General features: G+C 37.3%; 1 long non-coding RNA gene across 1 annotated transcript; it reads left to right on the top strand.

Annotated features, from left to right (window-relative positions):
- Positions 1-16,676: 16,676 nt before the first annotated feature.
- Positions 16,677-26,007, top strand: LOC105853239. The gene is made up of 3 exons (XR_001145087.1): positions 16,677-16,898; positions 18,862-18,980; positions 25,780-26,007. It is a non-coding gene; the product is annotated as an uncharacterized LOC105853239 (long non-coding RNA).
- The last annotated feature ends 46,082 nt before the right edge of the window (positions 26,008-72,089 follow it).

Below are 72,089 nucleotides of genomic sequence, written 5' to 3' on the forward strand. Positions count from 1 at the left end.
CTAGAGTTCAACAATCATGAGATGAAACTCACAAAATGAAGAAAAAGTGTGAGAAGTGGGGTATCCTGGGAACTTATCTTCTAAGACATTATGATATTTATAAGATAATTCTGCAGATGAAGAGAAATAGCTAGTTAATTTAGATTACCAAGGATGGGTCAAATAGTAGTAAACACTTAAAAGACATGATCGGAAGAAAATGTCTATGTAATTTAACACACCTGTATTTTTTTTTTTAAAGATTTATTTATTTGTGCATATAGAACTGAGGTACAGGCCAGAGACTCAGGGGCGGCGAGAGACTTCACCAAAGACAGAGTGAGGAGCAGAACAGGCAGATCGCCGAAGTACACTGCTGAGGGGAGCAGTGGGCGGGTTAGGAGAGGTCTGCCGCGCCATGTGGTCACCTCCGGGGCAGGTGGCAATCGAACTCATGCGGAAGTGGCTTCAGCTTCTCAGTGCTGTGCTTTAACCCCCTGCGCCACCAGGGAGGGTGTAACACACCTGTATTTAAAAACATTGTTTTTTGAATACAGCAATCTATCTTCTCCTAGATTTGACCTTAGAAAAATGCATTCTCCTTAATTTAGTTTAGTTCTTTGAATAGTTACTATGACTTTGGGGGGTTGGTAACTGTGGCAGAACTGAGTTCTCCCAAGTTTGTTCTTTCCTTCTGACATGAAAATAGTTGTGGGTATGTCCAAATCTATGAACTAGATGACATTTCCCAGCTGTGTTTGCAGTCAGATTAGTCAACCCCAGTGTTTGTCTTGGTCTGGATATTTAGAGAGACTCCTTCTGACTGTATGTCAGACAATAGAGGAGCAATATGTGGCAGGAGCCTGGGTCTCTAAATGACTGCCTATGTCCACTCTGTCCTATCTACCCGAACCATCCAGGTCAATAATGTACACATGGAAGAAATAAATGCTCATATTCTTTAAGTTATTATATTTTGGACCCTTTTCGTTATAGGAGTATAATTCCATTTATCAGGAGATGATGTGCACTGATTATATTGAAGTTTATGTATGGCTTCAAAATTTAAGAATAAAGGAATTTGAAGATTTTTTTCTTGTTGGAGTTACAAAAACTAATGTCCATTTTTCATAAATTAATTGTTCATACATAAATCATATAAATAAATATTTCTCTTTTATTATCAACTGTTGATGAGAGTGCGAGGGGAATCTTGGACTTTTACATAGGGTGAAATGTAAACTTTTGGTATTTTGGAAGCTTTTTGGTGGTGCTGAAAACAAAAACTCGTAACTCCTTTGGTTCTGCTTCTTAAGATCTACCTTGCAGAAATGTTGGCATGTGTGCATTAAAACCCCAAGAATTTCAAAGATATCTTTGTAAGAGTAAACACTGTAAACAACCTAAGCATCAATCAAATCAGGAATAGTTATCTAAATTCTGGGAAAATCTATGCTATGAGATGTTCTGATGTGGGACGAGTCCTAGGAAGTAGTAAGAAGAAAAATGTTATCCAACGCAGTGTATTTTGTAAAGTAATAATACATGTGAGTGTGCACATTTGTATGTTTCTGAGTGTGTATGTGACCAGACGAAGAAATTGAGGCTGAGAGAAGAGTGCAATTTGCTTTGACTCTTCATTTTCTGCTGTATCCAACATATAATGGAAGCCAGATGTTGACCCAGATATAACGAGTTTCATCCTTCCTATCATCCAAAGTATAAAAAGCTGCATCCACATGAATAAACACATTTGTGAGATCCACAGAAAAAGCATAGCTAGGCAATGCAGCAAGGTACTTCTGGCAAGACAAAGTGGATTTGCAGCATAGATTGGAACCCAAGAGGGGACTATTACTTTTCCATTCTATATGCTTCTCTATTCTTTGGCTTTTGTAATATGTCCCATGGCTCCTTGACTCAAAGATAGCATAACACTAAGAACCACAAGATTTTTAAAGTGTTTGGTAAAAATTTATCCACTATCGGAGCTTTTTAAGAGTGTCAGATGCTAATGCTACAGTGGGATTTAATAACTCAAAACCACAAGCTTCAAAGAAATTAGTTTTGATATAAAAGGAAGGCTCTGGGTCAAAAAGAAATTACAATAAAAATGGAAAATATGACTTGTACTGGATCTCTTCAAGCAACTTTTGGCCTTTTATGGAAGAACACTGTAGCTTCCCGATTAGTAGATTTGGGAATAATAAGAAAATCTTGTGAGCTGTGAGCTTCTAGGCTGACTGTAGATCTGCAGCTGGAAGACTATTGTTCTGAAGGGACTTGATGACAACACCCAGCTTTAAAGTATGTGAGTCCCCTAAATACAGCTTTAGAAGTGAGTCCCTTTAAGAAGTAAGTTAAGGATGACATATACACATCTAACTGTTAGGCTTGCAAAGATTAGGTTAGTGAATATTGGTAGGATTAGTAACAGTGCTGTGAAGATTCTTTCTCTTAAGATACGAAGTTCAAGTTCACAGCACCTCTGACTATTGCTTTAACTGTCTAGGAATTTTTCTTATTGAAATTTGTGGTCATTTTAAACTTATTGTCCAGGGCCAACTATAATGTGAACACAGACAGGTCTCAACTTCTGAGACAGTAGAACTCCAAAGTTTGAAATTCACACTCAGTTGTATCAAGCCAAATATTATTTTAAATGCTCTTAACCACTAAGTAAAAAACAATAACCAAATCTTTTTTCCCCTCAACTAATAATATTAAGGGTAAGTATGCTAAAATAATTTAAATAAACTGAAATAAAGCTTCCATCCAAAGGTTATTCCACAGACTACTCTGGAAAATAGCAACGCTTGGCATGGGTAGTTCTGGACTGCACTGCCAAAGCATTCAGTTAGGTGGTGACAATGAACCTGCAGTTTGAACTGTCTCAGTACTTGAAGTAAAATGTATTCTTAGAAAAGGCAATCATGCTGCAGGCACTCATTCAACACCCATTCCTGGATCACGACATGGACTTAGGGAAACAAAGTTAAATAAACTATAGATTTCTTCCAAAGGGAAAAAGAGTGAGTTAAATACATACAATGTGAAAGTACTATAAATAATACCTTCAAGATGCTTTGGAATCCCAAGTACAGACAGAAAAAATTCCTCTGAGTTGTTAATGGTTTCACAGAGGAGGTGACATTTTAGAATCTTTAAGGATGCCTAGGATTATTTCCAAATATGGAAAGGTGTAGGTGAAGCGAAGGCAACAGCATGGGCATATAACATGTTAAATACACACCAATATGTAGGAACACAAACAAGATAGACTTTTGAAAAAGAAGATCATCAGATTAAAAATAAATATTCAGTTTGGACATTCAAAATAAGGTTTTACCAACAGCCAATAGTTTTGAAAAAATAACTCTAAAAATTATATGAATTCTCATTGAATATCAAAGACAGACCTGCTGGATTTTTTACTTTTTTCTTATTTTATAGAAGAATTAACATTGACCATTATTTAAAAATTAGCTATGAGAATGGCATTTGGAAGATGAAGGATCTGGCTTGGTAGAAGTAAAAAAGGTATCTTAACTATTTTGATACGGAGCGACACCATGAAAATCAATGGATAAAGAATGGAGACAGAAGTTGGATACTAAATGAGGGACATTTCCATATTATAAGTAAAATGATAGGGGAGTATAATTAAACTGCAGGGTGCCATGGTGTTCATCTTCATCAAATATTTTTGAATCCTTTGTGATGCAGATAAAGAAGCTGTTGTAGTGGGACTGAGCAGATGGACAAGGGCTGAGCGGATAATAGACAGACCTCAGTTTATGGTTGGGTCCAGAAGCTAGTCAGAGTTAAGATGAGTCTGAGTCATCCAGCAGAAATCAGGCAGAAAAAGGGCATGCTAAGGGTATCAGATTGATTTAAAGATCCCTTTTCCCAACTCCAAAGAGCCTTGAGAAAGATACTAACATCCCATACCAATTCACTTATCCCTTGCCCTTAGGTTGAAAATGCCAGATGCTCTATTCCTAGATCTTCCCTACAGTCTGGAGTGGATACTTGGCTATTATTGGTCTATAAGATACCAGTGGTATTTATTGGGGGTGCTTTGCTTATAATGATTTCTTATCTTGATAAGATAAGGATGTGACTGCTCACATTTTCCTTCCGTCTTTCCTTGAATGTGAAATCTATCTGAAGTATCCTTTCTTGTCTGTGATACTAGAAATATGAAGATGAGCCATATGTTAAGCATGTAGTGTGAAAACCAGAAAGATATTCTCATTTATTTTATCACTGGCAGATAACTAGTAACATCTGCTAACTTTTGATTTTTTTTGTCATGTAAAACAAGCAAATCCATATTTATTTAGGCTATAATAAATCTTGTTTTCTATAACTTTCAGCCTTTTACTCATCAAATATTTTAACAAGAGTCTCTTTGGTAATCATATATATTTATCGAGAATCTGCCTAAAAAATAGTTGTGTGAGATCCTCCCTTATTTTCATATACTGAGATAGCTGAACGATGAATGTGTCTGCTGGAGTCTTTAAGCCAAGATTCAGTTATCTAAGAATAATTTAACCAAGCTAAAGATTTAAAACTTATTTCCCTCTCTATCCAGTACTAAAAGCCAAAATAAAGAAATTGCATTTTTTATTACTCTCCAGATTGAGATATGGGTAAATTAATGACCTTATTACAAAATGCTTAGGAATTTTGAATTTTAGTGAGCTAAAAAAGATAGTGGTTTTTTTTTTTTTGTTGTTGTTGTTGGAAGAGGTTGGAATAAAGGAAAATAAGACAGGAAGATTAAATAAAGGAGCATATATTCTGTGATTAAAAATGGACTTTGACTTCTAGGCTGTTTGGATTCATGGAACTTTCAAATAGAAAATTAATAGCAAATTACAATTTTAGGATGATAGTTTTGGAAGAAAAATGGAGAGGAAATAAACCAGTGGCAATTAGAATACTAAAAAGCTAATGCAGTTTTATCCTTTGCTTGGAATATAGTGATCAGTATTTATTTAAAATATTTAAACTTTAGATCTAGATTTGCCTAAAATTGTCAACATAGTCATATACAGATGACAAAAACTCTTTAAGTATTTGTTTAAAATTATTTTAAAATAGTACTAATAGTTGCTATTTGTGACTTAGTAACCAAAATCACAACAGTTAGATTTTAAAATTGAAATTTATATAAAATTGCATTTATTGTCCTTGTGCCAGCAGATACAAAATAATAACTACTTAATGACAAATGGACTGAATTGAATTCAACAACTTTTAACTAAATGCCTACTACAGCATTGCATTGGCAAATAATTTTTCTTACTTCACATACAGAAATAGCTACTACATTATCCTGCTTTTTTAGGGAAAATATTAGTTCCAATTTTGTATTCCATGGCCTCATAAACAAATGTTTCCTTGCCATATCACTTGTCTCCATTTTTGTTTAAAAAATGTTAGTCTGCATTTTTATGTTTTAATAAGCCTGTAAGTCGGCTGTAAATTGTGACAACATCACTCAAGTTTTCCTTCCCCTTTTTGCTTAATATAAGATGACTCAAAAATTCTTAATGTTGTTATAGAAATGAAAAGTTTAAAACTATCTTTTGAGTCCTTTTAAGCTGTAACATTTTTGTTTAAGCATTTTTAGTATGAACCAAGCACTTCTTTGCCTGTCGCTTAGATCCCTCTACTTCGCCAAGAATAAACATTTAACTACCTGTCATTCATCAAAAATATGTCAAACCATTGCCTCAAATTGATTTGTGTTTGTTGTGGCTATTTTCTTACCCTACGGGGAAAAACCTATGAGGATTGGCTTACGAAGTCCGTAAGAATAGTGATGAGTGGTTGTTTCCACAGTGCAGTGGGAAGGCGTGAAGGCAGCCGGGGACAGAGGAAGTAAGCACACTGCAAACCCATCGGTAGCCGTCATTATTTTATTTTTTTTTATTATAATCGTTTATTTTTACATCATTTTGTGCCCTTTCCCATCTCAGTTGTAATCCCTGTGGACTTCCCATACCCAAATCACCGGTGTGCCATCACCATAGTCCTGTGCACTCCACCTACCCTCCCCCCCCCCATTTTTGATCCCATTACTCCACCCCCATAAAATGTCTCTGGTAAGGACCATCAAGAGGACCATCAAGAGGGCCCTGTGTACCCCACTGCCCTCAACTATTGAGGGGTGTAGCATGACATAAGTGTAAGATGCATAGGAGCAGAAGAATGAAATTTATTTGGAAAGAGGAATTCAATAGAATTTTGGTGACTGTAGAACTTATTGGCACTAGGAGACACTGGGAATAAACATAACCTTTGCAGTTAGCGGCATAAAAAGTGACTCTGTGAAAGAAAGTAGATATCTACTCATTCTTCCCAAGTCCAATGTAAGATAAATGGCCCCTGTCCATGCAGATTTTAACAATTATATGAGTAGCACAACTGCGTGAGAAATAGACTTCACTGCTCAGCTTTGAGATGTGTGAGCGCATATGCTCATGCGCACAGCTCCATAGACTGTACCTGGTCTTGTCTGATGTGGTGGCATAATTGGGCAGCTCCCACACACCTGAGAAGGTGCCCAGAGTGGTTTGTATAGTTTGCAGTGTGTATTGGCGCGAGGACAACAGGAGAACGCGGTGGCAGGACTCAACTGGGCCCTTGGAACTTGGACCCCAACTCTACCGAGAGTCAGCCTGCTAGATGTCAAGCAGATCCAGCAGCTTCCACCCCAAGAATGAACATGTCCAGAGTGCGAAAGAGCAACAGAGGTGATGAAGCTCGAGAGCTCTGCCGGGGATCAGTGCAGGCGTTCAAGAATAAAGGTCACGTTTTTCTAGCTGTGGTAGACTTTGTTGAAAGTCCTGGGAAGTGTCATTTTCTAGATCTGTTATTTTTATGCCTCAATTTTCTCATCTGCAGACTGGGGGCTATGATTCCGCTCTGTAACAGGCTGTTATGAAGATCAGATGCATGACCTATGTGAAAAATAAAAAAGAGACAACATTTCCTGAACATCTAGTGTGCCCCAGGAATTGGAATAGACATTCTGTGTGTTTTTTTTTTTTAACCTCATTCGACCCTTGGGAGGTCAGATATTTACCCTCTAAAGTAAGTATTATCATCTCCATTTTACATATGGGGAGATAAATTTGACACTATTAAAACTATTTGCTTACTACTTTGTGTTTACCACATTTGTATTAAACACCTAATATGTGCCAAACATGGAAATAAAACCTGGGAAAGGAGTGATGAGCCAGATAATGCACACTTGAGCTTACAGACCACAGGGAAGATGAATAGTAAAAAGTAAATAAAATTTAATATTATTGGTTTACATAGAAAAATAAGATAAGGTTACCTCAAACAGATTCTACCTGTTATTTACTCCTCATATTTTCTACAACCTTAAAGTTAACTCAAAAGGCCTGATTAGATTCAGGTTCATCTTTTTCTGAAAAAAAAAATCTTTCTAGGTATTGCGGGAATTTTGTGCTACCTCACATCAGGGGTGCTCATCAAGTCTGGTTCTTCACTTTCAGGGACAGCCTGATCCCCACTGTGGAAAGTTGTTTTCTACTTCTTAACTATCTACCAATCTATACAGAAATTATTTGGCATTCTATAAACATCCCCAGCTCCTTATCAAACTTTCACCAAATGGTTTTAAAATTTGTTAATAATCATTTCATAAAACCATATGTTATTAGGGGTTGTTATATTGTGATTGTATAATGTTATCACTTCTTTAATGCTTTTATCTGGGATTCTTCTGTGAAGAACACTATTCTTCACAGCATATTTTAGTGAAAACAGTTTGTATTGAAATGTTTTAAGCTTTTGTTTTTTCCCACTAATTTCCCATTGACTCATTAGCCAATTGTGATTAGTGAATATATATTTGACATTCACCCAACTTTTTTTTTAGCGTCATAATGAACTCATGGATTTTAATATAATGTTGTATTTATTTCAAACTTTTATAGTCAGTTGCCTTTTTGAGGGCAAGTTGGTTAAGAGGTTTATGGGTAGGCTGCAAGGAGAAAATTGCCTCTGACAGAAAGAGCTGTAGAGAAAAAACTGTTATGGGAGCATGTTCCATATTGCTAGATGAAGCAGTTCATCTACTTGATAACAGTTCCATAGCTCCCAGAGATTTCTACAGTGAAATGGGAAAGTAAAAGTACTTTAAATATTAAGCATATAACTCTATAGTTATATCCTGCATAAAATGTATCTTATTCATGTTTTGCTGTGGTAACAAATGATACACAATTCTTAGCCGGATTGAAACAACAAACATGTATTCCTTACTCATAATATGGTCTTAGACTATGAGTTGGCTACAGTAGGGGACATCTGCTCAGCTTGGCTCCATGTGTCTTCTCATCTGGAAACTAGGCTGCAGGAGTAGTCATTGTTTGGTCCAGTCTGGTGGTGGAGTCGAAAGAGTGAGAGAGCTGGAAGATAATGAAGCAGGTGTGGTATAACCACATCTGTACATACTCTTTTGGTGAAGACATGTCTTATGACCAAGAACAATTTCAGTAAGGCAGAGATTTCAGTAGGGCAGAGATGTCTATTCCTCCAATAGAAGACAGTGCGTATCTCACAAGATCAGGGAATTAAAGTTTTCTTACAGGGAATCATGGGGGTGGGAGATACACAATCTATCACAGATTGTCACTATCTGGTAATGACATAATAGGAACAGAGACATGAATATGGAATTATGAGAACATCTAAGTAGTTAAAACATGCAGGAGTTATAAGAATCAAAAGTGGGCACAGATATAAAAGTGGTTAATACATCAAAAAAGATAACAAAATATTAGTTTTATTATTATTTCAGATTCTCTCTGTGTACCAAAATAACTTTATTAATCACTGAGGTGTTCTTTAGTTTCTCATTCAAAATCTAATTGCTCTCAATTTGCAAACAAAATTCTCAGAGGAAGATTAGGGATAGACAGCTGTAGATTGTGGTGTTTTATTCTTTTTCATCCTTCCTTCTCCAACATGGATAAATAGGTTGGGTATTTGCTCACCATAGTTAGTCATGGTTTCTGGCTGATAAAGGTCTGGGCATGATGAAAGTGGCAAAGTGGAAGATGATGAATCATGGGCAAGCTCTGGAAGCTTCTACTGTAGACATGCTAAATGACACTTCTCCACATTTCATGGCCAAAGTAAATCAGAAGTCCACTTCAATAGGTGGGGAAAACAGGAAGAAGACATAAGGGCAGGGAAATGTAATTGTGCCTATGTCCAAATGGAAGAATTAGAAATATTTAGTGAAGGATGTTCATGACCAACAAAAATGATCCTGTATGTCTGGGCCCCTTAGAAATACAGAACTTAATTGGACATCCTTCCTGGCTCTGAGAAAAGTGCAAAAGCCCTATGAAATTGTGATACTGGGTTGTGAAGTTTGATGTGACTTGGCAGAAAAAGGTAGTAGTATGAAGTAGTGCAATGTGGGCATTCTCAGGAAAATCACTATTTTTTTTTTAAGATTTATTTATTTGTGCATACAGAACTGGGGTATAGGCCAGAGGCTCAGGGGCCACGAGAGGCTTCACTAGAGACAAAGTGGGGAGCAGAACAGGCAGATTGACAAAGTACACTGCTGAGGGGAGCAGCGGGTGGGTCAGGAGAGGTCTGCCACACCATGTGGTCACCTCCAGGGTAGGCAGGAATTGAACTTATGAGGAAGTAGCTTTAGCTTCTTAGTGCTGTGCTTTAACCCGCTGCACCACCAAGGAGGGCGGAAAAATCACTATTTTAACGAATATGTATATCAAGTTGGACAGACCAAATTATGCAGCAGTAGCAACTCCTCAAGTATTGATGGATGAAGTCAACAAAGATTCATATCTTTATTTTTGCTTCATTCTCCAATGTGGGTAAGTGTGGGTATCCTTGAAGTGAGAGCAAGTCCCCCAAGCTTGATGATTTTAGAATATTAAAATCTTTTCTGAATTTCTTGCAGTTCTTTCTGCTTTATTGGGACACTTAGCTGCTCCATAAGCCCCTCACATTTCCCTTTCCACTCTTTTTTTTCAGTATTGCCTGGATCGACTGACTTGTCACCTTCTGCTCCATGGCCTTGATTTTTCACAAAAATCTGAGGAAGGCTTTGCTTAGCATTTTATATTTGTTTCTGTTGATTTCTGTGAGGATTTGGACTCCTTTTAGAAGAACAAAACTTAAAGTGGCATGAACTCCTACAGGAATCTATTTCATAAATTCTTCCTGACTCATTTCCCTGTAACTTTGAAATCAGAATTGGGTATAGGGCCATTGAGAAACCAACATTGTGGACTGTGGAAGGAACTGTTCTGGAAGCTGGGATGGGAATTCAAGAAGCAGAATCCCTGGATATGAGCCCATGGAAGCATCACACAGTGAGGAGACTGGACACAGTTCAGTCCCTTGAGAACAAAATAGAATTATCTGCTCTGATCCTCCCATAAAGGGTGTTTCTGGACCATTGTTCTTTGCAACTGCAATTAGTCACACTTTTCCCTTGGTGGCCTGACAGAGAGAAGAACGGGCCATATAAATCTGTGGCATGTGAACTTGTAGAGCCAGAAGGCACTGCTGCTCACAAACATAACCTACTCCACTTGTGAAGACATATCCTTTCTGTTCAATGAAGCAATGAGACTGGAGGAGGTCTCTGGCATGTGATACTGTGGGATAGTGGACTAAGTGTTGGTGACTCTCTTAAATAATAGAAATCAGAAGTGTAGACTGCATGGCCTCTGACCTTTCATGGAGCTCTGGATAGACCAAGTGTTGTTTGTGAGGCAGGGGCAAAGTGGAAATTTATTCTTCCATGTGTACGGCTATCAGCTGAGGTTACTATTAATACTAAAACATAAATAAAATTGTCTCACATCCTCTGAGAGGGCCTCCCATAAGATTTCTACAAATTCTGGAAGGTTGATAGTCTCATCCCCATAATTAGTTACCATTTCCTATCTTCTAGTCATTTGAATATCAAATACTTCTCATCTCCCAAAGATTCTATCTTATCTCAAATGTACATGGACCTAGATTTGGCAGTGGTTCCTTTTCTTTGATTTCCCTATGACATCACTCATATAAGGAAGGCATGGTAGTGGCAGACTATATAGTAGTACCTCAACTCCTTTTGACACCAAGCAATAAAAACTGGATTTTTTTTTAAAGATTTATTTATTTGTACAGAACTGGGGTACAGGCCAGAGATGTGGAGGGTGAGAGGATTCACCAGAGACAGAGTGGGGTACAGAACAGGCAGATCTACGAAGTACACTGCTGAAAGGAGCAGCGGGCGGGCCAGGAGAGGTCTGCCACGCCATGTGGTCACCTCCGGGGCAGGCGGGATTCGAACTCATGCGGAAGTGGCTTTAGCTTCTCAGTGCTGTGCTTTAACCTGCTGCGCCACAGGGAGGGCCCAATAAAAACTGGATATTTGATACTGCTTTTCTTCAGTGTCATTTAAACACCCCTTAACACTAGGATTTCTCACTAGCTAACATTTTTCCACTCGGCCTTCTCTGTGCAATAGGATGGGCCCCTATTCCACCCAGGTCCTTTTCTTTGCCACATGTGTTCAACAGCATAGAAGTCCCCACTCTACACTACCCCCTTCCTAGCAAATTAATTTAGCCATCTCTTCTATTGCTAGGACATCCAACCACATGCTAGGATCCTCATCTGTGACACACAAGGCAGTTGTTTGAGGTGGCAAACTAAAGCAAAGACCATAAATGAGAGAGCAGGTATGTGCTGTCTACTCCCTTACGTAGCTCAAAAGCAGCTCAAACTGTTATTTTTAAATAGAAAAATTTGCATTTATATCCAACTTTTAAATTTTAATTATTGGTATTCTTTTGGAGCATCAAGCTTAACGTTTTGCAAAAGTAAATATCTCACACCTCTGTGTTGAAGGCAGGAATGACCAAAACAACAACAAAGCTCAAGGTATTGTCCTGTTCAGGTAAAAGCTGTGGCACTGACAAAATTTGGGGTCTCTCACCTGTTTCATCATCTCCACTTTTTTCTCAGCTTCAGATTGCTGTATGTTGTCTGTTAGTTGGTTATCATGTTGAGCCTTTAATTTAAAACAATAAAAAATTTAATTTGAGATATAAAAGCCTATCTTGAAATAACTTAAGATACGTGCTGCTCCCTTTTACTTCTTCACCCAACAGAAAACAGTAAAGACTTCACTATTCAAAGTTAAGCAGCCAAGTACCTAAGTATGAGGACTGTATTTGGGCAGAAGGTTCTACCAACTTTTGTCTAAATGCAATTCCCTCATCTAGCATACTGTAAGACAACGTTTTTCGTCTGGGTCCTCAGACTTGTTTCATATCTCTTAGGGTACTTGTTAAAAATGCAGAATCATACCCTCCCTGGTGGCGCGATGGGTTAGGATGCAGCACCGCAAGCTGGCCGCAGCCACTTCAGAGCGAGTTCCATCCCCGGCCTGGGAGGTGATCCACATGGTGGAGCAGACCTCTCCTAGCCTGCCTGCTGCTTCCCTCAGGCATGTACTTCATCGATCTGCCTGTTCTGCTCCCCACTCTGTCTCTGGTGAAGCCTCTCACCACACCTGCACCTCTGACTTGTACCCCAGTTCTGCATGCATGCATAAATAAATCTTTTCAAAAAATAAAGAATCATAGTGATGAATTTATGAAGGTTCCTATTACTTAATAAGTTATGTGGTGGGGATGGAGGGAGAGTGCATAAATAGTGACAACTGTGCTGTAAGTGCATTGTGGGCTCTTGTGTGTTCTGGTGAGTATAGAGTTCTTGCCAGGACAAGCAGGTCGCCTATCATGACCCATCTGTCCAGTTATGTTTATTCTGTGTCAAAAGCGATACACTTTTCTATTGTGTTTCCATGTTGGCCACAGTAAATAATTAAAAACAATTTATTTAGACTTATTACTCATAAACAGTTTGTCTTTTCCATGTAAGTGTATTCAACACAACCGTCTTTAAATAAGTAGTTGGAGAGCAAACATGCAGCATATATATGAAACTGGTGGAATTTTAGATCACAGGAGGAAATGAACCAGGAAGAGTAACCCCAGTTGGAACATTGCTTACAGCCAGAAGAATTGACTATGCTCACGTAGTGTGAGCCCACCTCCTGAGGATTGGCCCTGGAGGTCCAACAGCCTCTGGCAGATTTCAGCCCTATTGTTTGAATGCAAGACCCAATACCCTCAGAACACACTAGATCATTGGGAAAAACTCCACCATCTCAGTCACCTATAGCTACTGCCTGACTCTGGAGAACTCCCCTCCTATACAAATCCTGACCCTGCTGAGTGCACACACTCTGGCACCAAGTCACACTCTGGCTAAATTGGCACACAGTCTCCCCTGTCTGTTTGGGTGACTCACTGAGTGTTCAGAGCACATTTTCTCTTTCCTGGCGGCTAGTTGTAGCTATTGGCTCACTCATTTTCTCTGTGGAACAACTCAGCGCTCCTGTGTTAATGTAGTCGCTCAAACTGATGAGCAACTGTGTAGATTCCTGCAGAAAAACATACCATGAGACTGAAGATTGAGATCTGTTACCTCTCTAGGGATATTAGACCTGGATCTTTACTACTTTCTACCTGTCTTTATTTACTAATCCTGCTTGTGACTGTCTTATGGCTTCCCACTGTACAGAAACCTCACAAATGGAAAAGACATGAAAGTGCCATTGGTCAGGGAATCAAAGGCAAATGTATCCTTTTTCATCTCTGTTTTAAGATGAGACACAAAGGACTTGTATATCTGGAAATTTGGGCGATTTTCCTCCCTTCTCTGCTATCTTTGGCAATTATGTGTGGTTTGGAGTGCATTATCAGGAACTTGTGTTCAGACATAGATCTTGTGTAAGTTAACTACGTTCTTAGATAACCTGGGAAAAGGAACCCAGTCACCAACCTCTTTTGTGTCTGCCCAGAGCCAAGTTTAAGGTGGAGTTCAATGCAGCCTTAGAAACTAGATTTGCTGAAAGAATGAATGGAGCAAACTCCCATGGAAAAGCCAAGCATGTTGAAGGAAAGACTGTTTTGCCAATCATATTAATTTTTTCCACAAACTTTCTACACCATCAAAGGAAAACTTCTCTTATTCTTGGATAGGAAAAAATGCATAATAAATCAAAGTGCAGTAACCTAATTTCACCTCATAGGTCAAACAAGTAGCCAACATGATTTTTTTTTTTTGAAGAAAAAGTGTTTGTGAACACACAACAGAGACTGGGTAATTGTTGTGAATTTGTGTATGTGTCTGAGTGTCTAAATTTTCCAGTTATTGTCTAGTGGACAGAAGAGGCAACAGGGACTCTATAAATACAGAGTGTGCAGTGATTAAGATCTTGGGTTTTGGAGTCAGAGACTGAATTCTGGCTAAGCCACACACTAGTGGAATGATTATGTGTGACATCACTTTCTCTGTTTCGGATGCTTCATTTATCAAATGTGGGTAATATAGAAATCCCCTCATAGAGTTGTGGTTAGATTTAAGTGAAATGATTAATACTAAGTACTTAGCCAGGTATCTGAGATCTTTAATAAACACACAGTTAAGTGGTAGCTGTTATTACTAGTGATGTTTGATTAAATGCAGACTTTGAGGAATGGGAAAGTTAAGTCTGATATGCATGTTTTGATTTGCTCCTAATGTTGATCTAAATTCCTGGGTAGTTCAGTATGAGAGAATTGAGGAAAAATATCAAATTCTCAGGAAAAAGAAAACTATGCTAAAGTAAACTAAATAGAAGTGCTTGGTATATACTCATTGGCCTATTGCATATCTTCCACTTCATAGGAAACAGACTACATTAGGATTTTGTGGAAGACGGAATTGTTCCATCACTTTTATTACCAAATATGTAACTAGTGTGCTTACTGGCTCTTTCAAAGGTTGACTTTTCTACTTTATGCAATTGCATGGAATTATTTGGTGATTTGAGTGATTCAAACTCACTGTGACAAGTTGGACCCATAAAACATTTCCCTTGCCATCCCAAATAGATAAAGATCAATTGTCAATAGAACTGGGGCTTAGGTTAAAATATGGTTAGATGAAAATATGGTTTTCATGTGCTCCTATAATTTTTGTAAGCTGATTCATACTTAACTATCAGGGGGTATGGATTTTTCCCCAGTAGCTTCTGTATTACAATAGATGTAAGAAATATAATAACCATGATAATTTTAAGTCTTTGGTATTAACTAGAAGATAGAGAGATAGATATAGCAAGCAGTTTTGAACAGTATGAAAAAAAAATCACATTTCATTTTTCCAAATGAGACATCACAAATAATACTGGGTATATCTTATACAGCTATAAACTAAGGACTACATATTATTGTGAATAGTAAGATAGCTCCCAATATCCTTTAAAAGCAAACTTGGGGAGCAGTTTTCTTCATTAAAAATTTATGACTATTTCTGGAACAAAACAAATGCTAATGCTGAAGCACTTGCTTAATTTATATTTACCAGTGAACTCTATTTGACCTTAAAATCAAGGACACACAGCAAGAAACTGTCTGGAATACCCCACCCTAAACAGAGGATGAATTTATTACATCCCCAAAGCAAAGACTGTGTCAAGTATTGGCTCATCACTTGCTAGAAGAAGAAAAACAAAAATATTCTAAGCTCTTTTTGTTTATGAAAAGTTCAGTTTTTAAGTTTATCCTAAGTACATTGAGGCTGAAGGGACTTGGCACTCTGTGGCTTCGTGGTATATTTCAGCTGTGAATATAAGATGTAAAGCACCGGTTGCTATTGTAAAGAGCTAGAAGACTCTAGTCCAGAGTGAGTCAAAACTCTGCCGAGATACTACTTCGGATCAAGACTCATCCCTTGGCTTGAAATTACACTCAGTCAAGCAGACCCTTTTCAGGCTTTAATTTACTTGATCTTTTGATGACATTTGACATTGTTGACCAGACTTTCTTTAGTGAAATGCTGTCCTCTGACTTCTGTGGATCTCCACCATTGATGATATTCTCCACTTGGTCTGGGGTTGGGCTCTTCTTGCTTGACTGATCCCCTAAGAGTTGATCTTCCTGTGATTTTTATCATGATCTTGTTACTTCCCCTATCACACAGAGAGCTCCTGGTGATTTTACTCATTTATGAGATCAGCCAACACTAGTTGTTTCTGTATTTTGAATATGGGCCATTCTCATAGTTGTGAGGTAGTATCTCATTGTGTTCTTGATTTGTAGTTCCCTGATAATGTGATGAACACTTTTTACACATGCCTGTTTGCCATCTGTATGCTTTATTTAGAGGTGTGTCGGTTTCTTTTCAGGCAGCTTTTTTGTACCCACGACTCATATTCTGTATATGAGGGCAGTAAGGAGGTAATTGACAACTGAACTGAGGCTATAGTATTCCAAACTGAACTCTGAAAGTCTACAACCAAAAGTTTGTCATTCTATGGGAAAAATGAGAAATCATTCATTCTAGATCTTCTTGACGGCATTATGTGCTTCATGGTTTCTGATGCCAGGGAAATATTAAACTCCACATTCATGGCTTTCATGAACTCATGTTGAATTCAGACTTTGGACCTGATGTTCCATGAGTTTGTGTGAATCAAATCGAGTCTGTTGATAGCTGAAGACAGCCAAGAGGCCTTGATATTTCCTTAATGTTTTTCTTCTTTCAAATGAACCTTGGGATTACTTGTCTATAGTTCTGCCAGAGGCCTCTTCAGATTGTGATTGGTTGGGAACAAGTCACCATGGATGTGTTCTCAGGTTTCCATCTTGCTGTCATTGCACGAAAAATGGAACCTATCAAATGTGTAGCAGAGAGGAAGTTTTTGAATTCTATAAAACTCTTCTGAGATTGGAATGACACACACTCACAATTAAAACAAAAAAGGATGAGTAAGTAAGGAATCACATATTTTTCTAAATTAAATTTATCTGTTAAGATATAAATATGTGCAAATATATTTTGAATGATCTGGTATGAATTATGGTTTTGTTATTAAATAGCCATTTTGCTTTTTTCTTATGTGTGAAGTAAAAAGAGACTTGCTTTGCTGAATTTTTCTCTTTGGTAAGTATTGAATGTTGAGAGGACACTAGTCTTTTTGCCAAATTGAAAGACTGCTTAGAATTTAAAGGATACTCCATCTGAATTCAAGCTGTGTTTGGGTTTGGCAGCATATTTTTTTTATTGGCAATGGCAAGGATGTTAGATTCTCATGACTTGGTAGAACTCAAACAGGTTTACACACAAGCTGTGATCCTTATGATGTAAATGTTGAGGAACCTAATAGATTGAGGGCAAAATTTGCCTTCAAGTGAAACAAACAAGCAAAGATTTTAAAAGATAGAGAAGGATCATTTATAATCAAAGCTTAAGTACTTACATTGATGAACTCTAACCTTCAGTACAGTGTTGAAGACTTGTAAAATTTCTGAAATTATTGTGAAATGATTTCTACCTTCACCACCAGAGACAAATTCTAGAAGGGAGTCAAGGGTGTTTGTTATAACACTCAACTGTTTTTATCCTGTCTATATCTTACTAATGAAAGAAGTCTTGAAACCTGTAGGATTAATATATGTAGACTTTTGAAATTTTATGAGAAAAAATATGGCAATTGGAAGTCTGGAAATTTTAGAAATGTGAAAATAATGAGTAAAAGCTGTTTTCCTTAACATCTCTCCATTTCAACTGTCAAAACCTACTTATTAGAGACAGGGTTTGAAATAGTCACCATTCATTCATATTGTTATTGACTTCCCTACAATAGAAAAATTGCCTTTTGTGAAGCAAAAAAGAAAAGTAGACTTTAGAAATGATATTTTGCCAGAATCATCTTTAATGGCCTTTTCATCTCCCGGATAAAAATCTCTGTAGCCATGGAAATTTTAATTCCTTACATGGGTCAGCTTCAGAAATATGTTTAACTTATGTGCTTCAAGTGGACTTATCTACTAATGAACCAAGAAATGATTGCTTTTTTCTTTTTTTTTTTTGCTATGCCTTGCTCAGATTTTAAAAGTCAGGGCACTCTAAGGTCAGGTTTATTCCATAATCTTTTTATGTAACATTCACTTCCCATTAAAATCTAATTTTCTCGATGAAGGTGTTAGACTTTTGATCCCTCATGGAAATTGTACTTTGCATGAACATTACCTCATTTAAATGTATGTTCCCAGTGAACTTGTCATCAAGTAGGCTTGATGTCTTAATTTTTTCCTTTTGTAGCAAGATGCTTAACTGGTTACTTATGAAGACTTTGCTAGAGGAATTAAGGGAGTAAGAGAATAAAAAATATATGATAATTTTAAGTGTTAGAATTGAATGCAACAGCTGTGTCTGAGTCTGAGATATCAGGGTTAGCCAAGTTGTTTCTTTAGAATCAAAATTAAGGTTATTGGATTCAATTCATTTATTCAACATTTGGTCAAGTCCAAGGCCTCTACAGTTGCAAAGATAATTATGCACAAAATTTGTTCTCAAGAATGCTAAGATATCTATGGTTTCTCCATTCATTAAACACTTTCTGAGCATGTTTGTTTACTGAGGTAAGCAAGGTAGATGCAATGTACCTGGTACAGATCCTTGCATGTGCTCAATGTAAAACCTGATGTAAAGTAATAACCTCCGAATAAAACATATAATGCAAAATGGGGATTCACAAATTATAGCACCTATATGCATGCATATGAGAATTAGAAAGGGTTTCATAAAGAAGGCAGCATTTCCTCCTGTCCTTAAGGATGAACAAGATTAGAACTTTAGGGAAGCTAAGAAGATATTCCTCAGAAAAAACATTATAAACTAGAACTTCCTCAGAATCAAAATCTAATCTAAAATCTATTTGATTCCAAGCTCCAGGTATACAAAATAACTTTAGAGCTGTGGCAAAATGAAGTCAGTAGGATCTCCATGGACAATCAAAGGAATCTTAGAGAAGATCAACTACCAGGGGAGTCTTAGGAAACTTTAAGGTGAGTCATGTCAGGCCATGTTTTCACAATAAAAGTTTCACCTATTCATTATCTAAATACTCTTGGATTTATAATGTAGGTCCAGAGAAGAAGTTTGGAAACCTATTTCTGGATAATATAAAAGCTATATTTTACTGCACATGTTGTTTAGGAAATATGTTCATCTCCACTATGAGAAAGTTCTGAGAGAGATTTAGACATGTGATAGTTTGCTTACCACATTTTTTACATTTTCACTTTGCCTTCATTCTTTTCTTGCGTTCTGAAAAAAGTTTTGTGCAAAATTTTCCTGCAAATTGAAAAATAACTTGGGAGATACTAAGTATTAATGAAAATGTCTTCTCTAGTATAACACCTTTCCGGATCTTTATTATGTTGCTTCTCCCATTTGAAAAAAAAATGGGAGAATTTATTTTTGCGTAGAAGAACTGAGGTGTAGACTAGAGAGATAGGGGTTGAGAAGATAGGGGTTGAAAGTGGGGAGCAGAACAGCTGGATCTATTGAAATTTACTGGTGAGGGGAGCCACGGGTGAGACAGGAGAGGTCTGCTCTAACATATGGGTTGGCTACCTGTCTGGAATCTGGGATGGAACTCTAGCCAAAGTGGCTGGCAATGGCTTGATAGTGCTGAGACTAAATCCCTGAGCCACCAGTGAGGTCCCAGAACTTTTCAGTTTCAATCCCAAAGTTTGAATTACACAGAAGATAACTGAGTCAGAAATACTCTGTTTTTTTTTTTTTTTTTTAAAGATGTATTTATTTATGCACACAGAACTGGGGTACAGGCCAGAGGTGCAGGGTTGGTGAGGGGATTCACCAGAGATAGACTGGGGAGCAGAACAGGCAGATGGATGAAGTACACTGCTGAGCGAAGCAGCAGGCAGGTCAGGAGAGGTCTGCTGCATCATGCGGATCACCTCTGGGGCGGGGATCGAGCTCATGCTGAAGTGGCTTTAACTTCATAGTGCTGTGCTTTAACCCACTGGTGCAGGGGGAGGGGCTGAGAGGATTCACCAGAGACAGTGGGGAGCAGAATAGGCAGATGTGCTGAAATAACACTGCTGAGGGAAAGGGTGGGTGGGTCAGGAGAATTCTGCCATGCCATATGGGTGACCTCCTTGGCTAGGGATCAACCTTGTGCTGCAGTGGCTGTGGATAGCTTCATAGTGCTGTGCTTTTAACCTGTTGTACCACCAGGAAGGGCCCATACTCTTCTGTTTTCAAGAATTTTATATTTATTTAAAGAAGATTCTGAACTATAGAGTAGCAATACAAAATTTTCAGTTTAATCTGAAGTTCTATCTCTACTGGGCTTTATGTGTTCTAGAACTGGTTGTAGTTATTCAGTGAGGCTTTGCATGCAAGCCACTTAGATATACTGGGGTTTGCGTGCTCTCAGATATCAAGTGCGTGGTATGTCATGGCGTGCGATGTTATCTTCATTTAGCAGGCATGGAGACCCTTGTAGTACTCTGGGAGAACCTTTAGCAAGGTACTTCAGATTCTACTTCATATGCAAGATGAGAGGATTAGACTAAATGATTTTTAACAGTATTTTTGGTGCTCACATTACATGATTACATGACATTGGCTTTGATTCCATTGGACAATATTTTAAATTGTTAACATAATACCAGTTCAGCAAATTTTCCTTAAATAAAATCTTTGCTATTGCAAGTAATGGTTTTTCTTCTTGTGCTTTACTCACAGGAATTCTTACTGAGAAAACTCATTTACAAGTTTGACTTGGTACTCAGAGAAAAAAAGATGCTGACTGAGATGACCTTAGAATATTTCATCAGAAGCTTATGAGATTTTCTGTCTTATCCCCTATGGCAACTAAACAGCATTATTCCAAACTCAGCATATTTTTGAAAGGTTATAACCCATTCTCTTTGTATGGATTTTGCAACCAAAATACACTCAAAACAAGAAAATTAAGAGTAAAAATGGGAACACTGTAGAATCAGTCTGTTGTATGTATGTTCTCAGCAGATCTATAAGGGGAGTAAACATTAGGAGCGACTCCCCTCAGATAGAAGGGCACCATGAAATGAGAACTGCTTATTATTATAATAATTACTATAACAGTACTGGTGGCAATTGAATAAGTACTTTTCATAGATTATTTAAACCTCAAAGCAAACTTATTAGGGTGGTACCATCATTATAATCTTTTCAATGAGATTTTAAAATGTATGAAATTCTCTGGCTATTACACAGTGAAGAAGTGGTAGATATGGGATTAGAATATATGTATTTGACCTCAGAATTTATAGACATATCTACTACATTATAGTGAGATTGTCGCACAAGGTCCAGCTCTGGTAAACTTAAAAAAAAAAAAAAAAAGCAAAAGCGAAACTGATTTATATAAATTAACACATTGAAGGCAAAATATTTAAAACGAAATTGAGCCAGTGAGGTGGGGGGCTCTTTGCAACTATGCCACTAAACAAAAAGACATTAAAGGACATGTTATAGATGCAGCTGGCAGTGCGTGGAAATTTTATCTGAGAATTTCATGTACTTCTGAGGAGAAAAACTCAATTGAGAGAGAACACAATGAAAGATATTCTTGAGATAATTTTTTTTTTTAAGTATAAAAGAGCCTAGAGGCCCTTCCTGGTGGCTCAGCGGGTTAAAGCACAGCACTAAGAAGCTTAAGCCTATTCTGCATGAGTTCGATCCCCACCTGCCCCGGAGGTGACCACATGGCGTGGCAGACCTCTCCTGACCCGCCCGCTGCTCCCCTTCATTGATCTGCCTGTTCTGCTCCCCACTCAGTCTCTGGTGAATCCTCTCACCCTCCGTATCTCTGGCCTGTACCCCAGTTCTGTATGAATAAATAAATAAATCTTAAAAAAAAAAAAGAAAAAAAAAAGAGCCTAGAGATGCAAATCAAAAGGGCTTGCTTAAGTCCAAAGATAAATATGAAAGAAGACAGACCCTACCGCATCCTTGCAACATTTTGAGTTAACAAACACTTAACTTGTGTGCCAGCAGCTCCAGGCTCTTGTTGAAGAGACAATGACAGTTAGTACAAAAGGCCTTTGCAGTGGACAGGTGGACACTGCGGACGCTACCTGGGGTAGAGTAACCAGCCGTTTGTGGCCTTAGAAACCCTTTTCCTTTTGCCGATCACCTAGCAAAGCTTGTTATCATTGAACGCTGAGCCTGAGTGGTGTCTTGTGGTTTTGATTGCCTAGGTGAGAACCCACAGATTGTGACCTGTACCCCGGTCTAGTGATGCTCTAATAATATGGGTTGCAGGCAAAACTGGAAATGGTCAAAGGCTTTGCTTACTAGATCCTGAGATGACAGTTGACATTCAATCATTAAAATGGTCCACACAAAAAGATTTAAATGAGGTAGCAAAGTCCTTTCGCTTGCTTCATTTTGAGTGATCTCTGTTATGTAAGGAGAAATGCGTTGAGCAATTATTGGAGGCAAATAGTTCATTTTAGTTAGGTCTGTGGAGGTAGGATTATGGATAATGTTTGTCTGCTTCGTCATATTTTTTCTATTTTTTATAAACATTTGAAGTTTCTTCAACCTTGCAATTTCTTCAAGCCATTAGGAGGCTAATGTCTCCAGTTTGAGATCCAACAGTCAACTTCATAGTAACTTTCTTAAAAGTAACTTATCCAAAGTCATCAGAATCACTCCACTTTCAGCCGAAATATTTCCTCTTCAGTGATAATTACGTAACCCAAATTTGTTGTTTTATGCAGAAATGTTTTCAAATGGGCCAACTTTATTCCTTAAATACTTAATATAAAAATTTATCATTTTAACAAAGTATACCAGTGTATCTATTTTTCCCAGAAATGCTAAAAGCGCTTTTTGAAATTGATGCACTTCACGCTAATCTTACTACCTATTCCAGTGATTTGTAAAACATAGTGCCTGGGTGGAGATCAGCAGCAGAGAAAGCCAGACATTGCTTTGTCCTCAATGCAGTTCTACAATGCTTAGAAGCCAGGTAGGATCAAACATGGCAAATTCTGGCTTTAAAAAATGAACGATATTCTGAGTACATTTTTCAATACCTAATTTCTATTCTTTCTTTACATTTTCTCTCTCTTACTATACTTTCCTCAATAGTTCTCCCTGCTTCTTAAGTGCCATTTAGTCGGTATCTGATTTTGTTACTCACTGGTTAATGTTAAGTGTCTTTCTGTAGTATTTTTCTTCTTATATCTTTGTTTTCTGCCTGATCCAGTGATCTGAAGATGAGTCGCTAACAGAAAAAGTAAAATAGCTAATTAATGCTTTTAATAAAGTTTACTTACAAACAATTCCAAGGCAATTAATTTATGGTGCTTTGTAATTTGTTTATGAATTATATTATGGTAATAGATAAACAACAACAACAAAAAACAGAAGCATACATAATGTTTTAGAGAAATGATAGCACTTATTTTTACTTGACATCTTGTCCATGAAAATAATAAACTGCAAGTAAGCACGTTCTTTTTGACTTTATTTTCAGTCTAAAGTCTAAGTACTATTACCAGTTATAACAGTTCTGTATAACTCCTAGACTTAAAATTGATATTTGGTAATTATTCATGAATTTAGAAGTTGAATTGCCTAGATTTGAATCAATTTTCCCACCACTTTCTAGCTGTGTGAACTTGATCGAATTATTATTATCTCAAATTTATTTTGTTAGTTAATGAAGATAATAATAGTACTTGCTTCATGGCTAATTAATGAAAACCACTTAGCAGTGTTCCTAGCATTTGGTAAATTGTTGTATGTTCAATTTGTTAATTAGTGTTTAAAAAAATAAGATTTTCCTAGACTGCTCCTTATCCCACATGAAGATGTATGGAGTTGTTTACCTAGCAGATTACTATTCCTTCTACAATAAAAATTGAGATTAAAAAGTTAAATTATCTTTGAATATGTACCTATTTATAATTATAATTATAACTATATAATTATAATTTCAACAATGTTTTTTTTTTTTCTTTTATAAATCATACTGCTCTCTAGTAAGTGTCTGGAAACATTTAGCAATATGTGTTTTGTAACTAAAATCTTTTTTAAAGTCAAGATGTGAGGATTATTTAATCTGCTAAAGGAAAGAAATTTTTTTTAACTCAGTATCGAAGTTAAAAAAAAATGGAGACAATGTGCAAAATGATGTAAAAATAAACTTTTTAATAAAAAAAAATGGAGACATTGGAAAGGGATGGAGATGGTTTTTAAAGAAAATGTAGCTGAAAATTTCTTCATTAGTGGTTATGTCTTTGTTCATTCAAACAATACTAGTAATAAATAAATCTATATATTAAAATTTGAGATATGGTAAGGCCTCGCTTGAGATCAGAAAATGATTCTTCTTGAAAAGATGGCTGCTACTCACAGCTCCCAAGAGGAGGGAAGCATTATTTCAGGGGGATCAAATGGGAAATACTGGAGTGGGTCACAGGGAAGAAGGAGAGAGGAATGGCAGAAAGAACTTTTGCTGTGTTTTCTGTGGAAAGAATGGGCAAGGTTTAGTAAGTATTTTTACGATTGACTACTTTGAATAACTTCAGCGCTTTGGAATTTAGGAACTGTCCTGGATTATCTAGTACATGATCCTGATGACTAGGACAGATGGATAGTGGCCCAAATGTGAGAACTTAATAAAAGAAATGGTCTAGGTGTGAAATAGGAATTGGTTTGTATTTGAAAGGTTAACTTGTGGGTCAATAGTTTACATTCGCTGGGAATTGGCTAAACCTGGGCGGGACAGTCCCTCTAGAGTGAGCAGCGCTTACATGTTGAAGATTACAGAATATAGAAAATAAAAAGATATTTCTAAAAAATTCCTTGGCTATGCTTCTGAGATACAGATTATAGAAGAACCATTACAACCACATTTCTCATCCACTTGGGTTGCAGCCAGTCTTTTGAAATAAAATAATTTTGTTCAGTGATTTCTCCTTTTGCATTTTATACAATTTGCATTATGTAGAATAAACGGCAAAATGGATGGTATGCTTTCTCTATTATCTTTTTGGAAACTTGCATCAATTTCTTGACTTTCAGTTTCTAGGAGAAGAAATATTCATTAATGGAGTCCTTAATTGCAGTTTTATTTCCTGAGACATTTGGATATGTCTGGAGACATTTCTGGCTTTTGCCTCTGGGGGGTATGTTACTGGCATCTAGCAGGTAGAGATCAGGGGTCCTGCAATGCACAGAATAGCTCCTGCAATAAACAATTATCTCGCCCAAAAGCTCAGTAGTGCTCAGATCGAGAAACCTTGATATACCATATAGTAATTCTGAATTCACCTTCTATTTTCTTAACCTTCTTCTGAACTTGCATGTATAAAGATTTAGAAGCTCTGTGTTACATTAGAGAATAAAGCTTAAACTTGAAAACTGAATCTGGATTCTGATTTTTCCCTTGCTGTTTATATTCTTCCTGGTCCTCTCCAGGTTTTGAAGAGAGAATTCAACTTGATGTAACTTTAATTCCTATATTTAGAATCCAAAAAGTTATATTTCAAGTTCATGTTGTAACTGTTAAATTATATTTGAAAAACCCTCAAAATTTGTTATATGTTTTTTGAGAAAGACTAAGCAAGTGTGGATGGGAAAGGCCACTTTAGGGGTATAGCTACTCAAAATTCAGTAAATAAGTCTTTGCTGAGTGTAAATGTAATCTGATGAATTTATAATGTGGAGGAATTGTGGATGCTATTTATTTTATCTGAAAGCTATATTTTAGTATATTTTAGTCTGAATGAAAAGGTGACATGATTAGTGTGATTCTTTAGTCTCTTTCTATAGGGCATTCCAATAGAAGTTACAAGCTAAAGCAAAGACGTCACTGAGAACAAGAGAAAATTAAATCAATGGAAGGAAGGCGGGGCTGTTGAAAGAGAAAGGAATCTCTGTCCGCCACAAAGAGCTCCATGTCCAAGCTGATATGCTCAAACTCAAGGATTATAGTGCCTGGCAAGCTATGAGACTGGCCACAAGTTTTTTAGCTCAGTATAACGAAGTTTCTGTTTTTTATAGGCCTGCATCTCCAAGGTTACAAAGAAAGTCAGTGAGAAAATTATATGTGTGCATTTGTGTGTGTGTATAATTTTGCAATTTGATTTATTTTAAAAAGTTAAATAAAGTTGGATAAAGCATTTGAATTTATAAAATGACATAGGTTTACATGTTTTAGATGGCACATGGGTGAACTGGTGGTGGAAAGTCCACGGGGATTACATCCAAGATGAAAAATGTACAAAATGAAGAATGACGTTCTATGTGTGTGTGTGTGTGTGTGTGTGTGTATAAAATATCGTTGGCACTGCTGCTGAAGGACCTGCTTTGAGAACTGATCACTGGGCTTCCTGGTGGTGTGCGATCTAAGTCTCTCAGCACTATCATGCTATCACCACTATGGCATGAGTTTGATCCCTGGCCAGGGAGCTAACTCACGTTGCCTAGCAGATCTCGCCTGTCTGATCCACTGCTCCTCTCAGCAGTATAATTCAGAAGATCCACCTGTTCTGCTCCCCACTCTGTCTCTGTTGAATCCTGCACTTGTGGCCTACACCCCAGTTCTTTATGCATAAGCAAATCTTTTTTTTTTCTTTAAAAGATCGTTTCAGTTAAAAGAGAACTACTGATCTATAAACTTAGTGATTGCCCATGAATGGTGCTATTTTATCTTCAATGAAACCCGACTAGTAGGTATTATGATTATTCTGATTTTATATAAGTGGACACTAAGGCTCAAGGCTCAGAGTATTACATAGGTTGGTCAAGCTCATCCAAAAGTATGACAAGAAGGAACAAAAAGGGAACTATTTTCTGGTACTAGTTTTCTGGTATCCCTTCTTTGATGTCTGGTACTGTCCTACCAGATATGTGATCTTGTTTATTTATGAAGGAAGAGTTTGGTCTACTTGTTATGTCCTCCATTTATTACCAGCAAGTATTTGTTTTCATTTTTCTTCATTCATGAATGAGACACAGTCTATGATCCGAATGAAAGTCTTAAGTTTATAGTAATAAACAGAATACAAGTTCCCAAGGGTGTGGATATTATTATTATTTCTTATTTTAGACACAGTAGCCTTTGGTCTCACTGCATTTTCAATTATAACTGCATTCTCTTTATTACTAGCTATGGACTTGAATTTCAGAGGTTGCAAACAAAAGAAATTTCGAGGGCGGAAGTAAATTAACATTTATTTAATGTTAGTTAAATAACCTTAAGCTGGACACTTAGATTAAGTTAAGGCCATTGTTTCACTCACTTTCAATAAAAAGGATAGGAAAATTGGGAGACTATAGTAGGGTATGAAGGTGTAGGCAAAGTTAAAGTATTCCTCATGAAAATGAAGAATTTTGATGAACTAAGGAGACTTTTAGGATTCTTATGATGCTAATATAATTCAAGTTCAACTGAAGTAATAATGGAGCCATACTTTCTGCAGTACACTGCAAAGAAAACTTATGCCTGTTAACACCTGTTTTCAGAATTTGGGAACTCTATTTTTTCAAGTCTATAGTTTTAATTTTTATCATAGTTGTATATGTACATGCTTGTATATACAGTCATATATGTAAGTGCACACATATATAAAAATGTAAATATAAGTAAATATAAATAAATGTATACACACACACACACACACACACATTTATTTCCAGACACTTTGCCTACTTTTGTTCTGGACTTTCCAGTTTTTTTCTTTTTTCTTCTTTCACTGCTTGTGTCCAACACAAATGGTTTCCTGTCAACACAAAGTTCTACTCATTACTTAAGATGGAAATAGGACTAGAAAGGCATTTTTTCATGCTATTTCTAGGACTCTTGAAATTCAGCTTTGCTCTAGGCCAGTTCCTATGGAAAATCCCCAAAATGCCTCTGGAAAACCTAACAAGTGTCTTCAAAAAATAATTTTTAGATTCCATAATCTCTTTATTGTCTTCTCCAATGAATTAAAAATTTGGTTGGACTGCATTGTCATTACCGGACTTTCGTAGCTGTAAATTTATGGAATAAATCAACCATAATTACAAAGAAAAACCAACATAGCAATAAAGCAATTTCAAAGGCTGTTTCTCATTTAGAACAGATTTTCTATTCTTAGAAAACGGTCATCTTAAACCCAAGAAGGGTCAGTATGTAAGAGGCATACAGCAAAATGTTGATGTGCTCTTTAAAGAGCCATTCTTCACATAAGTGGTTGGAGTTTAGACTACAAAAATGCATCCTGAAGTTTTATGGGAACAACAGTCTCTCCAGAGTAGTGAGAGTATACAATGTGCTCTCACAAGAAAGGCCTTATTGGAATATGAATGTAGGCGTGCCCTGTGTAGTCCAGCTTTCTACTCATCTTGCACAGACTTAGAGTTTGAATATAGTCACTGAAAGCAAAAGACTCATCACTAATGATGGAAATTTCAGCCTTCAGATAGCTTAATGTATCCTCCACTTGGCTTGGTGGAGGATTTCTTTCATCATTGGCTTAATCAATGACTTTTAAATGCCTATAATTAGATTTTCTTTATTTTACAAGTAATATTGTAACACCCTCTGTTGTATACATTAATATTGTTAAGAAGCTTAGAGTTGAAATTTCCTGTCCTCATTAATTTTGAACACACTTATATTGTTTTCTTTTCTTCTTCTTCTTCTTTTTTTAAAAGATGCCCTTATTTATGAATACAAGAATGGGATATAGGCCAGAAGGTTGTGGGGGGGGGAGGGGTGAGAAGATTTATCAGAGACAGAGTGGGAAGAGAACAAGTAGATCAACTGAAACACACTTCTGAGGGGAGCGGTGGGTGAGATAGGAGAGATCTGTTGTGCTATGTGGGTCGCCTCCCTGGCTAGAGATAGAACTTGTGCTGCAGTGACTGGTTCATAGTGCTGCAAGTTTTCTAGGATACAGCAGTGTTGTTGGTGGTTAAGGGCATGTGTTATCATGTGAAACCTAACAGAGCCAAACAGATTCATGTTCTTTTATCCTTAGTTATGTGATTCTTGGGTTCTTATTTACCTTTACTCTCTTTATCTTTTTAAAAACATTATCATTTATTTTCATACTTAAAGTATTCTTCAGTAGTAATGACTAACAGAGCAACCACTCAAAGGATAACTCTTGGTTACATATACATTCCTTGGTTTGGAGGCAATACTGTTTTAATTTATATTAGCAACAACAGAGTCATTCTACTACTACATTATTCCTTTTCTTTTATTTACCTTTTCAGATTTTGACTATATTTCTTTCATGACGTGATATAATAAGTAGGCAATTTGATAGTGGCTAGGGAGGATGACAATTCCTATGTCCTGCCAGGTTCCTTTCTTACACTAACACTCTTCCCATTACATTTTCTGGAATGATCTCATCTTCACTTAGTATATATTACCATTTATATATTTTTAGTTCAAATTCCAGTTGGATATCTTCTAGGATTGATGGGTTACTCAATCTCAACCCACACCAAAGTAAAAACTTTATAGCACCAACTGAAACAGCTCCTTTCCCTGCATTTAGACTCTGTTCTCACTACTTACCTACTACCCAACTTAGAATCTGGGAGTCATCCGCTGTCCTTCCTTTCCTTCAGCACCCATATCTACTAGGATAAGCCTCTTTCTAATTGTTTTTGAATCTATTTCTTACCATTTGAATTCTACTTTAGGTGTTATTATTTTATAAATTTTGAAGTAGACTTCTAACTAGACCTATTCTCTATATAGTCACCAGAGTGGTGAGTCTGAAATATTAATCTGATATTTTCCCTCCATTACAAAAAAATCCAAACTCTTAAGGCAACATAAAAAGTCTTTTGTTACTGGCACTGGCTGGACATTCACTGTCCCTATTTCATGCTCCAACAACAGAAGAAACTAAAGAATATCTTCTTTCAGTCAGCAACAGAAGAAACTAAAGGATATCTTCTTTCAGTCAAATTGCTTTTTTTAATAATTATTTTTTGAGTTTCTCTTGACCTTTCACACCATTCCTTACCTTACAAGTGCCTAATTCTCATACACACTCTAAGTCTTGGGTAATATATAGGTCAGAGAGGCATTTATCATAATTTGGGTTCTTCAGAAGCAGACTCTGAGAGGAAGATTCATGTAAGGGAATTAAAAGGGCTTTCTAAGAATCGCCAACATGGAGTGGAACTGTTATGGAAAAGTAAACAGACAGGTAAAGTTGTACTATCTAGTGAAGTACAACTGAAGATAATTTCAGGTCATTTTTCACAAAAGATTTGTGAAAAGTGCAGCTCATACCTCAAGAGTTGTCATGAATGGTTTGAGGGAGAGGTAGTTATAGTTATTTCAATCATTGTATGATATGATTCTCATAGGGAAAATATAAATTCTCAGTCATTTTAACCATGTGGTAGATATACTGAAGTGTGGACTGACTGTTGTATGAGTGAAACCACACTCCAACTGGCTATCCACAAAAACAGTAAAGGGATCAGGGAGTAAGAATGGAAATTCAGGCCCTCCTAGTGGTGCAGCCGCTTCAGTGTGCATTCGGTCCCCAGGCTGGAGGTGACTCACATGGCGTGGCAGAAATCTCCTGTCTTGCTCACTGCTCCCCTCAGCAGTGTACTTCATCAATCTGCCTGTTCTGCTCCCCACTCTGTCTCTGCACCTCTGGCCTGCACCCCAGTCCTATATGCATAAAAAAATAAATTAATTAAAAAAGTGGATAAGAAATGTATAAAAGAATATGGGAGATAAAAAATTTAAAACAGAATTGACCAAAAAAAAAAAAAAGTGTGGAAATTCAACTCCTGGATTTCATTCTGGGTCACTCCATGGTACCATCACAGTGAAAAAGTGAGGTTTATTTTGCTTGTTTCTCCAAGGGTAACACACAGCAGAGGTCTGCAGGGCATCTCAGTAAGAGGATGAGGATAGTCATAAGTTTCAAGCTTGTGCTGAAATTTCGAGTCTTAGAAGGGGTCAAGGAAGTGGCCATCAGTTTTGTATTGATGCTTTCAAGGTGCTGAGTAGTTCAGCAATGGAGCATCTCAGTGATCTTTGTGCTGGAGACAAGGGGAAGTAATTGGGGTTGCTGCTGTCAGGGATGGCAGAGCAGATGTTGGCTCAGGTGTTAACCATTTTGCAGCTATAAAATGACCTTAGAATGTCATTTTAGATGTATTGTTTTTCCTGACCTTGGCTACATAGAAACAGAGTTGATATTCTGTTAGAAATATCACAGGGCTGATTTTCACTTTCTCCATAATTATCACTGCCATGAGGTAGTTAGTCCCTGTAAACCCTTCTGCATTGGAAAGACTGAACAACTAACATGTTACTTAATTTCAGGGGTTTATGGTTTAAAGCAACTACTCCTAAAACAGAGGTACAGACAAATCTGTGGTGTCACCTTGTAGGGTGCAGATAAAACACTGCAGTTAATATTAGATAGTTAATATCAAGTGATTTGGGGCAGATGATTGATACTGACAAATTGTTTGATCCAACAACCTGGTGTTCACTTAATAGCCCATTACTCTACTTGTTTAGTGTGAGGAGGAGGCAGAGGGAGGATTTCTGAAGTGATTCTTACTCATGCAGCTGAACTAAACTGTCAGTTAAGGGTGCCTGCATAAAACAGATGATGCAGGCAAATGAATAGTTTCAAAGAGAGTGTAATAAAAATGTCATTTAAAGATGTGGGTAGGGTACAGGGGGAAACAAGGGTAATCTGGGACCTTGGTTGGTGGAGACTACCCCTGGGACTGTTGAAGCAGGGGAGGACATTTTGATGGCATCTAGAAACACAGAAGACTGTAGAGAGGGAAACTTACAGGAAACGACCTTCACTCAAGTGACTCGGCAATCTGGGTTATATTCCTCTGAAGAAGTCACAGAAAAGTGCTCAGACTTCATTCTCTGGTATTTAACTGGTTTCCCGTTCACTGACACAATAAGGGAGCTGAGCATGAGGAGACGCTTTGAAAAGCTTCATTTGAATTAGCCTCTTGGGATACAGACAGGGAGGATCAGGGTGGCAAGTAAATGTGACGGGGCAGAGCAAGGGAATCTAGCTGCCCATTGAGAGGTCTCTGAATTTGCTTTCATTTGAATCGCCATTCTTTTGTCAACACAGGAACATGAAACAAATTAGTTCAGCGTAAGATTTGGAGTGGGCAGTAGTGTTCTGCTACTTGCTGCTTTTGACTATCAACTATTTTTCTGAAGATTACTGAAATGGCTTTTGAGCAGATTAGGATACCTCCAATTACAGGTAAAAGAATAGACTTTATAAGGAACAGAAATTGGATGGTAGTTACCTGTGGCTATGACAAATGTATCCCGCACTTCTCTGGAGTTATTTCAGGAAAATTGTACTTGGGTGGTTTATGACGATGCAAAAAGATTGTTATACAACTAAGAAAACTTCGCTTATACCAAAAGCTACTTGGATAACTTTTTGACAGATGGGATTATTCAATTCACTGATTGTCCAATTCACAATCAAATTCCAGGATCCAGTTCAAGTCCATTGTCCCTGTGAAGCCTGTTCATAACTATGTCAGTTCACATTACTTACTGCCATGCTTTCTGACCGCTGTATAATTCTTAGTCTGTAGCACTAACGTGGGTATTAATCACTCAGTGCTTTATATTACTTCATTGTGCCACATATTTGTAATGTCTTCTTTCTAAAAAGTTGCATGTGCCAATGAAAAGACAATTTCATCTGTTAGTTTTAAAAATTCCAGAATAATGTAAATACCATTGAATAAAAATGGTTGACAGTGTACATGTGTGTGTTGTTTTCTCTGTTATATAGTAACTGTATAAGAATGTAGTCTGAACTTGGACTGAGGTAATTTAAATGGTAATTTAAAACAGTGGGCTTATGGGAAATTAACTAAATCTTTTAAACCTAGATTTTACCATCTCTAAAATGGAATTCATGGCAGAGTTTCTACTTGAATATAAAGCACAGGATATTTTCATGCTGACTAGTACTTTCAGTCCTTCCCTACTTGACTGCAAAATCATCCTTTATGTATGTCCTTACTGCATCTCCTCACATTCTTACGGGTCAGGATTGAGTGAGAGATTGGGTTTAAATGATGTCTCTCAAAAAATTATTTCAGAATGACATATTTTAGATGACCATTTCTAGAAATAACTTCATTTCGTACTTAAGCCCTTGTCTGTTTGTTTTCATCCCTGCTAAGAGCAGGGATGGCCATTATGTCCTGAAGTAGCATTTCTTATTTTCCTACCAGGTGCTGACTATGATAAGTGTGTGTGCTGGATTAGACTTTGGGAGATGAACTAAGTACTGGATCATAAATTAATGGGAATGATGAAATCTCACCATCTAGAGTAGTTTTTCCTAATTTTTTTTTCAGTAAATTATTTGAAACAATAAAATTAGCAGGCAAATATTAGGAAAAAATGTCAAACTATGTCTTTCCCCAGAGACTATTAGCCACTTTTTAAAATCAAGGAAATGAGAGATTTATTTGTATCCAAAATGTTAGTAATAAGTATGTAATTTGACTGATTTTTTTCTGGAGGGAAATTAGGCCAACATATGTTAAAACTTACATAAATCAATTCTTTGAGGACTATGATTGAAATGAATGAAACTCTTGATTATCTACATTCTAAAATTATTGACCATTTAAAATTAAGTCTTGGAACACAGGAGTTGGGAGAAAGAAGGAGCACATTACCATACATTCACATGGTCAAAATATGGGGTACAAACCGGTGCCACGGACCTTTTTTTGAATCAGTTTTATGGTCCAGTCTGTGCATCATTAAACACATACCCATACACAAACAAATGAAAAAATAAACATAAATCTTTTCAAGGTCTCCCAGATGAATGTGGCTTTCTTACTGTATTAGAACTAATTGAATTCTGACATAATGCTTATCCCTCTCCCTGTTCCAGTTCTTGGGTATTTTTATAGCAATTTTGGTCATATTTTTGTAATGATGTAGATTTATGAAGGGTTATAACAGATGATTCATACAAAATCTGTATTTTTTTTTCATTTCTGGAATCCTCCTGGCATAACTTTCAAAACTTAGCCACTAATAGAACATAAATACAGAGTGGCTATGTTTCTATTTCTAGAAGAAAGTGTAGTAACTATAGTATGGAAGACATGGGGGTGGTTGGATTTTGGTACTTCCAAATCGGCAAAATAAACTCATTTGACTCTTTGGAGTCATGTTTATGCTGTACTAGCTTTGGTACTTTGTAATAACATGAGTAGCCTTTGGCAAATGTGTTTGCATATACATTCCGTAATTTTTTCTTTTATATTTTTACTGACTTGTTTCGGAAAGATCCATTTGGATTATAAGGACATTTTGGAAAATTTGGGAATGAATAGTTATAGAGAAAATGTGTAAAACTAATGGATATTGTTTTTGCTATTATTGCTCACAAAATTTAATACTTCTTTGTTAAAACAGCAAACATTTGCTGTCCAGTATATTCTGTAGGCAATATGGCATTAAAATTGGAATTGAATTTCATCTTGAAATTCTTATAATGAAAAGAAATATTTTATATTTACGGGAACAGAGAATCTGTTCTATTCTGTGAAATAAAATGTGAAGAAACTTTAATTTACCATTTAAAAATGTATACTTTGGGGGCCTCTCTGGTGGTGCAGACGTTAAACTATCAGTGCTATCAAACTATCGCCACCCACTGTGGCATGAGTTCCACTCCTGACCAGGGAGCTGACCTACAGCAGACCTCTCCCATCTCCCCTGCCGCTCCCCTGAGAAGTATATTTCAGTAGATCTGTCTGTTCTGCTCCCCACTCTGTCTCTGGTGAATACTTCCAGCTCCTGGGCCCCCACACCTCTGGCCTACACCCAGCTTTTATGTGATAAGTAAATAAATCTTTAAAAAAGTATATTTTTAATGTTTTATATAAAGTTGAAATCAACTAGTAAACCACATGCTTACAAAGTGAAACTAATCTACCTTTTTTGCTTTAAACTGAGATTTACAATCCTTTCGCATTCACCAAGTCTGTCCTGAGGGCCTGCTATGTGTCAAATCTTTGTTAAGACTCAGAAGTTCCAGTGGTGAACAGAAAATTGCAAACCCTGCCCTGTCTGCCTGGAGCTTACTAAAGGAGCAATATTTTCTTCATGTTGTTTTTATTTTTGTTAATCTTGCAGTACAATTATTTATGTATTAATGACATATAATGGACTGTTCAATATAATATGTATATACAAACAATCTTAGTTATAGTACTCAGATAATGACTAACACAAATATACAGTGATTTAACACATGATGCTCAACTCTTATGCATTGCTTCTTCACAGAAAAAAAAAGTTGTTAATTTCCAGGGCTTTTTTTTTTTTTACATTTCACTATCATCAAATGCAAATAGTTCTTGAACAACAATGTCTGTAAGTATTCATAAATGAGGGAATATTTGTGTATCCAAATTTCATTTTTACTGCACACACTTTAATGAAGGCAGACTTTAACATGATAATTGATGTAGCTAGCATTTGTGTTAACACAAGATATTTATAGAAAGTACATTTATTAAATTAAGCACACTGTAGTATATGCAAATACTGGATAATTAAAATAACCTCTGCATGGATGTATACTTTAGAAACCTGCACAGGGAATTATTTTAATTTCTGTGTGCATTCACATACATATCCCTTACTTTTCTAAAGTCTGTGTTAAACCACTTTGTTCTTAGGAAAAATGTACATTCGTACCTATCTTTATTTATTTTTTTTTAAAGATTTATTTATGCATACAAAACTGGGGTGAGGAACAGAAGTACGGTGGGTGAGAGGATTCACCAGAGACAGAGTGGGGAGCAGAACAGGAAGATCCATGAGATACAATGCTGAGGGGAGCAGTGTGTGGGACAGAAAAGGTCTGTTGCACTTTGTGGGTCACCTCCCTAGCTGGGGATTGAACTTGTGCTGCTGTGGCTGTGATGGCCTCATAGTGCTGTGCTTTAATCTGCTGTGTACCAGGGAGGGTCCAGTACCTACCTTTATTCATTGGAAGAAATCTGAAGAGAATTTTCACTTTTTTAATGAAAGTTAAAAAGCAAAAATAGCATTCAGTTTATTTTGCTGCAGATATTAGAAATAACTTACATATTGAGAGCAGCAACACCAAGTTTCTTCTCCAATAATACTTTATATAGTCTGGGTATTTCCCTTAGCATTCCTACTTTTACTGTATGTTCATGTTATTTTAGGTTGCATGATATGCCTAGATTAAATGGTAATTGCTTCATCACTGTGTGCCATGGAAATCTTCATAGGAACCCTCTATTTCTGGATAATGGGGCAAACCTAAAATTGTATATTAGTTTCTTTTTCTTTTCAGAAGTATCTACTTCATTTATTTTTTATGAGTATTCGATAAATCTAAATCTGTTATTTTCTAGATATATTGAGGAATTAACTCTGTGTTCATACTTTAATCCCCATCCAAAAACATTTAATCGGCGAACTGGGTTTAGTTTGGGTGTTATATTCTTTAATGTCTATGTTTCTTACCAAAAAAATAACAAGTGTTACATTTTATGTATGTACATATGGCAGGCCGTGTAGGGCACCATCCAGACCCATCTTCTGGCTTACAGAAATTATTTCTTATCTGCTGAGAGAACAGATGGTACATGTCTGTGAGCTATCAGCCCTCTTCCGGAATGTGTCACATTCACTTCCAGGAGCATCTTGCATCCAATGGGGAATCATTGCGGGAGTATGAGGGCGCAGTCAGCCTCTGAAGAACTTCCTAGTTCTTCTGTTGTTTGTGGTATCAGGTGAGGTTATGGTGGCATTGGGATTGAAGTACAGCTCAAAATCTGTTACTTACTCCTCTCTTCCACAGGGGTTGGTTTCAAGAGCGTTTCCAAGTAAACACTATCTCAGAGAGTACAGCCTGGGGAATCCAAGCTATAAAATATACCCATTGACTAAGCAGGGAAATGTCTTGATGGTGTTGAACATTGACAGTAAATTCAAGATTACTACATTGAAATTGACTCTGAGCAATAAATTGATGTAAATATTAGTGAAGAAACAGCATCTTGATTTTACCAGTATTTTCTGGTTCTCCAAAGCAAGCCTGGTTAGCTAGTAATTAATCATCAGCAAGTAAACAATATGACAACTAAACTCATCAGAAAAATAAAAGATACATAGTAACCACGTTTTTTTCTTGTGAAAGTCTTTGTACTATTTTGACCTACAGATGCAGCAGGCTGTGGTTTGATTTTAAATAAAGCAAAAGATGAAACAGAGCTTGTTAATCATGCTGCAACTGCTAAAACAGCTATTGCTATGGGAGATACTGTCTCAGCATCTCTTTTGAATTTTACATGAGGACATTCACTTCTTGCACTGAAAATTACAGGAGTGATTTAGGTACTTCTAAAACACATATAACTTCCTTTCCTATTTGAATGCACAATGTTACTATTTGGCATCCGTATGCAGGTAATGCCTTTTACAGCAAAGCAAGGAAAAGCCTGTGAACTATAATTGCTCACCGAAAATGTGTTTTATTATTAGCACTATTTCTCAAGAAAGCTGTAAAGAATAGAAGTACACTGAGGGAATTAATAAAATGGTGAGGCTGTTTCTCTAGCCAGTTTTTCCAGGTGCAGCGGCTGCCCCTCAAACAAAAATCGATAGATTAGGAATAGAATGACCTTGCATGTATCCGTAGTTAAAAACAGAGAAGTGGGGGCTCATCCAAAAGGAACAAGATAAAACATCCAGCCAGAGACAGGAGTCTGGATGTACACCAAGCAACATTTCATCAGCACGTCTGTTCGGGAGGGAGGGAACATTTTCCAATGGCCTCCTTCCTTTTTTCTTTAGAAATGAGATCAACTGCAGTGTTCCCAGGACTGTAACAAATGAACTGCTTTAGGCACGGAGAAGCATTAATAAATGATGATGTTTGTTAAAGGTAGCTTGTAGATGCCCCACCCCTCCAGTCAATGTCGAATCCCACTGCAAACCATTCCTAGCAAATTTCTCTACTATTCACACTTGGGCGTGTGATTTTCCTAAAGGCGCAGGAACTGGGTCAGGTGACAACACAGGTGTGGTGGGGAGAAACGAGGGCTATAATTTCCGGAACTCATTAATTAACGTAGCTCCTTCTTTTGGTTTCCAATTATGTTCCTTCCATCTCCAGGTGGAGATGCAGAAGCTAGGAGAGCATGTGGAGTAGGTCTGCCACCAGCAGAGGGCGCCACCCAAAGCTCCAAGTCTGGTAACCTTCCACCTGTTGAGAGGAAAAGTACAACTTCACTTCCTATATGGTAAGGCTTACTTTCAACTTGATGAGACATAGCTTTAGCCGATAAACCACTCCTATCAGGCAAGAACATTTGGAGGTTAGTGACACTGAAAACACACGAGGTCCAACTGTTCAGCACCAAGCATGTTTACAGGAAAAGGAAAGCCTGGTGAGTCATCCTTCTATTTTCACATGGTAACTATCAAGAATTTATGTGTGCTCTTTTCAACTCTATGCGTTTAAGTTGACCAAGAACTAAATAGTAATGTTTAGAAGATAACATGGGAACAGAGTTCTGCTTACCAAGTAACTTTTATAGCATGGTCTCATGAGGGTATTTTTATCTGCCTGGATACCAGGGGCACTTTTTCAGTCTACAGAAAGAAGAAGGAGAACATAAAGGTCACATTCACTGGCAATTCTAAATTCAGCAATCCCGTAGTAATCAGCAAGTTATCATGTGATGTGGACCATAGCCTAAACTAGGGGAAAGGAAGCAGGGCTGAAGAGAGAGAGGAAGAAAAGAACAGTGATGGAGAATGTGAGAATGCTTGTATTGCTCCTCGGATGCTCTGTCACTCTCTTTCCAAGGAATGTGTCATACAAATTCCTTTAAGATGTGTCATCTCACATTTTTGCACATTCTCTCAATTTTGTATAACCCCCAAGTTAGATAGCGTGGCTTTTGTACAGTCATTCAAATGGTGGTCATATTATATAGAAAGGACCTAATTGTCTGTGTTTAGGAGTATTCCTCTATGGTGACACTTTCATTAATCAACATTACTTGGCATAGCTGTTAAATAAACATATATTCTGCTATTTGCTCTAATACAACTCACATGTTGTGTATTGCATTGTATGTAAGAGGAAGACTTACTAAGTGACTTTTTGAGTAGAGATGCATTTTGTCATTTTTCCAAGGTAGGACAATACCAGATGAAGCACAGACTTTCAAACTGATCCACTTGGTTTTGAATCTGGGCTCAGCTACTTAGTGGTATGTCCTTGAGAAAGTTATTGAACTTCTTTGTGCTTAGTTTTCTTAGCAGTAGAGTAGAGGAAGTTAAGTAGACTTTGTATGGTTTCTCTGGGAGAGATGAATGATGACACATTTGTATGCCTAGAACAGAGTTGAGTCCATAGTCATTGCTGTCCAAAGGTTGGCTATTCTTGTCATTATCACTGCTCACTTCAACGCCCAAAACATCCACACACAAAATAAAGACTTAAAAAATCAGCTCTAGAGGCCCTCCCTGGTGGCACAGCGGGTTAAAGCACAGCACTGAGAATCTAAAGCCGCTTCCGCATGAGTTCGATTCCCGCCTGCCCCGGAGGTGACCACATGGCGTGGCAGACCTCTCCTGACCCGCCCGCTGCTCCCCTCAGCAGTGTACTTCGTCGATCTGCCTGTTCTGCTCCCCACTCTGTCTCTGGTGAATCCTCTCACCCTCCGCATCTCTGGCCTGTACCCCAGTTCTGTATGAATAAATAAATAAATCTTTAAAAAAAAAATCAGCTCTAGAATTTGACTGCAAACAATTCTTATCGAGCCATCCCTCTTTTATAGCACAGGTTATATGTGTTAGAGAATGGTCATGGAGAGATGAGTGCTGGCTGTCTACACTCTGCATCCTTCTCAGCACTGCATTGACGCTGCTGAGGTTTCCTAGCAGTAGAGAAAGCCGTATCTCTTGAGGAAAAGCAAGAGGTTCTGACACTTCACTAAGTATCCTTGGGGAAGTTGCTCAACCTATCTGTGTTTCAGGTTTTGCTTTTCTTCCTCTTTATGGAAATGAAGAAATCAATTTAACATATTTATTTTTCAAAGGCAACATCTTGAGTACCTAATATGTGTCCTGCATAATTTAGGTTCTACACATGCTTTATTCAATGTGAATAAATCAGGATTTGTATGGCAATAAGTAGCTATAAAAACATTTGTTATGTTAAAGATAAAACGTGCTGTAAGAATAGAATGCAGAATAAAGTACTAAAGAGTCATATGTGCAGGGCAGTAGATGTGACAGCTGTTGCAACAGTGGGTATTGACATGCTGAATCCTACTGTCAAAGGGAACACTGGATTTTTTTTTTTACTGGAATTGATAGATGAGAAAATCTCTTCTAAGCCTTCCACAGGCTCATGAGGTTCCCCTCCAAGTGTCTTCTTTTTGGATCTCCATAGCATGGCTTATAGCCAGGGCGGGCAGCCAGGGATATGTGTTGGGGGGGGGGTGTCTTTTGGAGGACAGCTGCTCACCCATGTAAGAAACACAACTAACCATGTCCTCAGGAAAAGGCATTTTGTCTGTGTTTTCATGAGAAAAGTATTTTTTCAGCAATGAATTGTTTGTTCTAAATCTCAAAATAATCTTAACATTGGCATGACCAGTGTTTTCCATGTGGACACTTTTATTACTACCTTAGCTGAAACATTAGCAATGCCCTGGATTATCTTTCTCTCTATCCTTCAGAGAAGCCTGGATACCCTTGGGATTTTTCAGTGATTGTTGCTTAGAGTACAGTATTACTAGAGACTGAGGCAACTGAAAGCTATTTCTGGGCTATCTGAAATAATTAATAAAAATTTTAGGAAATGAGGCAACTTCTTTACAGCTTATGTGACGTTACTGTGGAAGCTGTTGTTCATTTGGCAAAACACTGTGCAACATAATTGAATTTGTTCTTCCAAAAGTGTCAGCAAGGCACCAGAAAGAGTCAAAGAGTGAATCTGGGTCAGAATAAGCATGTTTTTAGATGCTCTAGGATACCAAATTATCCATGACTGATAGAGAAGACCCCTCACTGGCCATTACTCTTCCTATTATCATGGCAATTTTACCTGTTTGCCAAACCTTTTGTTCTTTTCCAACTGAGAAGTTCTGAATATGTAAATCAAATGTGGAAGTTAGACAGGGAGATTGAAACTGCATTAAGATCTATTTTCTTAATTTTCCTCATCAAATGGGATTGTCTGAATTTTAAATCATGTTGGTTTGCTTAATCTGGCTGAATTTCTTATTTCTTTTGTCGATTAATTCTTGATGTTAGATAGTAGTTGGTACAAGTATTGTTTTCAGTTATTTTTGAAGAGGTTTTGGAAATAAAATATGTAAGTTTCCAGGGAATATTCTGGGTTTTTCCTCCAAATTTATGAGCCTTGTCAATATTATGCAGAACTTGGATGTTTGAACAGGCCTCCCATGTAGTCGGTTTTCCCAGCTTTGCCTTTTTTATGTGTTTTGTGGAATAGATTGTAGGTTTTAGTTTTGACACTAGCACTCAAACCAACCTCAACATAATATTTCTTATGAGGACATCTGACTTATGTAACATAATTGTCATGAATTTTATCAAAGTTAAACCTCTCAAATAGAGGACACAGATGAAAAACTTTAAGGTCTCTTTAAATTTGAGCAACACCTGAGTAAGGAATCACACCTCTAAGCTACTGACTCAAGATCAGGGCTGTTTTTATAAGAGTTTTCTATTTGGACTTTCAAAAATGTGAGTGGGATAAGAGAGAGTAAACAGTCGTCATTTGTTCCTTTCCAGGATCAGATGACATGATAGTTGCTAAGGTGATGTTCTACGCATTGTAAGTACCTTCATGTGTAAACACAGATTTTAAAATCTCCCTAGATATACGCTGGGTAGGAGAGGTTGAAAATGTGTGGTCTTGGATTCTCAGAAAAAGGTACTGGCAGGCTTGTGAGTGATAAGAATGTAAACAGTGAAACAGACCTCCCCCTAACGGTAATCAGAAAAAAGGCTTAATTGAAGCCTAGCACCCAGTACAAAAGGGCCAAGCTAAGTGGAAAATGCCTCAGGAGGCACATTGTGTCTACTAGAACATCCTGTGACCCTGTTTGCGCCCCTTCAGTTAGTTTTCCATTAACTTCATCAAATATTTATAATATACCTCCTTGCTTTCAGAGCCATCAATTCATTCTATTCCATACTTAGCCATTTCATTAGTGCTGGGGGAGAGATGTTGGTATCACCATACCTGTTTTGCTAGTCTGTTCTACCTAGTTGCAGTGGATTGAGAGAGAGAGATGGGGTGGGGAGGGGTGTGGAGCTTGCAGGATATTTCCTTTCCCCTTCTATTTCTAGGGTGACTGCAATGAAGATAAGAGAAACCAACAACAACCCCAGTGCATGACATTTCCAGCTTCTTCCTTGTCAGAAAGAGGTTCTGAAACCAGAAAGAGGTTCTGAAAGTCAAGAACAGAGGGAGAGGTGGTATCCAAATCTATTCCTCATTAAAACCCCTCAACTTCAATTCTTGTAGCCTCTGCACTCCATCCATGGTTTGCACCCAGAAAACAGCTTCTTTCTAACAAATATTTTACCTAATACTATAAATACATGAAGCATTCTAGAGTCCATCATAAAAGGGCATCAACTCTGAGCGCGCTCCCTTCTTCCTCCGATCCCTGGGGCATCAGGGGACTGCGTGTGGAGGGTTCCTTTAGAAGTTCAAGCAAGTGGATTGAGAAATAGCTTTCTGGAAATTAATGTATTCTTAAAAAGATTATAACTACATTATAAGCAAAATCCCCAAGCTATCTTTAAATTACTTGAACCATACGTAACATCCAAGAACTTTACGAAAGTTATTTTTCCATTTCTTTCTCTCACCCCCTTCTCAAATTCCTTCATTTAATTTATTCTCATAATTGGATAAATGAGCAATTTTCCTATTCTGTTAGAATGTCTATGACATGATAAAGAGAAAAAAAAGTTAATCAAGTGAAAGAATTTGTGAGGGTACTAGGTTCAGAAATAAATTATTTCAACATGTGAGGTTTTTATTGGGCTGCCAAAGAAAATCCATGCAGTAGGTCACAAGAATAGACTGCTCAGAAGCTAGTAGGCTTAAATTTCTTGGTTTAGAAAAATGTAAGATGGGTATTCAGATACCATATTTTTGATGAAGTTGGGTGGTTTGGAGTAGGGTATGCACTTACTTATGTGTATAAATTGAGACAAGATTTTGGCAAATATGATTAGAGGTAAATTTAATGGTTATTAAGCTTTATGATGATAATGATGCATGACATTTGACTGTATTTTCCTTCAATACTTAAAAATAACAAATACTGAGCGAGAAGGAAGGAAATTGTTTATACCACTATGCCTTTTTAATTGGATAGCAAAACTTGTCACATGCCATAGAAGTTATAGTCTGATTTTAGCAGTGACAGGTAGTGTAATTTTGGGAGATTCATTTGAAATCTTGGGCCTCTGTTTACCAAAGGTGAAAATTATAGTGTTTAATTCGAGCATTTCTAACTTTCCAAAGCGAAGATTCACCTCAAGCAAAGTAGAGGCAGCATCTTTTAATGTATGTTCTCAGCTTCCAATCAGATTTAGTTGGAAGTAGCACCCATGTTTCTGGATGCTATCACACACGTGAATGAATTTGGAGGGCTGCTGGTGCTATACACAAGATGCTTACACTAAAATTTGCATGACACAAACTCAAATGGCATTTCAAGGGTTTTTCAGGAACAATTTTATTCCTTTCTTTTGTAGGCAATAAATCTTTTATGTATGATTCTGAACTAAGTGATATTTTTGTTTTACATTTCTAAGAATTCAAGTTCTGAAAATACAATAGGTTTATAGGACAATTAGTAAAATAAAATTGAAAAGCATCATTAAATTGGGAATGGTATCCAAGGACCGGAAGAGAAATGATAAAAGTCAGAATCAATAAATATTTATAATTTTTAACCCTGTTTTGAATTATAGAACTTGAAGAGTGTGAGAAAAGCTTTAGAAAATGTCTTATAGGTACACACATGCACGACATTACATATAACTTCAATAGATTCAAATAGACAAAAGAACTACTTTCTTTAGAGCATTTTCTATGGCATAGTAGTTAATCTCTAAGTTGCCGTTTTTGCAGTAATCTTCCTCTGTTGTATGACAGTAGGGAGAAATAGAGTAGGTAATGATGGCTCACATTATCCAAGTAGAAGAGCATAGGGCTTAGATCAAACAAAATGGTGGATAATTCTCCAGTCATATCTCTTTGATTTTACAACACTTCTCTTGGCTTTTTCCTGCTTTGAGCCAATGTTGAAATCTGTTCTGGAGAGCCCACCAGTTGTGGGTTAGCCGTATTTGTGGTAAATTGCTGGAGCAAAGCCAGATAATTTAAATTATATTGTGGATGGTCTACAAACTGTATGCAATGCATGTGGGTAATTACAAGCTTTCAACAGGTTTTTAATGTATTAATAAGCATTAAATTAATTTACTCCAAGGAGAAATCTGAGCACATTAAAAAAAAAAAGTTGCAGTAATTTCCACACAGACACATTTTACCACAGCATATGAATAAATTTCAGCGGGTTGCTACAATTTCCCCATCCAGATTTGTCAGACAATAATCTGTATTTGGAGGTATGTTCTTCTCTAAAATAGCATGGAAGAGAACAAAAGGAAACATTTGGCTGCTCCTCTTTACCCTCCCCACACCTTTTATTTTTCTCTCTATTTCTTTGTGGTCATTTTCTCATCTCAAATTCTGAAGACTTTTACTGGGGGTCTTATTCAGTGTGTTGTTCTAGACAATTCTTGAGGGCACCCTAAAGTAATGCTGAGTCTGATTCTTAGTAGATTCATAGCTGAGCAACAATTTTAAATAAATGAAACCATTTATAAGGGTTTATTTCACTAATACTAATATCAATCATTTCACTGTTAGAAAAACCTTCTCCAGTAGATATTATTAACTGTACTTTATTTTTTTAAGATTTATTTATTTATTCATACAGAACTGGGGTACAGGCCAGAGATGCGGAGGGTGGGGATTCACCAGAGATACAGCGGGGAGCAGAACAGGCAGATTGATGAAGTACACTCTGAGGGGAGCAGCGGGCGGGTCAAGAGAGGTCACCTCCGGGGCAGGTGGGAATCAAACTCATGCGGAAGTGACTTAAGCCTCTTAGTCCAGTGCTTTAACCCCCTATGCCACCAGGGAGGGCCTTATTAACTGTACTTTATGAAGTGTAAATCAGAGTCTTAAGAGCTGAGTAAGTTGTCCCAGGTCACTAAAGTTGTAAGTGTCAGAGCCAGGTTTAACTAACTACATTCCCTTTTTTTATCTTCAGCTTCAGCTTGAAGCAGTTAGAGACACAGTAGACATTCAATATTTAATGAATGTTGTTTGGAGGATACCACTAATTTCATAACAGCATTAACTTTCTGGTGAGGCAGGTTGGCTAACATATTGTCATCCTCTATTCTGAACTGGATACTGAATTCCTTTGCTCTTTTAAGCAGAGTTTAAAGCTCTGTTGTGGGCTAGAAACATAAATTGAATGACTTCTGCATTAATAAATATTCTTTCAAGTTGTAGAAATAATGAATTTAGTACCTCTTTTTTTTTTAGATAATAACAAGTTTTCTAATTGAATAATTACAGATCGGTTGTTAACATATTATTATACATATCTCATATGTATTTGTCCATAGTTCTTAACTCAACAACTGCCAAAACTTGAAACTACCTAAATGTTGAGAGTGATAAAGGTATCTTTTGTTATGTGAGTGAAATGAAGATAGAGGAAGGAGACAGATGGTGGGGGTTGTAGTCAGGAGAAACAACCTCATGATTTGAGTGTTGGTGCTTCTAATCCCACAGGGTAGGAAAGAGGAACTGGAGGTTAAACCAATCCCAAATGGTCAAGCAATTAACCAATCATGCTTAAGTAATGAAGCCTCTATAAACCCCCAAGGCAGCTGCTTCAGGCATCTTCTGGGTTAATGAACAGGAAATTTAGGGAGTGGTGTACCTGGGGTGGACAGGGAAACTCAGTGCTCTTTCCCATAACTTGCCCGATGTGTCTCTTCCACCTGACCATTTCTGGGTTGTAGTCTTTTGTAATAAATCAGTAATCTAGGGAGTAAACAAGTTTCCTGAATTATATGAGCTGTTCTAGCAAATTAGTAAAATCTGAAAAGGAGTCCCAGGGTCTTCTAACCTGTATCTACTTTGTCAAGAGCAAAGGTAAGGATCCGGGCTTCTGACTAATATTTAAAGAGGGTGATCTTGGAAGATCGAGTCATTTTCCTGGAGATTTGACACTCCCAGGAGGAACTGAAGTGAATTAAATTGAATTCCTGTACACTCTGTTGGTGAGGTCTCAGAAACCCATTTGGTATGATATCCAATTGAGAAAAAATGTCTGTCTGTGGAAATCTATACTTATGATTCATTGTGGTGGGTGGTAAGGGGGTGTCTAACCCAGATCTTTGTAGTGATAGCACTGAGACTTAACCCACAGGCTACCCGGGAGCCCTTGAGGACTCAGTTTTTAAAAACACTTCTAAATTTATAACAAAATTGAAAGAAAACTCCAAATATTTTTATATATCCTCTGCTTAGACACATACATAGCCCTCCAACCCCTTTTTTAATATTGTTCATCTTATGAATTTTTTTTACTAAGATGAACCTAAAATTGTCATTTCATTATCACCCAGAGTCCATTTTTTTTCCTTAGGGTTTAACTGGAAACCACTGATCTTTTCACTGTCACCATAGCTTAAACTTTTAAATAAAATCATAAAATTGGAATTACATTGTAGGTAGACTTTTCACATTGACTTCTTTCCCTTAGTAATATATACATTTAGGGTTCTTCTATGTTTTTCCACAGCTTGATATCATATCTTTTTAGTGTTGGATGCTGTTCCATGGTCTGTGTGTACCACAAGTTATTTATCCACTCACCTACTGTAAAGCCTCTTGGTGGCTTGCAGTATTTGGCAATTGTGGACAAAACTTCCATAAACAGACACATGTAAGTTTCAATTGCATTTGTATTTTTAGCATCACTGAGTATGTAATAGCATAATCGCCATAGAAAGGGCTATTATATCCCCTTTGCTTTATATGTAAAACTCTCATTTGTGTGAAGTCCTCCTCCTTATTAGTGTTCTTGGAGATGAGGGTCTTTAAAGAGGTAACTAAATTTAAATGGGGTCTTAGGTTGGGCTCGAATTCAATTTGACGAGGGTCCTTAGAGGAAGAAGAGATGCTGACACAGAAGCACAGACAGAGAGGTGATCACATGCCGACAGTGGGCTGGGAACCCTCTGAAAGGCTAGGAGAGAGGCCGTGGAGGAAACCAAATCCTTGACCTTGTTCTCCAGAATTGTGGGGAAAATATTTCTATTATATAAGTCACTCAGTTTGTGGTATCTTGTTACTATAGCCATAGCTCCAATAAAATTGACTTTGTCAGGAGAATTAAGACAGAGCTTGGATTTGTAGATTTTCTTGAAAACATCTGGTAATACAACATCCATTTAACCTTCTTTCTCACTTTGATTGTGTGTATATGTGTGTGTCTGTAAAACCTTTAATAAATAGACATATTTCATAAAAGAATGTCACTCTTATTTCAAGCCTTTCCTTTATTCCATTAATAAGACTTTTAACTCTTTTTTTTTTTTCTCTCTTTCTAATTTATCAAATAGAAGTGCCATGGTTCTAAAGATGGGGACTTCTTAACTTAAAGCTACGGTCTTCCTTTATATCCACTTTGTTGATTTCTGAGTTAATTTCTTTTCTCCTCATCCTCCCTCCCTCTTCCCACTCTCCTTAGTTTCAGCATCATCTAAACTGCTACTAACGGTTCCTGCGCACTAAGATCAAGTTAAAGACTCTCTTCTGCTTTTGAATTTGGATTATATTTTCTTTCCAACTGAATTCTTTCTTCTTTTTGAGACCATGTCACGGACATCTCCATTTTGTAGGATCTGTGCATACTGCTAGGACATTTCTTCTTGGTCTAGTATCTTGCCCATGCTTAACTTGGGCAACCTGCAAATCTTGTTTACTCTAGAGTGTGTCTGTAAATTCCAGCATGCTCTCCTCACAAGATTTCTCCTCTTTCTCTTTCAGTTATTCTCTTTTGAGGGTTGTCATCACTTAATTTTCTCTATCTTCTGGCCCAGAGAGTGGGCAAGATGGAATGGTCTGGGTCTGCTGATTAGGGTAAAATTCTTGCACCACTGTCTACATTGTCTAACTGGGGATGAATCCTGACTCTTTAAATCACTCTTCTGGTTTGTGTGTGATGTCCTGACATTTATGCTTCCAGAAATGAGGTGTTATTTAGAATTATTCCTTATCCTTGTTTCTCTTGCACACTTCTCCAACAGTGTGGCTACCCCTATGTCCCAGGATCCCCATGCTGGTTAGCTGGGAGTCCAGAGGGTGATTCACCCTTTGCTTAATCTCTCAGTTTTTCACTATATTTTTAATTTATCTATTCTTTTGCCTTCTTGATGCAATTTATTGCTGAGGCTCTTCAGCATCCCTCTAGCTTTCTTCTTCACTGGAGAGAACAGCACAAGCCCCCTCTGATTTGTCTTCCTTCTTGACGGTACTTCAAAGTACCTCTTGACTTTCTCTTGTACCCTGCCTCCCCAGCTTCTCCTTTCTTCGAAAAAATTTCTTTGAGGACTATTTTGCGTCATCCGTTTTCCTTACCATTTCTTCTGAGAGATGTATATAAAGGATTCTCAAACCAAATAAGCATCTTTAGTTTGTTATAACAATTGTTTTTACAACTTATGGCATGTATTTTCATCCCTTCTACTGAGAATTGGAGTAGGCAGCTTCTGTCACTGTCTCCACTATTTTAAATCTAAACCATTTCGTCATCTTTTCTTTTCTATTCCCTTCTTTTCTTTTCCTTTTTTTATGAAGTGGGCCACTATGTGTTTATTTATTTTAATTGTTTTTTAATTTGGATACATTTCTTTGGTCAGCTATTTTAAAAATTAAAAATATTTTGTTGAAACAGATTTTATATCATTTAGGGTTATATGACTATATCTACCATAGTAATTTCATGTCAGTATTGCTACTAGAGTTATGCTAATTTTCTGTTAAAGACATGCAAAATTGAAATACTTTATGCATTCTCAAAATTTTAAACAGTGTGGGAGTGATTTATTTCTTCAAGATTCTGTTAAATTTACTCACATCTGGAGTGTCACTTCAGGGCTATATTTGAACACATTTATTTTTAATTTTTCATGGCTATCAGTCTATTTTTGCTTCTTGAATTAGTTTTGGTAATTTCCTAGAAAGTCACACGTTTAACCCTGATTTTTTCATATTTGACATTTCAATTTTTTTCTGTATTTATAAGGCATTTCTCACTTTTTACATGGATATAAACATATATGTATTTCTCATTGCATTTATTTATATTTCCTCTTTTTTTTTTAAAGATTTATTTATTTATGCATAAAGAAGTGCAGGGTCAGTGAGAGGATTCACCAGAGACAGTGGGGAGCAGAACAGGCAGGTGGATGAAGTACACTGCTGAGGGGAGCAGTGGGCCGGTCAGGAGAGGTCTGCGGCGTCTTGTGGGTCACCTTCGTGGCGGGGATCCAGCTCATGCTGAAGAGGCTTTAGCTCTTAGTGTTGTGCTTTAACCTGCTGCTCCATCAGGGAGGGCCCTATATTTCCTCTTTTAAATAATTACATGCTTCAAAATCTTGTTTTCTTTTAATCTTTCGAAATAGAATATATGTGTATCTCTCTCTATGTATTTTATTAAGACTAAGTTTACTGGTGTCTAATTTTAGTGGCGTAAGTATTTTATTAAGTTTTATCTCTTTCCCCCAGAAAAATCTATACATTTCCATCATCATGGAGCCTGTTACTGTTCCTCTATCATTCCCTCTTATTTCCCCTCCAGTTCTTCATAGTGTGATTGCTTCTTGAATTTGTCCTCCCTATTTGAATTTCTAATTTCTAATATATTCACTGCAGTCAACATGTTTAAATTTTTCTATGGATTATTATTTTTTAAATTTCATTAAACTCTCTTCTCTATACTTTTCATTTCATTCTGAAGTTTTCATAGCTTTTGTACTATTTATAACTTCTTGTGTGTAGAGTCTACTTTCTTTATATTTTCAGGACTGTGCCATCCAGAAAAGCAACAGCATAGCAACAGCAACAATATAACAACAACACAGAAGAAAGAAAAAAGAAAGATGAATTTGGCTTATTTTCAGGTATATTTCTGTGCTCTATAAGTAGATAATTGTCAGAAGTGAACTCTTCCATGTTTTCAGACTTTAGATTTATTTTTTTCCCCCCTACTGTTCTGCTTTGTGGGATTGAATGCTAAAAAACAAATAAACAAAAAAGAGGGTGATTGGGTGATTGTAGAGACTGGTACTTATTGTAATTTGCTATGATTTTTAGATTCTGGGAAATTTTTACCTAGAATAATGCTATCTCCTTTAGATTTCATCTTCTCTTAATAGCCTTATTCTCTATAAAAGCTTTGATTTTTTTGGAAACAGAATCCTTTAGGTACAACTGTCCTATGTTTTGTTTGGTTTTGCTTGATAGTCCACATCATGGCTTTTTTGTCTTCTGGTGGGCATTGTTTAAGCAAATGTAGCTAGATTGATGGGAGCTCAACTGTAAATAAGACATAGTACACATGGTACTGTGACTGATCAGAGGCTTGCGTGTGTAGTACCTACCCATATAATTGGCCAGGAAAAGGAAGAACGGGGCAAAAGGGCATGAAAGGAACCCAGCTGTGTAAATTTCTCTTAAGCAACTTACCTGAGATTTCACAAGTGCCTTAGCTGTATTCCTGGATAGAAGTTAGTTCCTTCTCTATGCCCGCATGCTGAGGTAGCAGGGAATGTGGCTTTTGGTTTGAGTTGCAATATATCTGACAACAAATTTAGGCTACTGAGAAGGATGGTCTTGGGGAACCATCTGGAGGAGAAATGTTTGTGAAAGCAACTGACAGTTTCTGTCACAGCCTAGATTTCTATGAGCTTCGCTAATTGTAGAAGGGATAAAACATTACTTGTTACCAACCATAAGCCAAAGGAAGCACTAGATGGTCACATTCATGGTTTCTTTTCAGGCTCACTTACAGTTTTCATGTTCTGGTCAAATTAATTTTCCATCTTAGAGAATTTCAAGGACTGTGCTGTTAGAAAGATGATACAGTTTGTTAAGTTCCCTCAGCGAGCACCTCTTTCCACTACCTTTCAGCCTCTTTGCAGACCAGATTGTTTATTCTTTTTTGGGGGCCCCAGGAACTAGTGGTATCGTGATTACTCAGCCCTGGTTCCCTGGGCTGACTAATCATAAACTCTAATAACCTAATAACCTCTCCTCTCTCTGCCCACTATCACTATCATTGGAGTCCTACAAGTCCACTTATCTTTCCAGCTACAACCCAAATTAATTTCTCATCATGTCTTCCTTCATTCTTCTCTTTATTTTCCTATTAGAAGTATTAATATCATCAACAGGGAGAACCAACATTTTATTGTTCTTTACTTCTTATGAACGGTTTCCCTCATACATTTATTTCAGCTGTACCTCCCAACCATCTTGCAATCTTTTCTCTTAAATCTTCATTAAGGCATAGTCCTTAAAGGTCATTAATTAAACAAACCACATGGAACTGGATCAGTAGTGTAGATATCCTAACCCCACACCTCATGGTCTCCCCACCACACTGCATTGCAAGTTGCAGCTCTTATGCCTTATTTTCCAAGGGAAACTGTAAGTGAGCAAAAGTCCTAGATTAGCAGCTGTATGAGAAGGTAGTTTACAACACACATTTAGTTAAAATGGAGTCTGTGGGACCCAAAAATATGGACAGGATTCTTGCTACAAAATAGGAATGAACAATGACTTTGGCTGTCCAGGCTAAGGACATGAGTTCCATATTATTTTTTTCCTCTTGACAAAGTGTTCCTCAATACGGGCAATATTAGCAGAACAAATATTGCAGAGGTTCACAAATAACAAACAGCTGCCACTGCAAATTTTCTCTTCCTCTGGAGTGTTTTATCATGTACCGCTGGCTTTGTGCTAGATGCTTCACCCAGGGAAGCCAGCCAGGGGTGGAAGCAACCTTGTTGGTCAGTAACAATTATCCTTCCCTTCAGTGGATCAGGGTCTCATAGAATGGCCTCAGGTACAGAGGAAACTGCAGGCTGAAAAACACACACTGACAGAAACTGGCAGAAATGTGAATAGGTGGTAGCAGTATAATGATAATTCTTCTGCAGGGAAAGTAGATGTTTGTAATGAATAAGAGAAGCACAGCACACACTAGTTCACACCAAGATTTTGCTTTCTAAATTCCTCAGAGTATTTCTTGAAATCGGTAAAATCTTTAATAACAGCACATGTTAGTCAAATTTCTGTTTTACTTTAGCTACCAGTCAGATGTAAACATTTTGAGTGATTTAGCTTCCATCTTCTTCATTTGACATTTTGTCAGGAATTTATAATTTACTATTGTCCTCAGGAAGTGATACAGTAGAGAGGACAACAGACTTGTGTGTTTGTTTCCTGTGCCATTCCCTCTTCTGTAAAATGTGCTTTTAATCATCACTGTAATTTGTATAACATAAGGAGAATAGAGCTGGGTTGAATTGTACGGTGACCTTGCACTTGACCTTGCACTGTGTAGGTAGGGTGCCTGTATGTATGTATGGCATGCTTTCAGTCCTTCAGAAGGTCTATACAAAGTTCCGATATTCTACATGTTGGAACCAAATCTTGTCTGCAAGGAAATAGTGCTTGTACTATTCTTAATATCTCAGGAAAAATAGCCAGGAAGGAAGAAATAGACATTACTTCTTATTTTCCATAAACTTGAACCATACTCACAGGTCGGAAGTCTGCCGTACCACTGGCCCAAATATGTGTGTTGTTGGACTGCCACAATTAAAATATTTTTAAAATTTTAATGCTTTTAGAGGTTCACTTCCTTTCTAGTATGTGACACTTCATCACTCTTTATTGTACATATCTGACCTGCTTCTTTAATTTATTTGTTCATGTGGCTCCTATTGGCAGTAGATTACAAAGCATTTGGATCTGAATCCTGAAAACAGAAATGAAAGTGAAGAAAGGGTTGTTAGACCCCAGAGAAATGTCAGTGTAGAAGCTGGGAGTCTTTGGGGTTTGTTCCTAGCTACAAACTGGAAAGAGATTCTCCACCAGCCCAAAGCAGAGAGAGGGCTAACCCGAATGTGGGTCTCTCTGCGGTGGCAATGTTACTTCCTGCAAGCGGGGAGCAAGAAGGCAGACTAGAATTGCTCCTTGGCTACTGTTCTGTTGAAGGGAGTGGTAGAGTCCCACAGCTATGGTATTGCCAGAAAGCTTCAGATAGGGGCTGTGCACCAAAGTCTGTGCTTTTCTAACTACAACTTATATGGATTGGTGACTAGTGTTTGAAGAATACAGAACACTCTGTTTGAAGCCAGGACCCTCAAATTGCAGTATCATAACCTTCGGGTAGGGGAGGAACTTCACAAATAACTGAAGTTTCGTTTTCCTAGGTGGCTTAACACTTGGATTTGGCAGTAAAGAGGATTACAGGGTAATTGGGAAAATGGTGTTTCTTGTACATTGTAGTCAGCGGAATGAGACTCACCTCTTTTGCTTGCATATAGAAGAAGGCTCCCACCACATTCTATTAAAGCAGAGAAAGAAAGGGTTGGAAAATGATCATATTTTCTGGTGCAGGACTGTTTTTCCTTGTTATCTATCTTGGTTGCTGTCATTTTATGCAGGGTTTAGTCTATGACCTCTCTTTCCTTTATTCATTTTTCTTGCAGTTCTTTCTTTCTTTCTGATGTTTTCCTCATTCTCAACTTCTTTGGTTCAACTTGACTCTGTGGGAGATTTCTAACAGCCTCATTCTCCACAGATTGTCTTTCAGATTAGTCCCAGTTTCTCAGAACTTCCATGCTCCCCTCCTGTGACAGCTCCTTTACTCACTCCCCTCTGGCTGCTCCCTTTGGGGGGTAGAGGTGTCTAAAGAGTGCTTATTAGACCAGCTGTGTGAGCAGCCCCTGAGACTTTTTAAGAAATGCTAATTCTTAGACTGTACTCCAGGCCCAGTAAATCAGAAGGCTTGGGTGGAACCCAGCCATTTACATTTTAGTAAGCCTTCCAGGAGACACAGCAACTTGTTCAAATTCGAGAAGCACCAATCCAAAAGGTAGCACCTCAATAAGCCAATGTCCCATGGTAGGTAGCAAGAGTAGGCGCCCTGTGTAAAGCTATACTTTATGAAAAACAAATATGCTCAAATACATGATGAAATCTTCAGGCTCTCCCATGTATCTAATTTCCTCTACACTTGAACCAAAGTTAAATGTTTTGACCTCATGGGCAACTTTCCAGGAGAATCCTAAAGTCTAGGGATCTCATTTTATTTTTAGTTTTCCTTGCACAGTGTCTCAATTCATTGATTTCCTACCCATCAGATATATTTTACTGATGTATGCTGGTTGTTATTTGATTGTTTTATGGGCCAAAAAGCAAAAGATTTGACTTTGCACAAAACAGGCAAAAGTTAGATAGCAATTCACAGGTGGAGAGTTGCCTGGGTGATGTAAATTTTCTTCTGGTAATTTTTTGTGCTCTTTATGAAACTCCCCATAAAAAAAGTGCAGAAAGGTGAGATAAAAAACTCTGAAACCTGGATGAATTTAGTATTTCCAATAACAATGTCAGCACCAGCAGTACTTTTTAAGGCTCCTGTGTTTCCATAACATAAAGATTTGCTGCCTTTTCGTTTGCATTTTTACTCAGCAGTCTAACATGAATGGAAGACTTCACTTTTTCTCAGCCAGAAAAGTATTGATTTTGCATCACAAGGGGAAAATATAAATGTAGGTCTTTCTAAGATGACCTCAACCACAATGTTAGAAAATTGCTAAGTGTTAGAAATCTCAAGTACAGTATTGGCAAAGAGCAAAGTTTCACAATTTGTGATGCATAGTGTAAAATCCCTAGATTCTGTTTTTAATAGTCAAAGCAGATCAAAATGGTGGGGTGAATTAAATTGCTATTAAAAAATGGGACCATCAAATCTCCAGGATTATGCATTTGAAAAAATGTCAACTATTTAAATAGATGAAAAACATAAATCCTGAACATTCCAAAATTGGAAATAAGTTTGGAGTGGCTCAAATATAGAGAGTGACAAAAGCCTGCTCCTTGAATTTCCTGTGAACATTGAATCCTATCAAAAATGCATTTAAGATAGTACAACCTCTTTAAATTTACTATGAAAAAATGTTACTCCGTATTACAGGCAGCTCCTTTCTCATTATGTCCTTTGCTTTTGTAGTTGTCCCCACCCACTCAGAGTCATTTCCATCCCTATGTGAATTCTATTTTATCTGGTGCTGCTGCTTTATATTACCATTACTAACTCTCCTGCCTTCACTGCCTTGAGGGAAAGGCAGTAATTAGGCATCAGTTCATGTTTTCAAACAAAGGATAGGGGTGCTGGTTAGGGGCAATGAGAACATTTACTTTATTATCAGAATTGGCTTGTTCTGAAGCAGTGTGTCCAAAAGAAGTTAAGTGGAAACATTTTTGTTTAAATCAGGGGAAAATTAATATTGTTTACGTATGAATAAATATACTAAAGGAAAAAATAAGGCATTTTAAAATGTGGAGCAATCATGCTTATTTTTTTCTGATGATATTTGCCAGTATGATAATTATGTGTAGATGTTAAATTAGGTCGGGTTTCCAGTTACACAAGCTCACTACCTCTCCTCTCTCCCCTTCCCCCACACCATTACTTTGTCCTCTTACAGAGTATTAACGTGGAAGATGGGGGCATCATTAAATTAAATATAGATTTTTTTAATTACCCAATACATGCTGACAATTGAACTTGGTATGGAGATGAGAAATGGAAGAGGAGTGGCATCTGGGTGAATAGAAGCCAACAAGTTAGTGGTTTTAGACATGGACCCAAAAGATTGTAACACAAGGCAAAGTGTCCTATCATGAAACAAGTTTAGTGCCATAATGGTAAGAGTGAGGAAATTCATATGTGTTTCATAGGAGAACTAGCTTGAGCTGAACTTTACAGTACAGACAATGTCTAAAGATGGAAGGAAAGAGCAATGTGTGTGTCATGAATTGTGGTTATGGAAGAATCATCATATGAAGAAAAAAAGTCATATCATGACAAACACTATTAAAGGGAACCTAATGTCCCTTACCACCTCCTACCCACCCTCCCCCCAAAAGAAAAAAGAACCTACATGTTGGAAGAATGAATGCCTCAAAGATGGAGAGTTATACTCTCCTACATATCCCTTCTTCTACTCCAATGATAATAAGGCTATTCTAGGTAAGATATTTATTGTCTGACCTAGGAGATAAAAAAGTAATGGGGAGCAGTAAGCTCTATGAATCTGCATATAAAACACCAAAGCTTCACCAAAGCTGCTATTAATTAGCCAAAATAATCAATCACTGAATATATATACTTTATATATATCATTTGTCTAAAGTAGTTCAGTTCAGGCTTCACATGCCATAAGCAAATAGCCAGGCCACTGATGGAAATTTTACAATTAACTACTGGATATTTTGGAATCATGTATTTCCAGCCTATATAAAAAAAAGAAGTCTGGCCAGTGAGTTGGCTGGAATTATTGTTAAACAAAAGCCATAGCACTTTGTCATGGGGTTGAATCTAGTTTTCCTACCACATTTTTTTTTCTTCAAGTGAGTCACTACAACAACATCCTGACCCCACAATATGTTACCAATGAAAGCACATCTTTATTTTTCTCTGGTTTTTCTTTGCAGCCAAGCAAGGCTCTGGTTGTATTATATTCATCAGCAAGAAATCCCCAAATACCAAGCAGCATACCAACATCTGCATGGGTCATGGATTTAGGAAAGATTTCAAATCCTGGAAGAAAGACTAATCTCTTCTTGGGCATGCTCTAAAAATTTTTTTTCTGACCTGTGTCAGGTTTGACACGTTGTTTCTCATAAAGAGAAAGAGAGCTCCAGAACGTCTGCTTTATTAAGGATGTCTGTATACAGAGCAGGAAATAGGAAATTAGTCTTTACAGTGTATAGAAATGAGGCTTTGACCTTGAGATAGCCTAAAATTCTTAAATGTAGCGTCTCTGCTGAGGCTTACCCTAAGTGTTTGAGGCTATTGATGTTCTCCAAGTCAGTAAATACTATTTACCTTTAGTGATGGACATTGTAACAATCAACATTTTAGATCCTGGCACTAAACAGGTAGAGACCCCTTTATAATGGTCTCAGAGTTTAGGTCTCTATACACAAATGCATAGACATCGGAATGAGAGCAGGCATTTTTGTTGACTTAAACGCCAAATGACAACACAGTTCTTGCTACAGTGAGCACTTAAGCAGCCGTGTAGGCTAAAGATGAGACCAAAGGGAATGCCAGATGTGCCTGACCGTGGCAGGGTGCGGCTTCGCACACACATTCCCAAGCATCCCTTGAAAAGCCTGGAGCAGCCAGAAGTAGCTTACACAAGAGCAGATGTGCGCTTTGTTGTATTTAAAACAATAGTTTTAGTCCTTGCTGATTAGCAAAAGAAAAAAGTCTGGGTTCTTAGACTGAAGGAAGACATAAATTATAATTATGTTTTCCATACTTTTGTATCTTCTGAGGAGATGCTCTAATGGTTCAAATAGCTTATGGTGGGAAAATGACATATTCAGCTATACTAGTGATGCATTTAAATATCTTTATCATTTAAGTCATGCTGGAATTAAAAGTCAGCATCTGGAGACAACATCTAAAACTCAGCATCTGGAGACAACATCCAAGAATATTCCAGGTGGTTTTTTTTTTTTTCCCCTGGCACTCTTATGCTTCCTATGTCTTTAAAACATTCCTTACTGCATAAGGAGATATGCAGTCCTCTAGAGGATATATATTTTTTTCATTTTCTTACCTTAAGAAAAGAGAAATTCTTAACCAATGTTGACAGTTGAAGATGGTTGGAAGTCTTCTATTAAAATGAGTAGATAATCTAATTTTCAAGTTCCACAAAACTCAGGCTGACCTTCTTCGTGCTTTGCTCCTGATACTGAGTTTAGAGTTTTGCTGCTCAAATTACAAGGGGTAAAGGATGCCTTGAATGAACTCTACAGATACATGTTTCATGGGCTCTACCCCCACCCCAGATACTGGAACTACAAATCCCACCAATACCAAAGACAAGCACGCCCGGGACCTGAGGGCGGAGCTGAGCAGCCAGGTTGGGATAAAACATGTGGGCTCCCTGGTGTCTCTTGCCCTCGGGGCTGACGGCTTGTCTCTTGGTTCTTCACTGGCTTTCAGAGTGCTATTGGGGTTCCAAGTCAGCAGAACTGGTAGGACACATTAATTAACTTATCTCTCTCTCTTTCCCTGAGTCATTTATTTTCCTTTTCCTTTGTAAGAAAACCCATTATTGCCCTTTTGTGTGTGTGTCTGCAGTTGAATTTTAATCACATGAGTGATTACTCACACAGTCAGACTACCCAACTGGGTTGCCCTGTAATAAAATGACATGGACACATGTTTTCGGTGCTGGTTCTACTGCTTACTGATTGTGTGGGTGCGGTAACTGGTTAAAAGTTGTCATTATTTGGTTGTTTATGAAACTGTTTTGTCATGTTTCTTCATGGCCTTTACTTCAGACTTTTCAAACTCAATGGATTCTTTTTAAAAATTTTTTAAAGAGATTTTTATTTTTTAATTATGCATAAAAGAACAGGAGTACAGGCCAGAGGTGCAGGGGATGAGAGGATTCACCAGAGACAGAGTGGGGAGCAGAACAGGCTCATTGTAGCTAGCAGCACAGGAGAGGTCTGCTGTGCCATGTGGGTCAGCTCCCTACCTGGGATCTTACCTGTGCTGCAGTGGCTGTTGATATGATAACTTCATAGTGTTGTTCTCTAACCTGTTTCACCCCACCAGGGAGAGTCCAAACTCAATGGATTCTTAGCTTGGATATGCCCCCCAAAACCAGACCTAGCTTTTATTAGAGGAAGTTTGTTAACTGCATAGATAATGGAGACAAAGGATGTGAATTTTTCCACTTACAGTCTCTCAGAATAAAGACTTGCAAATAGTTTTAAAGGGAGAGGAAGACAAAATGAAGACATAGAAGTTTTGGTGCTTAGGTGTTGTAGGTCTTGGGCATTTCTTGTCATCTCCTCAGATGAGGCTTCTGCTTCCACCTGTGATACATGTGTAGAAAATGGCAGCTTGGACTCCTGCCTTCGGCAGAGAAGTTAGTGTGATGATAAGGCTGCTGTGAATTGTGGTTTAGGATGAAAAGAACTACATAGTTTATGACCTGAAGGGTTATTCAAGCCTGATAGGAGCTAGGGATGGTTAAAACCTTGTTATCAAAGTAAAATGTTTTGGTTACACATTTTTGGCTCTGAGTAAATCAAGCAGAGCAGCTTATTCTGAGAAATTATTGCCCTGAAGGAAACTACAGAGAAGACTCCACTGCCTTTAAGGTGTCATTTAGCATAAATTAGTTAAATACTATTCCTTTCTATCAGTCAGCTTAACATTCTAACTGCCCTGCTGTGAGTTAATAACTGATGGCCATAATTCTTTGTTTATTATTCTGAAGCCTAGAATGATCTGTCTTAACCATTTGTTTCCTGATCTCTGAGGCTTCACAACATTTGTTTCAGACATGTTCACATAGTGAATAATCAATGATAATACAGTATTTCTGTCTAGAGCAAAGGGCAGGCATGCATAGTGACCATTATAAAAATTCTGGCAATACAAATATGTAAAAAACCCTGGGACATAACTTAAAGATTGTACAGGTGTTGCTTGACCCTCTTTGTGTGTGTTGCTCTATGGGATTTGAGGTTCAGGAAATTGGCAGAAGAAAATACTGATCTGAATAGTGCTACTTCTATGAGTAATAAAGTCATTTCTCAGGCCTTCTGTAATCTCTTGCTTTCTATAAGCATCCAGGAAGCTGTGGCAGGACAACTTGCTAGCTTTCAAATAAGGCAAATTGTCAGACCCTTGACCGTTTTTGACACTTAACAGAATTAGCCCTTCTCTGTACATCACATTTTGAACAATCTCATATAGTTGTAGGGAAGACATTAAGCCCAGTGTTTTGTATGGTTTTGTTTTAAAAGATTTATTTATTTGTACATACAGAACTAGGGTGCAGTCTAGAGGTACAGGGGGATGAGAGAATTCACCAGAGACAGAGTGGGGAGCAGCTACCTCAGGAGAGATCTGCTGCGCCATGCAGGTCACCTCCCTGGCCTAGAACTGAACTTGTGCTGTATTGGCTGCAGTAGATTCACAGTGCTGTGTTTTAACTTGTTGCCCCATCAGGGATGGGCTTACAAAACAGGGCTTAATCATTCTAAGTCCTCTGTAAATAATTGCTGTTATTATTATTATTCATATGATATTTTCACATTCTTCCTTAAATAAACCAATTCTTATGTATCAGTTGAAAGAAACTTCTGTGAAAAGATTCTGTTAAGAAAAATAAAATTTAAAGATATCCTTCCTCAAATATAGTTTCTTTACAGTAATTTTATTTCTGAATTTTTACCTTCTCTTCTCAATCTTTGGAAGTTTAATTTTATGTAACATTTTAGATGAATCTGATGTAGGTATCTAACATTAAAAATAATTCTTTGGCCCTCCCTGGTGGCGCAATGGGTTAAAGCACTGCCCTGAGAAGCTAAAGCCCCTTCCACATCAGTTCGATTCCCACCTGCCCGGAGGTGATCCACATGGCGTGGCAGACCTCTCCTGACCTGCCCGCTGCTCCCCTCAGCAGTGTACTTCATCGATCTGCCTGTTCTGCTCCCTGCTCTTTCTCTGGTGAAGCCTCTTGCTGCCCCTGAGCCTCTGGCCTGTACCCCAGTTCTGTATGCACAAATAAATAAATCTTTAAAAAAAAAATCTTCATTGGTTTTCATAGAAAAAGGAGATTTATAGAACATATTTCTTAGCTTAATTTGACTTGTAATTAAAATTCAGGAGCTACACTATACACTCTCTTGTCTTTATTCCTGAGGAGAAGTGGATGAAGCCCCACTAGAAATGGTCTCAACTTTGTCACCATGACCTGGAGGAGAAACCAAGTTTAACATGTGGGCTTATTGCTGCTTGTGCTATGTGAAGATAGAAGAGAGATAAGTTATAGGTCTAATTGTGTTCCTTGTTTTGCTTACAATATCTCCTTGTATTCCTTTTATATACAGGAAAAGTTATAATTTGTTCAGCTTCATCTTCAGCACATCTTCTGCTTTCATTCTTTTGCTTGTTATACGTACTTAGGTGGTTTATTACATTCCCCTGCTGTACATTCTAGTTGCACCTTTCTGTCTGGATAGTTTTTTTTTACTGTGCAGAAGCTTTTTAGTTTGCTTTAGCCCTATTTGTTTATTTTTGCTTTTTACTTTCCTTGCTGTTAGAAGAAAGTTTCTTAAAACATCTTCAAGGTGATAACAATGAGCATATTGCATAAGTACATGATATATTTCTAGCATCGTTCTTACACCCATGTCTTTAATTCATTTTGATTAATTGCTGCATATGGTGTGAGACAGTCATCTAGTTTCACTCTTTCATTTGAACCTTTCTTGTTTTATCCAGATAGATTTTAGATGATCCTTTCCTTGTCTAACTCACACTGTCAGGCAATGTAATTATTTTTGTTCTTAAAGAATTGTTCTGTATTTACTTGGTTATGGTCTATTTCACCTAACTGATTATTAGCTGCTGAAGGGTAGAGATTGCCTTATTGTCTTACACATTTTTATGTCTTATTTAACATGCACATTTCCTGTCAAAAGCTAGGTGATTTTTCTTTTCTTTTTCTTTTAATGAATGGGCTATAGAATGGGTTTGGACAGTATTTCTGAGATTAAAGCCCTGAAGTTTGGCTAACTAGTGCTTGGTTTAATCTCAGTACTTCTCAACATGGTTGCTCATTGAATTACATGAAATTTGAAAAATATGAGTGCCTTGAGCCCAGGAAGACCAATAGCTGCACTTAATTGCTACAGATTTGAATTTTGTCAGTTTTGAGCATAGTGAAGGTATTATTTCTTACATACAAGGCACTATTTCAGGCTGCTTTGACTACTTTATTTTTAATTATTTGTAAGCATGCTTTTGAAGACCAATCTGAATATCATTGCAGTCTGAATGAATGGCTAGAAGATATAGTCATGACATGAAATAATGTCTATAATGATAGAAGTGAGCCGGATTCTTTCAGCAGAGTTCCTATTTTTTTGTTTGTTTGCTCTTGTTTTTCATTAAATAGAGGAGTAAAGATCAATCTCAATGTTGTAGTGTGATGAGTTGTGGTTAGACCAGAAAAAATTTTCAGTGACTGCAGGAAGAATGCAGGTTGCTGAAAGAGATGTTAAATTGTTAAGAGTTGGTTTTCCAGTTTTAAGGTCCAGTTATCATAAGGCAGCACTTTATAAACCAATTTGCCATAAAAATTTATCTTTGCTCTGAATCTTCTCATTTTTGAAATGAAAGGACTAATTTGATTTGACATCTCTGAAGTTATTTAAAAGAAGCAACATCTGGAAAAAAGGAAATTATAATGATTTAAGTAAAGCAATATTATAAGAGATTTACTAAAAATGGGCCTAAGTTAAAATAGAAAGTTTGGAAAGAGGGATTTTATGTATCACATTTAATTGTAAAAAGAATATTGTAATATAAAATACTTTATAAAAATAGTTTGCATTTGCATTAAAACATATTTGCTAGCTTTCTTAGGGAACATTACTTTTTGTTATATTTTGTATTTTTTTTACATCATTCTTAATTTTGTGCACCCTTTCATCTCGGTGGTAATCCCCGTGGATTTCCCACCAATTCACCCATGTGCCATCACCACAGTCCAGTGCACTCTTCCCAATTAGGGAACATTCCTAATATGGCTCAGGCCACCCTGAACACTGCTCAGAGCTTCCAAACTACTCTGGCTGCTTTTCTCCTTCCTCTCATTTGACTTTCCTGTTGTTAGTTATCTGTTATCATCTGCATCGTTGTGCATGGATCACTGTCCTCAGTGAGGCAACCAGACTTGACACTGGACCTGTAACCCTCCCATTGGGTGGCACAAGGAATAGGAGAAGAATCTCACAAAACTCAGTGTCTACAGAGCAGTGCAACAGAAAAACCTGTGGCAGTCACTGAGCCATTTAGCTCCAAGAGAGCCATCCCAGGTTACCCACATGGCCTAGAATCTGGAAGCTGAAGAACATGGAAGCCAGATCAAGCAGCTGGAAGATATATCCAGGCAGGAGGAGAGAATGTGTCTTCCACATCAGGCCCTTGCCCTAACAGGTTGAATTTTATTTGCTGTAGTGGATGAAGGTTATTTCAGGAATCAGTCTCTTCCCTAACATGTCCTGAGGTATCAGTAGATCTATAATAGAGGAAATGAATTGGAACTAATAGCTCAAATTGAGACTAAGGTAGATATATTCTTAATAGAGAACCAGTTATTATTAGTATTTGGGTACAAACTGAGAAGTTAGTAGGTAATGAATGTGACTTGCTCCTAGTCTCAGTTTTAGAACAGACATCCTTATAGGGCCAGGTTCCACAGACAGATGTCTGTTCCTTAGACAGGTGATGATGGTCAAGTAAGTAAAATGTAAGTAGAAAATGCTCACAGTATTTGAGATACAGAAAAAGCACATCTTTAACACTCAAGTCTGATTTTTATGATACATTTTCTACAATTACTTATAATTTCTACGATTACTTGTAATTCTATATAAGGTCTTAGATAATCTGGTTTCAACTATTTGTATTCTTTCTCACTTCTCTTATCATGTCTTCTTCTCCCAACTCCTGCACAGAGCCTATACTTTTGTAATCTGGACTAATTAAGATTTTTCTTTGTCCCCCAAACTCTCAATGCACTATTGATTTGATGCTGTTCTCCAATTTTTTTCCTTCATATCTGTACATTACGTAGAAGTTATTCCTTAATACAAAGTGTTGTTAATAATTAATTTATTCTGTTTTTGTCATACTCTACTACTTTTATACCTTTTTATTTTTAAAGACATTTATTTATGAATACAAGAACTGAGGTATAGGCTGTAGGTGTGGGGGTGAGAGGATTCACCAGAGACAGAGTGGGGAGCATAAAAGGTAGATTGACTGAAAAATACTGCTGAAGGGAGCAGTGGGTGACACAGTAGAGGTCTGCTGAGCCATGTGGGTCACCTTCCTGGCCAGGGATCAAACTCATGCTGTATATAGCTTCATAGTACCTGTGCTTTAACCCCTTGTGCCACCAAGGTAGGTCCTATACCTTTTTAAACAAAGGTTCATGTGGTCCTGATTCATCTTAATATCTTCTCTTAAGTCTAATATATTTTAAAACAAGATTTTAAAGACCAAATTTATTTATCATTTTGACACTACATATATTTTAAATATTGTATTAATTTGTGTAGATTTTGAATTTTTGTAGACCTTACTGGATTTGAATGAAAACTCATTTCTTTTGAGTGAACTATGAAACATGTTTAGTAGTCTTAGGAAAAATTTAAAAATTCAGGGATAGGCCCTCCCTGGTGGTGCATTGGGTTAAAGCACAGCACAAAGAAGCTTAAACCACTTCCTCATGAGTTGGATCCCAGCCTGCCCTGGAGGTGACCACATGGCATGGCAGACCTCTCCTGAACCGCCCGCTGCTCCCTTCAGCAGTGTATTTCATCGATCTGCCTGTTCTGCTCCCTGCTCTTTCTCTTGTGAATCCTCTCACCTTCCACATCTCTGGCCTAAACCCCAGTTCTGTATGAATAAATAAATAAATCTTAAAAAAAAAATTCAGGTATACATGGTTGGAATTCATAGCAATGGAAATATGCAGTATGTACGTATGTACTCTTTAGAGTCTGGCTTCTTTTGATAAAATAATGTCTGAGAAAAAATGGCATTAGAATTTCAATAATTAGAACATGGCTGCAAAGACTTGCTGGGATTAAGTCCTCTCTTGGATATAGTCAATGAGGGAGACACTGCAGCAAACTCCAGCCGCGACTCAGACATTTTGAACAGGGCTGGCGACCCAGGGGAAGGAGGAGGGTGAAAACAGCAGAAAAAGAAACAAGTGGAGATAGGGACCAGGACCAAAACTGGGGTTTTGGTATCATGAAATATTATGAATATTATGAAAATACAATCATAATGTTAATAAGAATATTATGGGAAGAGTTCATGGGACTGTGATGATAGCAAAAGGGTGAATTGGTGTTGGAAAGCCCATGGGGATTACAATGGAGATGAAAGAATGATGTCAAAAAAAAAAAAAAAAAACCAAAACTTTAAAAAGGGCCCTCCCTGGTGGGTTGAAGCACAGCACTAAGAAGCTAAAGCCACTTCAGCATGGGTTGGATCCTCACCTGCCCCGGAGGTGACCACATGGCATGGCAGACCTCTCCTGACCCGCCCGCTGCTCCCCTCGGCAGTGTCCTTTGTCTGTCAGTCTGTTCTACTCTCCACTCTGTCTGGTGAATCCTCTCACCACCCCTGCATCTCTGGCCTGCACACCAGTTCTGTATGCATAAATGAATAGATCTTAAAAAAAAAAAAAACACTAAAAAAGAGAAGTAAATTATAGCCATCTTACTGGGTTTGACATTTTTTTTCAATAGTTAATTTTATAATATATGTATACATGCTATATATTCCTTCTATTGTACAATACACAGTCTTTTATGTATGATTGTATTTTCATAATATTCAGAAAGACACAACCATGAAACCATGATAATGTCATTTTTATGAGCTTAGAAGACAGCTGGTTAACTTTGGAATAAAAAAATCAATAATAGACTTTGGAAATAGTTCAATAACACTGAGGGTGTGTGGTCATCATATAAATTGTGATTATTTTTAGTGTGGCTCACATGCAGCTAAACTACATGTTTCCATGGCATTCCATGAGTGTCAGGTTTTGCTTTATGGAATTATATTAGTAAGTGGAAGGATTGATGATTATCCTGCTGATCAGTTATAACTTTGGAATCTCTTTTTTTTTAAGAACTTTGCATAGCTGATACTTTATATCAAGCTACTTTTAATTCAAATTCTTACAGAAGAATTCTGCAAGGTGAGGTCAGTGTGTCTTTTAAGGCCACGGTGAAGAGGAGCTCTACCATTTGTTTTCCGTGTTTGGCTTGGCCTTGTGCGTTGTACCAGATGGATAAGCAGGGCGCATGTGGTGTGTGAACTGGCCGGGGCTCCCAGCAGGCCTGAGCTGTGGACTCTGTAGCCTGCTGCTGTGCTTTTATGTTTGAGTTCAAAATTCTTCCATTTATTTGTGCAGGGGCAGAGGCCAGACCCATCTAAAGCCAGCGGGAAGTAACCTCTCTGAAATCCAGAATGCTCATCTAGAAGGAAAAGGCCTTCACTGACAAAGATCTCATCTGTAATCTTTTCACTTCTTGTATGCCACTGGGCCCCTTCTCTCAGGATCAAAGAGCCCTGTGAGGACCCAGGGCATGACTCAAGCTAATGAGGAATTGCAATTCTACTTTTGGGTCTCTGGGTTGAATTTTCTCCTGATTATACTTGTTGCCACTCCTGGAGGCAGAGAAGGTATTGTGTGGATTTGTAAAGAATAGGAAAACAAAGGTCATTGATTTTACGTTGACAGTGGTTGCTATGGGTCAGAAGGGAAGTTTAAAATAGGATCTTTGTCTTTAGAAATACTTGTCTAATAATGGAGGACAAGTGGGGTGGTATGGATCAGACCAATACTTCCTTGTTCACTTTTGCTTCTGTTGCATTCTAATACATGTATCACCTATTTCATGTTTTTACACAGTGGTCCTGTACTTAAGAGGTCATAGTGTTTTTTTAAATGCATAAGTGCTTATATACTGACTTTGGATTCAGAGAAATTAAACTTGACTCATGGTGTCTATCACATGGTAGCAGATTAAACTTGAAAATTACTTATCCCAACAATAGAAAACAAAATTTATATATCATTAATTCTATATTTGATCAAGAGAAAAGCTGGCCCTCCCTGGTGGTGCAGCGTGTAAAAACACAGCAGTAAGAGGCTAAAGCCAATTCTGCATGAGTTCGATCCCCACCCTGGAGGTGACCCACATGGTGGGGCAGATCTCTCCTGACCCGCCAGCTGCTCCCCTCAGCAGTGTACTTCGTCATTCTGCCTGTTCTGCTTTCCACTCTGTCTCTGGTGAATCATCCCACCACCCCTGCACCTCTGGTCTATCCCCAAGCTCTGTGTACATAAATAAATAAATCTTTAAAAAAAAAATAGAAAAGAAAAGCTGTGTGAGATTGTGTTGTAAGATTATGTGCTCCAAAATAAGATGGTTTGTGATTGATTGCTGACTCAGCCACTTACTTGTTGGCTGACTTGACACAAGGCTTCACCGTTCTGTGCCCTTTGTATCTAACAGGATCAATTAAAAGCATTATCAGGATTAAGACTGTGTAGAGTACTTAGAACAATGTCAGACATTTTAAAGTGCTTAATAAATAGCTAAATTATTATTGTGATGGTGAACATACTTTTCTTCATAAAAAAACCCTTTTATGAGTCTGCTCATGGGAATGGCTTTTATAACTATATTATGTAGAAAAAAAAATCCCACCTCTTGAAAGTCTTAAATATTGCATTGTCTGGATCATTTCTCATTCTTCCACAGAATAAAGGATTTATTTCAGGCAGAGAAAGACACATATCTATGATATCACTTACATGTGGAATTAAATTGAGTTAAAGTTGTGAAAATAGAGTAGGTTGGTGGTGAGTAGGGTCAAAATTAGGGAGTTGTCTAAGGATACAAACTTGCAACTAGTACATAAATAAGTCCTGGGGATCTAACCCACAGTTCAATGGCTATAAACAACACTATATTATGAGCATTAAAGTTGCTAAAGTTAGATCTTTATTTTTCTCACCACAACACATATTCACAAATAACTAAGAGGCCTGATAGAGATGTTAGTTAATGCTATATATCACATCAGTACATTGTATACCTTACACGTATTCCTTGTTATGTGTGAATTACAGCTCAATTATAAAAAGTTATTGCATATCTATAAATAGTAACTTGTAAAATCCCCAAGTATCTTTTTTATTTTTTTAAAGATTTATATTTATGCATACAGAGGTGGGGTACAGGCCAAAGGTGCAGGTGCAGTGAGAGGATTCACCAGAGACAGAGTGGGGAGCAGAACAGGCAGATCTACGAAGTACACTGCTGAGGGGAGCAGCGGGCAGGTCAGGAGAGGTCTGCCCAGCCAAGTGCATCACTCTGGGGCAGGGATGGAACGCATGCTAAGTGGCTTTAGCTTCTTACTGTTGTACTTTAACCCCCTGCGCCACTAGGGAGGGCCTCACCTTTTGTTTTTTAAACTGAGTAAAGTTCAAGAAAAATGGGAATCAGATCTAATCTAATCTAAGTTAGATCTCGGAGTCCTAGAAACCTTTCATTCTAGAGAGACACTCCTGGATTTGAAGCCCTTTTCCTAAATGACTCCAAGTCACCTGCTATCTAATTGGCAAGTGACACTAATGTTTTTCCTTCTATTGCACTTGTTTTCTCCTGGTGGAACCCACACTAAAGCCTGTCTAATCCTGTCTTCCCTTGAAGCAGCTGTTCATTTGTAATTCTTTTATACTATTCTGGTTGGAAAATTAAGCTCGTGTACAGGTAGCATATTTTAAAAATGCTTTTTAAAGCATTAGAAAGAGGGAATAGTTAATTCCTTACACTACACCCAGTTCTGTCATCATTGGATTTCTAGTTCACAGCAACTGCACTTTTTGGTTTTTATACAAAAGGACCAGATTGTTCACTTTTGTGCATATATTTCATGAAGTCTGTTTATTTGAAAAAAAGGAAAGGAGAAATGCAAAAATGGATTATGAAAAGTATTACATTTCAGTTCTTATGTCAGTAAATTTCATTTTTGGATAAAAAGAGCAAATGTTGCTGAGTCGATAAAATTTAATTTACAGAGATAACAGATGGTATGATGGCTTAGTATATCTTTTGAGTCTAATTACATTACGGGTCATAAAAAAGATGTTAACATAAACTGTAAAAATTTCAAAGATTCATAGATTTGTGCATGAAACTGAAAAGTATTTTAAAGTTTAGCTGGCAGTGTTGCTTTCAGTAAGATAAAGCAAGAAAGGGAAACTACAGATATTTAATACTTAGTATATTAAAATAAATAAATACATACATGATTTACGTTATTCTTTTAATACAACATTGAAATCAGCTAGCTTTTAAATTTATAGAAATTTGAAATGAATTATGGAAACACAATGAAATAAGTTTTAGAATCACAATGAAACTAGGTCGTAGTGAAGATCTTCAGAACCTCAAAATTTCTTTCAAAAAATAAAGGGATATTTTAAATTGAGTTTTCCAGTTCATTTGATGTAGGCAGCTCTCTCTATGTCTTGTCGTAACTATCACGTTAAATTTAGATGTATATTCACAAAATGGAGAAAAATGTTCACCCCTGGCAGGTGAAAACAGGAAATAAAAATATTGACTTGGGTTGTTCCCAGGACAATTAAACAGCTAATGAAAGGATCGTAGTTCCTAAAGCCACTGTGAATAGGAAAGTGGGCACACATACCTCATTTGGCACTCAGTTGGTTCCAACTCGTGTTGCCTATAATTTCTGGCTATGTGAGTAATGTAACAAAATAACTTGTACTGCAGTAAAATGGAAAATAAAATAAAACCCTCCTAAAGGATAGGTATTTTTAGGATCACAACAGAATCTTCTCCATGTCCACTGTTGGAATATCTTTGGCTTTCTTGGAAGTTCCCAGTCTTTCATTTTGGTTTGAGATCTAAACACAACAAATAATCACTGAATTACCAATGTCATTATTCCCTTAGAAGATCAGCTATGTTGGGTTTAATATGAGCCCAATATGAAGTAGTTAGATGTGCTGGTGATGGTATAAAAATTAATATATAATGTGTTTGTACACATTTTGTATTGAAAACTACTATAAAATATTTGGAAAAGAGTTCTTCAAGAGATAAGTACTTTTTAGAAATCACTTATGGAGAAATTACTATGTATTTTACACTATATGTGAAAAGAGAGAAAAAACTCACATTTCTACCTATCAAAGCTAAATTTGGTAGAATTTACTCAGAGGTGATAAATTGTCATTTTAGAAAAATATAAATGCAGTTAACTCTTTTATGTAGTGCTATTCAAGACTGATGGCAAAATGTATCAGGCAATTGCTTTGAATGCATTTTGATTAAAGTATAAATAATTTAGACTGTCCATTTTGCTTATAAGTATTATTTGTTGAATCTGCCACCTACACATGACATCAAGAAAATAACTTTTGTTGTAAATCACACTGATTAGATAGCAACTCTCAGCGATAGGAAGAGGAGCTGGGAGGGAATGTTTCAAAGGAAGTCAGAAAGTTGGTTTTGAAAGTTTTTGGAGATTAGAAATCTCATTGGGACAATAAAATCAACACCCCCTCTCCCCCCACCGCCTTCCTTTCACTTCTACCAGAGGAGATGTTTGGGAACACAAGAGTCTGGAGGATGTCACAAGTGTCTCCAAGTCTGGGAAAATGACCATGAACAACACTTTGTCTGATGACATTGCCAGACACCAAAATAATCAAGATACCAGAATAGTTGGCCCTCAAAAGGGGCAAGATTTCTCGGAAACCATTGGTCCCTGAAGAGTTGTGAGCAGGGTTTCCAGGAAGGAAGTTGTTCAGCTCAGGAAACTGCATAGTAAGTGAGCACAGCAGACACTTCCAAGGATGTGAGAGTGGGGGGCAGTAATTCAGGAGACTTAGGAACAACTAAACTTCAGGCCTGTTTAACCCTTACTGTGATTGGACACTCTGTGGAAAAGGAATAAAACTGGATTTGAATTAGTTGAGTTTATGCTATGCTTAACTATAAACAGCTAAGATTAGCAGTGACCAGAAACAACAAATATTTAACAATGTTGAGAAACAGGAACTTTCTTAAACTGTTGGTGGGAATGCAGACTGGAAACATGTGGAGTTTTCTAATATAAAAAAAATAGACCTGCCAGATAGTCCAGAAATTCTTCTTGGGATATATCTGGAGAATTCGAAAACACTACTTTGAAGGGATATGTATGCACCTCTATGTTCTTTGCACTGCTATTTACAATAGGCAAGTTATAGAAACAACCTGTGTGAATGATGACACATGAGTAGATTAAGCTGTGGAGCCCTACCTGACAGTGTGGGGGTTGGAAGCACAGCATGAGCTCTATCCCTGGCTAGGGAGGTGACAGCAGACTTCTCCTGTCTCACCCACTGCTACCCTCAGCAGTGTTATTTCATTCAATCTACCTGTACTGCACCCCCACTCTGTCTCTGGTGAATCCTCTCACTTCCCTGAACCTCTGACCTGTGATCCAGTTCTTGTATTCATAAAAATAATTCTTTTTAATAAAAGAAGATATGGCAGATATAACCAAAGGAGTATTAGCCCACATAAGAACAGATGAAATGTTGTCATCTGAATTAACATAGATGGAGTTGGAAGGTGTTATGCTAAGTGAAGCAAGCTAGAAGAAAGACAAAATGATAGATGATCTTACTCATATAGAATATAGAGAAACAAACAAAAAAGGGAACAAAGTTAATTAAAGAAATCCTCAAAATCTGACTGTAGAATTGAAGTGAACAGATTCAAAGGGAGGTAGGGAGCAGTTTAGAGGGGGTTTAATGGACTGTAGTGGAGGATTATGTGTGCCTTGGTGGGTGGTTTGATGTGGTAACATATATCTGAAAGGTGTGACCCTCTATATCTATAACATATGGTATTGTATACCAGGCAATGTCAATAAAAATTAATGTA

The sequence above is a fragment of the Condylura cristata genome, unplaced genomic scaffold, assembly GCF_000260355.1.
Source record: "Condylura cristata isolate star-nosed mole 26May11 unplaced genomic scaffold, ConCri1.0 scaffold00001, whole genome shotgun sequence".
In the NCBI taxonomy this organism is placed as follows: Eukaryota; Metazoa; Chordata; class Mammalia; order Eulipotyphla; family Talpidae; genus Condylura; species Condylura cristata.